The sequence below is a fragment of the Populus alba genome, chromosome 1, assembly GCF_005239225.2.
Source record: "Populus alba chromosome 1, ASM523922v2, whole genome shotgun sequence".
Lineage (NCBI taxonomy): Eukaryota > Viridiplantae > Streptophyta > Magnoliopsida > Malpighiales > Salicaceae > Populus > Populus alba.
Window position 1 is genome coordinate 7,024,827 of NC_133284.1, and position 71,520 is coordinate 7,096,346.

Genomic DNA, 71,520 nt, shown 5'->3' on the forward strand with positions numbered 1-71,520 from the left:
ATATATGGAAGAATAAATTGTTCTGTTGTCATACTTAAGAGTGAGCATTGGTTATGTTAGTGCTAGTATGAAAGATTTATAAGAGTATTATAACGTTAAAAAAATTATTTCAATTTAATAATTTAAATTATTAAATAAGATTTTAATATATAATTTATATTAATTATTACGTATATAATAAGTAAATATTTTATTTATATGAAATGATTTGTAACTTGTATGTGGATATATATATATATATATATTTTTTTTTTACTAAAATAATTATTAAGTTTAAAAAATAAAAATAAAATATATAGGGTATTAACATAGACATACTCATCACTAATATTATTAACTCAATAAAAAAATTATAAATACAATGAAAAACACACAAAAAGTATATTATAACATTATTTGTCTAGCAAATTGCATTACAAGGCTTTGAAACTGAGTATTGTATAACACTATGATCTTAATATATGTGTGTATAAAAAATAATAATAAAGAAATTAAGTCATCTTTTTTAACTAAAAAAAGCCGCCCAAAAAAGTAGTTAATTATCCTTTGCGTTATATTGTTTTTAGAACGAAACCATTTTCTTTTAAATAATACATAATTTGATTTAAAACTAAAATATGTGGCAAAAACACTATATAGTTTAATTTTAAACCAGATTTAATTGTGCTTTAAAATAAAAGAGAGAGAAAAATGCTAATCTATGAATCTAGTGTCTATAAACTCGGTAGGTAGGTGTTTTCTTTTTTTTTCTTTTTTTTTTTAAAAAAAAAAAAAACATGGCAGTAGCTGCGTTTACTTGGTCTTTTTGTTTTATTATTATTCAATCAAGGTTATCCCGAGGCTTTTTGACCTGAGAATAATTCCCTTTCAAGCGGGAGCAGGAAGGTGAAAGCATATTTTTAAAACTCGATCCGGTGAAAGGCTCGATTTAAGTTTCGAGTTTCAGGTTTTGATCAGGTTATTGGGTCTTGATCAGGTTGATAGATTAGCCGGATCAATTTTTTTAAATCAAAATAATATCGTTTTAGTAAAAAAAAAAAAAAAAGTCAACAGGTTTGTAATTGGGTCAACCGGATCACACCAGATTTTTTCTTCCTTTATTTTTTTTTCAACCCGACCCGGTTTCAGCCCCGGATTAGCCAGGTCCCGAGTCGACCTGCCGAGCCGGGTTTCAAAACTATGGGTGAAAGTATAGTTTTGAAATCTGTTTTGGTTTAATAGGTTAATTTGAAATTTGATCAACTTGGGGCTGGAACCAGATTGGATTGAAGAAAAAATAGAAAAAGAAAAAACCTAGTGTGACCCGGCAACCCGATTACAACTTGTTGACTTTTTTTTTTTTTTTTACAAAAATGACATTATTTTGATTTTAAAAAAAAAATTGACCTGAACGACTCGGTCAAAACCCAGAACCCGAACCTTAAACCGAACCAGATCTAAAAACTATGAATGAAAGCCATCGCAAACAAGATTTTTATTTAGGAATGAGGTCAAAATTGTGTGTGTTTTTTTTTAATTTTTTATATTTTTATATTATTTTGATGTACTTATCTAAAAAGTAATTTTAAATTTTTTAAAAAAAATATTATTTTAATATATATATTTTTTTTAAAAAAAAACACATTAACAATTACCATAACCACTACCGGCACAAATAAGTCACTTTCACCACCTCAACTAATTGTTTGTAGTTTACATTCTTTTTATTCTATATATATAATGAGTTATGTCATGCTTTCAAGTTTCAACGAATTCTGGATCCAACAAAAAATACTTTTCATAATTAGTAGCTTTTGAATTCGAGTCACAATTTGTTTAAATATTTTTCATGTTTTAAGAGAAAATAAAAGTTATTTTTCATAGTTCTTTGATTCCAATTATTATGAGATAAAATGGATGAATTTAATTTTTGAAAAAATATGTTAATTTTCTTCGTACTAAAATTTAAAAGCAATATGTTCGTATTAATTCAACACAAATTATTTCCATTCACTTCAAAAAAAGAAGAGGAAACAGCTTAAATCAATTACGTGCTCCATAGATAATAAGCAAACAGGACCTCGATCTACATATTAATTATAGAACGAAACAATCGAGTTGAGATTCTGCTATGAATCGAAAGAGAGAAGAGAATAGGGGTCTGATCTGACCTTGCATCGTTCACGATATGCCTTGTCAACCTGTCTTTTCTTCTCAGCTGCTGCATCTCTACTAGCTCCAGAACCTTTTCTCTTACGATCAGTATCCGTTGTGTTTTGAAACGGATTGATAGCTAGTTCGGCCGACGACGCCGCCACACTAGGAGCTGGTTCCAAGAACACCGATGCATTCAATTCCCCTGCGTTTTAAATTTTATAAACGAACAAGAACCTTTAGAGAAGCAAGCAAGATAGATGCGGAATTGGTCAAAAGAAAACGCAATATTGTGGGGATGATTGAGCTGCGATTTCCACTTACTGTCTATATCGAAGAGATCCTGAAAATAGTTTCTTTTCCAGAAGCTGGCAGTGGCACCCTCCATTTCATAGGATTCGCCTTCTGTGGAGGGAGATGAAGAGACTTCGGTTCTTGAAAATAAAAAAATCGAGATTATCAGAAAACTTGTGAGCCAGACTGCTCACTCAAATCGCGCGAAAGCCATTCGATATCGCACGTCCACTTTGGAAAATTGGACGACTTCGCTCAGAGCCTCAGACAACTCCATGGGCCCCGTTAGTTGTTGTTTAGATTTAGAATTACAGAAACTTGGATCGAACGCCACGTGTTAGACCGCCGCCCAATAATATAATTATTTTAATTCTCCATCCAAGAATTTTCTAAGAAATAGTAGTTTAAATATCGTTTCTTCTTTGCCTTAGAAAAACACTAGCAGCCTTAAACTCTCTCTTTTCTTTTCTTTTTAATATAAAACAAAACTTTTTAAGATATAAAATTAGTTTATATATATAATTGATCTGTTAGTTTCAAGGTTACTGAAGCTGAGGGGTATTTAAGTTATTTAGTTAGTTTCTGTTGAGATGATAGTAAAATACTAAAAAACAAACAACACATTATTTATTAAGGTGGATAACATGTCATCGGTTAAAAAAAAAAAAAAAAACACGTAACCCATTGGCATGCTGGCCATTTTATTTTTATTTTTTTACATTTTTATTTTTTAATCTATTTTTTTTATTAATAACCTCTTATGTGTTGTTTCTTTTTTGGTATTTTACTATCATTTCAACAAAAACTAACTAACTAACTAACTAACTAACTTAATTCACAAGTCTATCAGCACATGAGCTAGACCCCCCCTACACTGGAGAGGTTTCTGCCCTCCAGTCTCTGCGTGGAAGATTTATACCTATCTTGGAAACATAGCATAAGGGCCTGCCCTGTCCTTGATCATCTGCCAAAACATGTTTAACCACTTGGGAAGCTACTTCAAGATGCAAACATCTGATTCCCAAATTCCATAGCCAATCCACCTGCAAATCCTGCCATGAAATACCCCAAGGAAATATCCCTATACGGATCATTCATCTTGCTGGCCATGAGCGATAGTAGTAGGCTTATAAGATGGCCTTAACCAGTGAGATTTACATACACTAATTACAAGAGAGATTACCAATTTAAAAGGCAAATCAAAACCTCCAAGTACCAATTTATTTATTTACTTCTTGATACTTTTGCTGCTAAAAAACACACTGCTGCTAAAATCTAAGAACACCCTTCATACATGATGATTAGGTCAATATAATAGGTCATGCAATTCTAAGAACACATTAGGTCACATCCTTGGGTATTTAAATTCGTGTAGCCTCTTAATTCTCCTGTCAGCACACCTCCTCTATCCATTTACTTTGTAGCTCAGTACCTGGAATTTTTGTATTCAAAGATGATTAATTTCTATAACCAATGGTTGTGCTTAGAATAAAGAACTCAGTTAAATTAAAAGAGGAGTTTCACGGATCAGTAGTTCGCAGAATCCTACAAATTCTTCTCTATAAAAAAAGGATTTTTGAAGCCTCGTACAACAAGAAGAGTTAATGACTATATTATCATTAATGATATATTCTAGTCACTGAAAATATATATTTTTTAGTAATGTATAAGTTAGAAAGTAAAGAAAAAGTGTTCTACATTAAACAGATAAATCATATAAATTCTACATCCGTGTGATTCGCTTCTTGAATAGAAAACTTAACACAGGAAATTAAACTCAAAAAATGAACAACAAAATACTAAAATACATTTGATAATTCATAAAACTACAAAGAAAAGATTAAAAAAAAAGAAGCAAAATAAAAGGAGTTACAAGGTCGAAATGTTACCTAAATTAGGATGCTTGCTTTGGTTCGAGGTCATTATCCTTGTTTATCTTTGCACATAAGGCATCAATAATCACTTGGAAATCATTCTTCTCTTGTTCTAGTTTTATGTTTTTTTCTCGAAGTTGAATGAGGTTTAAATACTCATCGTTGTTAATCTTCTTAATCAGCAAATCCATTTCTAATTTCAGCCGTTTATTTTCCCGCTGAGGATCCATATTATCGTCGATACTAGCCTGCAATCAAAAGAAAGAAATGGAAACGCCCGTGAGATGATTACCAAGTTTACTTCCTCGTGTAAGCGCCTTGAGTGAGATTCAGCTATTAAAAATAGCAATGGAAACGCTAAGTTTCATCAAGCTAGAAACACACACACACAAACAACCAATTTTTTTTTTTTTTTTAATATAACTGCTAGCTAGCTAGGGAGACAAAGCACCGAAGACTTTTGGACATGCATAACCCTAAATTTCTAATTAAATATTAAAGCATGCCAAAGAATTACCTCATATTTGATTCATGTTCCATTCACTAAAAAGGTTAGTATCTTTAATTAATTAATGTGAGATTCTCAACTTACATATAAAAAATCTCACAACCACTCGTGATTTCTTCCACGTTGATTACTTATTAATTAGTTCTTTTATGATTTAGTCTTTAGCGATCTGAATGAGGCTTCACCAAACTTAATTAGGGCACACAAGTACTGATCTCTATATCTTACTCAATAGGGGAAAGAGGGAAAGCCATGACCTCTGCTCAGGTTTGATAATCTTGTTGTGGTTAGAAGAGAGGAGCTACCCTCTCCTTTTGTAAACATAATGAGCCCATGAAATGGATGACACAGAAAATTGGATGTCAAACAAGATTCCAACAGTTAATTACCACCACTTACTTAGCTCAGACAATTTGATCTAGATTATTGCATGTATAATGTGGTGATCATCGGTAAAGTAAAAAACGCAGGAGGTAAGAAGAAACACTCACTACTTGCTTCGAAAGCACATCCACGACTACATTTTGCCCCTGAAACTGGGCCTTCTGTCGGCGAAGTTCATTCTGTAGCAGTGTCATTTCGTCTTTCTGAGATTGCACCATCTCTTGCAGCTGAACTTCTTCCCTTTTGAAGTAGTCATTCTCTCTATTTAATTTCTTATTTTCTTCAGTGAGCTCAAACAATTCTTGCTCAGTTTTCTTTTTATTTTCCTGCATGATATTTGATCAAGACATAAGAATTACAGAAAAAAAGTCTAAATAAAAAGATAAGAAGAGACACAATCAGTGAACTACCCTGCATCGTCGCCGATATGCCCTGTCGTACTCTCTTTTCTTTTCAAGATCCTTGGCAGTTTTAGGAGCTTTTCTTTTCGGCTTAGTATGGGCAGTAGGAGACTCTCCAGGTAGAGGTGATAGGCACTGCCCGATTGGAAATGGGTTCACTCCATAGCCGTCGGCGGTTTCATCGAGTGTAGATGTGTTTCTTCCAGCTGCGATTAAAGTTTAGAAGAATAAAACCCTTCAAAAAGACCCCCCTTTTATTTTATTTTTTATAACCTAGCAAAGGAATACATTGGGAACAATGGAGAAACCCATCGCGAGAGAGAATGAACATGCGAGGGCACCTCAAAGCAAGAGCAGGTAAAGATAACATAGGGAAAAGAACATAAAAAGCTAAGCATGAGAAGGTACAAAATCAAAAGGTTTCCCATAAAGATAAAAGCGCCATTTTAACAGAGATCGAGCAAGAGCATCAGTAATCTTATAGAGAGCAAGAAACAGAACATACTCCACTGTCACATAAGCAGATATTCAGATATGATTATGTAGTCTGACGCGAATACAGGTTGACTCTAACTAGTTCCTGGAAAATAAAGAGCAGGACGTATGGAGAATTAATTACAGTTCACATGCAGTACTCCTTTGGTTTTCTCCTAGTCGGCATACTTAATACTTGGGAATCAACTTACTTCTATGAAGCTGAGGCATCATATCTAACAGTTCAGCCCCTCCTGTCCAATGCAAATTGAGCTGATCCATTAGCTTCTACTTGTAGAAAATTGAAAGCAAACAGAAATCAACTACAAAACATAGGATAAAACCACGCAAACAAATAGGAGAGAAAATACTACTTACGTCTCCGTCCCAGAGATCGAGAAGACCCGTTTATTTATAATTAAGGTCATGAAAGCATGACGAGACAATATTTCAGGTAAATTGTGCGAAGACGCGCGATATAGAAAGAAATCGGGCGCACGCCATGCTTGCATCATGCATGATGGTATCGAGTCATAACCATGACAAAAACAATCGTGCGATAGATGTACCCACACTGCCTTTTGCGTTCTTTCTTTGTCGCTCGCCCTTAAACGGGGCTGTAGTAGTAGAAGTTAATTAAGGACAAGGATGTTGAGTTTAATAATAACAACAAACAAAAGAGAAGGCCACCAATGGCGCCACCCGATATCATTGCTAGCTAGTACATAAGATTGGAAAAAAAAAAAAACACCACCCTTCTGGTGCCCTAATTTGACAATGGTCCACTTAATCAAAGGCGAGTCTTTTGGTCAAAAGGACTTGGACACTTGGGCATAATTTTCTAAGTCAGTAGATAAAATAAAATAATTAAAAATTCAATCCATGACCTTTCAAACTAGTACTCTTGCTGGCAGCTCGTCAGTACTCTCGATCTAGTTTCTCTTTTCTTTTTCCTTTTTTAATCTGTAAAATTATTTACAATGTCAAATTTTGAAAGAAATGCGCATTAAGAGACCAAAAATTATATTTGTAAGTAATTATTTTCTTATATTAAACAAATAAAGTTAGATAACCATGAAGCTCTAGCAAAAAGAAAACACATAATATTGATATACAAAGGAGAGTAATTGTTTTTCTTAACCGAGCTTCTTGACAATAAAAAAACCTCTCCACAAATAAATCAGCTAGTTTAAATTAAAAACATCTCTCCCTTCAAAACAAAATAAAAAATAAAAATAAAAATTTCTCATTTCAACTTGAAATAGCGCCTACCATATATCAAATTACAGTGCCGATCAAGAGGTCCCATATTTCATTGTAATCATATAGTATACCAAAAGTGTGAATGGGTTTTAGGAGCACCTGTCTTTTTTCTTCATAGAAAAAGGCTTGTGGGTAGATTTTAATTATTGGAGTCGCTTTCTTACCGCTGATGGTGCGTGCGTCGTTGGCACCGACATGATGAACATCCAGTCATCACAGACATGAGGACGTGATCGACAAGGGGCGATGCGAAGCCTAATTGTTAAACAAGGTGGTCAAAGCTCCAATACTTTCTTTAAAAGCAGCAGCAGCAACATGAGCATGAACATGGTATTCCAATTTGCCGTTTCTCTAATTCTGCAGCAAATTAAATCAACTGCAAGGCCACTGATCAGTGTTTCGAAATATAGTGACAAATCTGGATCCTGTCTTAGGATATGTTCCAAGGTAACTGGAATTATGCACTCGAGTATTATAATGGATTAGGGCATGGATTATACAAGATTGTTGGTAAGCAGACTGGAAGTTATTATGCCAAGTTTCATGATGGCTAATAAAGTGGTTCATAATTTTAAGAAAAGTGGATTTATAATGAAAATGGATTTCCACAATACCTTCAATTCTGTTACACGAGAGTAATTAATATCTTAGAAATTAGATATCCCTAATACATAATTAATGCGGATCTAAATTAGCAATTCTTAGTGATTAGCAATTTTTATTAATGGTTCATCGATCGAGCAAGGAGTTTGGAGTGTGAATTACCAATAGCCAAAAGTCCCAGAAATATGGATTTAGAAGATTTAATGAAATCACAACTTTTTTTTTTTTTTGGATATCATGAACTCATAAAAATCACTGATTAAACACATTATATATAAACCTTCTTTTACTCTAAACGTCTAACCTATTTTTTAAAAAAATACGTCCCCATGCAATTAAAATATAATGATTTACAAATATTAAGAACATTTTAGATATAAAATATCATATTGAAAATCATCATCAAATTTTTAAAATCTTAGTGGTCTATGTAACATAGAAAGTACATCATGAGGATCTTTTTAATTAACCTTATGAACGTTTCAGAGTTTGTATTATGATTAAATTAATTAATGCATAGATGAATGGGCGCATCACTTTCGATCCAGGATCATACTACTGGATCTCACTTTGCTCTATCCCTTGGTGTCATCATCACTAGTTTAATTAAGTTATCATTTCTTTAATTACGAGAGATGTCTTGATGTTGAAGGAAGAAAACAAAAATCACATCATTACTTAAGATTCTAATCAAAAGAAGAAGAAGAAGAAGATAAAATTGTAGAAAGTTAAAATGAAAAAGACAACACATTGGTCCCCTCGATCGATCGTCACTCGAATCTGACATTTTTCATTTTCAAAAAGCAAAACAAAATATAATCCACTGATAGATCGATCAAAGCTCCATGTCTGATTTCCTAACATTTAACTCTTTTACCAGGATTCATATTTTGGTAACAGTCATAAACCATCATATATAAATTCATAATTTCCTAATTAATAGCATCGATCGGTTCCATTAATTAGTTCTTGAAATTAAAAAAAAAAAAAAAAGACAAAAATAACATTTGTTCCATGAAACTGTCCAATTAATAAACCACTTCATATAAAACCCAGTACTATAATTAATATTGAGCATAACACAAACCTCAACTACCTTATATTTTTTTAAAAGTATGATAGTGATTATATTTTTAAATTTTTTTTACTTAGAATAATTTTTAACATTAATACATCAAAACAATTCTAATATATATATATATATATATATATATATATATAAATAATTTTTTTAAAAATTATAAAGCACTGTTTGGAACCTAATTTCTCGCTATCGTCTTGGGTACTTCTGGATAGATAAGGATTTTCTTTTTTGGACATAAAATAGTTAGTAAGAAGGAAATTAAATTTTAAAACAAAATTAGAAAAAGGAAGGTAGAACTACATCTGCAGCTCAAATCAGACCAGTCTGGAAAAACAAATCTATGAATTCAAATAACGATTCTTAATGACATTTTTTCGTCATCAGTCTCAAATTAAGGTAACTGTTCAATAAAGAGCTGTACCTTACAGGGTTTCGTTCAGATTTGCATATAATCTGACAGAAAAGCATGCATGTTTTGTCTGTCCGAGCATCATCTTTTCTTTTTCTAAAATCACCCACTCGTCCAAACCAAACGTTGTCTTTACTGTGCTGCATGAATCATGTCATCCTAAATAACGATTTGCAAAGTTAATACTCTCATCAATGCAGCTTCAAGACATCTCTGATATATGAACTTGATTCGGCTCCCATAAAGCTGCTTGATGCAAACATCCTCAATATTTTGTACTCCTCTTTTCTTCCCCTTCCTGAAGATTATAAATAAACCAAGATAAGCATAGACGAAGGGAAAATTAAAATTCTAGCTAAAGACAGATTCAAAACATATTCACGTAACCATAATAATGTCAAGACCAGAACAGTTGTTAGCACCAGCAAAAATATTCATAGTTTCTGATGAATAGCATCTGAACTGGACGGCTGAATGCATATTGAGGGTTTGTTGGTGAGATGTGGTTGTGAGGAATCATGGGCGAGCTGATTTCTTTTTAAAATGAAGGCAGTATCAATCATTGACGAAGACTACACAAAGCGCTGCATTGTTTGACGAGGTCACTGCGGTACCATGTGAAACACAACCCTTTTAACCTGTTGTTGAGGACTTGGTTTTCTTGGCCAATAAATTTTTATAAATCTTGTCGGTGGATAGTAGATAAATTTTAAAAAATCTTATCTAAAAGTAATTATAAATGGCCAATAGGCTAATTTTAAGAAAATATGGGACTTTTGTTTTCTATCTATAAGAAAAAGGACGAGCACCCTTTTTTCCCCAGCCCCATTTATCAATTACAATAACTTCAGATGGAGTATTCTTACAATTTGTAATGGGGTCATCCTCAAATTAAAACTCAAATTCAAATTAAAAAAAAAAAAACCTGATCCCATTTTTTTTCATAAATAAATAAATTTACGAGAAATCAAATTACCAAAAGCATCCTCCATTTTTCACAACTGGTTCTAACCCCTAACCACCACATTAGCAAATTGATGTCCCTTTTAGAAGAAATTGCCGCTCAATATCCTGCATGATCACACAGCACAGTCATCAGTATGAGCCCTCAGCTCAAAAATCTTGAGGCCAACTGTTCTCTATTGTGAATGGCTACTGTAAGAACTATTTCAAGAAACATACATATATTATTTAATTCCATGTTTTTCCAACATTTCATTACTCCTCCTGGGATAAGTCATAGGCTATATATATATGGCTAATAAACTTATTTCTACCTCATGTACGCATTCAACTTACGAAGTTCTTTCCTATCAAGTTATCATGCTTTATCAAGTTATCATGCTTTCCTTAATATTAAACTTCCTACCACACCTAATTCACTCATCATTAACATATAAAATCTCAAAACTCCTCTTCTCCTTCCTCAATTTATCCTTGGCCAAAACCTGCCTAAAGGAACCAAAGGTTCTCTTCTCCTTCTCATGTAATTATTTATCTTATTTAATTATTGTTTATATTATAACAGCACATCACAAAGATTTTATCAAGAAAATCAAAATTTATTTTTCTCACATTCAACCCCCAAATGGCTGGCCACTCTTGTTCCTTTGGCCATTGATTTTTCTTCGGTATTTTTACATGATTTCAAGTTTAAGGTAGCTTACAATACTTAAATTAACTCAATTTTTACATTTCCCCCAAATTTCACTCAAGAATCCTAATTTTCAAATTCAAGATTGGTGCATAATTCCAAATCAAATTTATATTGGTTTTTATAATTAGGTTTAGGGCTCCTTAGTACCTGGAAGTAATTTGGATTTCAATTCTTAATTGGTTGAAAATTTTCAACTCCTCTCTCCTTGCATGAAGCCGACCTTCTCCCTTTCTTTCCCTTACAATTTCTTCACTTGTTTTCTTATTAATTCCCTTGCCAAAGGATGGTTTCTCTCCCAAGTAATCTTGAATTAATGTAGACTTATCGATTTTGGTGTTTTTCTCTCAAATCTTGGTAGACAAATTTGAAATCCTTCCCTTTCTATTTGTCTCCATGCCACCGGCCGCATGGAGGAGATAATAGGGTATTTATAGTTCCATTCTTTTTTATTATATTTTGGCTCCATTATTTCTTTTTCTTACAACTTGAGTTGTACTTCTTTTTATCTCTTAAAATCCCCCCTTAACAAATGAATTTATTTTATTTTCCATACATTTAACCTCACCTTCTTCATCATGGGATTAATTTAATTTTTTTATAAAAATTTATTCTCGGGGTTTATAGCATAAGGCAGTCATAAAAACCGAGGTAATGAAAAACAAATGTAACAAATAAAGAATGGGCTGCCAGAGCTGTATGGGACCTTCTCTTACAACACACGCCACATTTTAGGGAGGAGGACACAATGATAATTCCAACAACAAAAAAAAAACATCAATTGGATCATGGTGAAATGATCATCCATCGCCCAAAGGCTACAGGCCTTTCTCACAACTTGCCATGTGTTTCGCTTAAGCCAAGCACTTTTCTCTTTTTTTTTTTCTTTTTCAGTTCAATACTTGATTTATAAAAACTCTACAATTTAATCATGAGTTTGTTTTGATTTTTTTTTCCAGATTTTGTTTTGATTTTATTCTTCAACATTGAGTTGATTAAGAACTAGATTTTATTACTTGTTTTATTTCATAATACTTTTATAAGGTTATCGCGGTGTCAAACAAACGTTACAATATTAGATTGATGCTAGATTTTATGATAATCTATTTTTTAACATACATACATGCATACATACATACATATAATGGTTTTGGAAAAAAAACCAAGTTATTAAACTTGGTAAAGTCCAAGGCGTAGTTTTTGGGTTTGGTGAGGTAACTTGGGTTGTTCTAATTCACGAGTTTAGTGTGATAACATTTTTTTTTTAATGTAATTGCACTTGATTTTGTGATCACCTAATTTTTTTTTTATCATGTAGTTTAGGGGAAAAAACCATGTTATTAAACTATATGGAGTTCATGATTTGGTTTGTGGGTTTGGTGTGTTACCCCAAGTTAACCTAGTTTGCAGATTTGACGGGTTAAACTTTTTTCTTTTTTTTTCTTGAATTACTTTTTTCAACTACATTCTTTAAATTTGGGCTGGATGAGAATTGTGATTCAAAATTTATTTTGTTTCGTTTTTTATAAGATTATTGTGGTCTTAAACAAACATCAAATATTAGGTTGGTGCTTGATTTTGTGATAATTTATTTTTGTTGTTGTATAGTTAAATAAAGAAAAGTTTCAGGAATAAAAAATCAAGTTATTAATTCCAGTGGAGTCCAAGCTCCCATTTGCTAGTTTAATAGGTTCACTCACCAAGCCTGATATGTCTTTTTTTTTTTTTTGATTTTTTTTTTGTTTAATATTGAATTAATTAGAAAACAAGCTTCATTATTTATCTAGGTTTATTTTATGTCGGGTTATTGCAGTCTCAAACAAACTTCTTGACATTATGTTAGTGCTTGATTTTCCAAACGAGTATTTTTTTATAATTAAATAAAAATAATTTAAAAAAACTAAGTTATTAAACCCAATAAAGTTCATGATCCGAGAACTGGATTGACCGAGGTCAATCCCATATATAATCGTCTTAATATTTTAAAGAAGAATTTTCATCTTGATTTTTTTTACCCAGTACAAGTCATGTTTTTACCGGTTGTTGCACGTCCTCGCACGGCATCGAAAGCAATGTTTTTTCGTTTGCTTGATTAATCTTTGGAAGTCGCCACTTAATATTTGGTTCAAGGTCACTAAAAAATCTAAGTGTATTGGTCTTGTTAGAGATTCAAGGGTAAAAAACTAATTGTAATTAAAAAAAATATTAGCACCCCTAACACACTCTGTCTAAGATAAACTGCTTCATAATTTGATATAACTTGAAAGTTTTGACAATTTATCTTGATCCTAGACTATTAAAAAACAAATCTCGTCAATAAAAAAATCCTTAAAAATTTAACAATTCTAACATCAATAAAACAAAACAAAGTCTTTATTTTTTTTTAACAGAAATACATCATCATATAAATAAGATCAAAATCCTTCCTAGTGTGCAAATCAAATCACTAAAAAAAAATTTCTTGTATTTTTTATTTTATAATTTTAAAATATTCATAACAAAAAATACAAACATACACAAATCCCTTTTCATTATGTTTTTCTCACACCCCTATATTTATATGTTACAAAATAATAAAAATCAAATAACACAGTAAACAATTCAAAAATTATAAAATAAACCCCAAGAAAGCAGTAATTGCTGGGAAAACTTTCAGAGCTGCAGGAACAGTGATAGCGTGTTTGCTCCACGCACCACCATTTCAGGTAGCTGGCGGGAAGGCCAAAGGCTGTCGGCGACTGGGCTTCTATCGCGTCTAGTCGGCGGCTATGGAGGAGAAAGGAGTGTTGTCTGGTTGTTGGTTTTGGTTGGAAATAGGGATAGATTTGTGGGCGTTGTTGTGTGTTGGCTGTTGCGAGAGGCCGGTTGCAAAAGATGAAGAAGAGAGTGTTGCCCGGGCATTGTTGTGGGTGGGCTGCTGGCCCTCTGGTGAGGACGGTGCTGCTACGGCTGGCGGTGAAAACCGGCTGAGAGTAGAGTCAAGGGCAGCAAGGAAGGAAATGCAGGGGATGGTCGTCTCGTGGCTGAGACAGGGGGGAGGTCTGTGGAGCTGTTCTGGGGTTATGGAGGGGCACTAGAAATTAATGGAAAGGGAGAGTGAGGGGGTGTCTTGTTTTGAAAGAGATAGATTTAGGGTTTTTTTTTTTCTTTTCTTACTCTCAAAAGTAGCCCCTCACCCTTTGTGAATCTGTTTCCTACACAGGGTTGGTTTTTTTCTTCCCTATTTATAGAGAGAGAAAAAATATTTTTTACATCTGTATTTGATTATTTTTTTTGCTTGAAAACGAGCAATATCAGTATCGTTTCAATGAGAAAAACTAATAATTTTTAAAATAACACGTTAAAAGTTGATCACATTCAAAAAACCTTTGAAAATTAAATTATTTTTAAGATGACATTGAAAATGCTAAAAATAATACAAATTTATCAAGAACATATATTTTTTGGGGTTTTTTTTTTTTTTTTTACTTTCTTTTGGAATTTTCAAAAACTTATCAAAGATATGGGTTAAAAATTAGGTAGTAACACCGGTCATTCAAGTTAATTTTAGACTAGTTAATTTTTTATATATTAATATCAAAAATAAATTTTAAAAAAAAATATTATACATTTCCGTCACAGTAAACACTCCCTTAGTGAATCAAAGTTCCGTAACTGAGACATATACTATTAAGTATATATATTAGTAGTACAGTACTTTATCGTGTATGTTCCTCTTCATGGTTCTTGTCATTGTTTATCTTCATGCATAAAGCTTCAACAGTCATTGTTTATCTTCATGCATAAATCTTCAACAATCATTTTGAACACAATGTTTTCACGTCGTAGTTGTTCATTTCTTCCTTGAAGCTGAAGTATATTTGAGTTGTCCTGATTGTTAGCACAGCTCGTTAATTGATCCATTTGAGATTTTAGAAGAGTATTTTCACGTTGAAGATCTATAATTTGGGACTGGACCTGCAAAATTGAATGAAGATAATAGTGAGATATAGATGAATCAATTAAATTAAGAAATGAAAGAGAGGGAAACTTACTAGTTGCTTTGTGAGAGCCTCCACAACAATATTTTGTGTATCAAGGCTGCCTTCCAATCGACCAACTTCTTGCTGAAGATGCTTAATCTCTTCTTCTTGAGACTTTGAAGCATGATACTTCCTAAAACGTTCTTCATTTAAACGATTATTTTCTGTCTTTAGACGATTATTTTCTGTCTTTAGACGATTACTTTCTGCCTTGGTATTTTCTCTGTCTTCCTGAAGAAAGTAAATATTAGCACGTAAAATGAAAGGAAGAAGACGAATTGAGCAAGGCAAGATAAGCAAATAACATTAATGTCTGGGGGAGAGGTAATTGGTCTTACCTTGCATTTTTGCCGGTATGCCTTGTCGACCATTCTTTTCTTTTCAGATGTTAGATAATCAAAACCTTCGGGAGATTTTCTTACCCGATTATTACGGCGAGGTGTTTCTGCAGCCTGAAAACTTCCCTGTTGAGCAGACAGGTAATCAAATGTTTGGTGACTTTTGTCATTCATTTCCAGTTTAGTAGAGGCTTTGTCTGGTGAGAAATCAGAACTTCCTGGTTGAACTTGTGGGCTATCAAGTGCTTGATGATTGTTATCATTTACTTCAAGAGCTGCTGTTCTTGGACCCGTTGAAAATCCAGGTTGGGCCGAGAAGTAATTGAGTGTTTGATGATCGTTGCCATTTACTTCCATATCAGTATCGGCCCTGTTTTGCTCCTGAGAATCTTCTGGTTGGGTTGAAGTGCAATCGATCGCGTGATTATTTGGAACTGTATACGGTCCATCTAGTGTCAACGTGTTGGGTGCATGCCAAAGATTTCCACCTTCCATTGCAGGCAGCTGCCAAGGGCAAGCGAAAGGATGATTGACTTTGCTTAGCTTCTTTCTTGGCTTCAAAAGTGCAAAAGTATAAAAAGAGGAAGGAGAGAAGACAGAAGACACTAAGAAGTAAGAATAACGAACGACACGTGGGAAGACAAAATAGTAATACTTTGATTATTTTTTTAATTTAGTCCCTTGATTTTTAAATCCTCTTTTATTTAGTTCTTAATTTTTAAATTGATTTTTTATTTTATTCTTTAACACTTGGTTAATTAAAACAATAACTTATAGGCCAGTTAATTAAGAACACAGAGTAAAAGATAGATAACAGGCTCTTTCTTTGAGTTGCCTCCAGGTGCCAGTGTCCATGTTTCGAAGACATCTTCCTGGACGTCTTGCTGAGGTTGAGACCCTAAAATAGTAAAAGATAGTTCAGGATGTTGACCCCGTGCACTTATAAAAGACCTCGGTTCTTGCCTTCATGCTAGCTTGTAGGGTCCTTGTGCTTTTTAGTTCAAACTAGGGATGTTGTTTTTACCAGATGTACAGGAGAAGGAGACCGTATTGATTGATTGTTTTTTAAATTATTTTTTATTTGAAAATATATTAAAATATTTATTTTTAATTTTTAAAATATATATTTAAAATCGTTAAAATAATTTTTTAAAAAAATCTAAATTTTGCAAAACTCTCGTGTATTTATGTTGTTTCTGTTTGCATTGTTAATAAATTACATACGTTAGAATTTCAAACAGTACAAATGGGTGGAAAGAAAAAAAAATCACCAGCTGATAATTTAGTATATAAACAGAAGGAAGCCAAGAAAAACAATTAACAACGATAGAAGGAATGACCAATGCAACGCCATTAATTGAGACCAGCATTTCTAGCTAGTATTGTGAGCATGGATGTATATATACCAGATTCCTCCTTTGAAGCGCTCCGAGAGAGGACCTCTGCGCAACTTGTTTTGTATCCATCTTGCTCCTCATCTTAGGCGCAGATAAGATGATGCCTTTTTTTCTTTTTTTTTTCTTTTGTTTAGGGTCTGTACATGTAAAGCTGGTTTTTCCTTCCTCAAGCAGGAAGAGGTGGATTTATATAAAAGGCAGCATCCGCAACTTATCCGAGGAGTCGAGTGAAAATGACATTTAATATATTTTTTCCATCGCGCGATAATCGTGCAGAAAGTTGTTCGATGCTAGCCGATCGCGCGATTCCTCTCCATTATGTGCTGATGACTTTTCTGACAAATTATATATATTGTTATCACCGCTAGTTATTATCTTCTAATTATATTACATATTTATAAATTAATTACTTATTTAATTTATCCATTATGTGCCTTGGACTTATTTAATTATATCACCGCAACTTGTTTAATTACTTTTTTTATATAATAAAAACCGTATTTTGCAAAATATATTAAAATATATTTTTTTAATTTTTAAAATATATATTTAAAATCCTTAAAATAATTTAAAAATATTAAAAAAAAATCTAAATTTTGCAAAACTCTTGTGGGGCCAACGCCCCTTTTATCTATCATGTTACAGCTGAAGGCTGTCTTTCCGTTAACTGAAGCCTTGATCCCAGGAGACAGAGGACACGTCCTTTTGCTCCATTTCTTGTCTCAATAAAAATAAAAATAAAAATAAAAATAATGAATAATTTACCTGCTCTGTTAAAGAATTAATTACTATAGTTATAAATAAAAAATTTCTTAAATCAATTTAATTTCAATATTTTAATAGATTTTTACATTTAGAACAATTTTAACTATAGAGAATTAAATTTTTAATAAAATTGATACAAAAATAAATTAAATGAGACCTTTTCCGAGAAGAAATAAGTTTTTTTAAAAATATTTATTTACCTATCTTATTTGTTTTTAAGGTTTTTGAAGGATTAAGATTAAATTAATAATGATAATATAAAAAACAAAAATAATTAAAGTAATAATGATAATATAGAAAACAAAAATAATTAAAGTAATAATGATAATATAAAAAACAAAAATAATTTAATTTGATATGTTTTTTTAATTGAATTTAAATTTAACACTATTGTTAAATTTCAATTATAAAAAAAAGTGATTTCAAATAGCATTTAAAAGTATACTTTCCAAAGGCCAAATCCTAGGCTAGTCAATGTCCATGTGGCATTATACAATGAATAGTGTCAAAAGGTCTTGCATCCTAGATCTTAGAAGCCTTAATTTCTACCTGCTCAGGATTAAAGCAACTATTTTTTATATTTTATTCTTATAAGCATACTGCTAAATTATTTATTTATTACACGATATCGACTGGGTTGGAATTAAGTTAACTATAAACGCCAAGTGTTATGATGTCATGGGGATACAAAAGTAGTGGAGAGACATGTGATAAAGCATAAATAATTGGACTCTTGCTGAGGTTGAGAAAGAAAGAGAAAGGAGTCGCGCGATTTGATACGTTCCTCAGCACGTATCATTGGATCATGGTGAAATGCTCATCCACCGCCCAAAGGCTACAGGCCTTTCTCACACCTTGCCCTGTTTTTCGCATAAGCCAAGCACTTACCTCTTCTTCTTTCAGTTACGACATTCACATCATAGCTATCAAATCTAATCCGGGCGTTAATTTAAGTTAAGGAATTGGGTTTTAGATTTTATACATCAATTCAAAAAAAATTAAAAATGTATTTACAATTTTAATATTTTATTTTTAATATTATATATGTTAAAAAATAATAAAGTTTAAAATAATATTTTAAAAAGTTTTTTTATTTTACATTAAAAAATTATTATGCTATCTTTTAAGTTGAAGTATATAGACCAAAACTTTTTTTATTCCACATTGAAAAAAAAAATTCTTGTGAACATAAAATATATATATTAAAAGACTTCAAATCCCACATGGAAAAAATAATTTTTTTGTTGTAAACATAGAGTATATAAAAATATATCATGTTATCCTTTTAAGTTGAAGTATTTAAACCAAAAAGTTTTCTCTCCCACATTGAAAAAACTTAACTTTTATTTCTTATGAACATAAAATATATATATGAAAGAGCTTCAAATCCTGCATTGAAAAAATAAGTTTTTTTTTTTTTTGAAATATAGAGTATATATACTAAAGGTTTTTCAAATCTCACATTAAAAAAATAAAATATTTTTCTAGTATTTATATAGAGAACTTTAAAAAGTGTTAATAACCAACTAAAAATATATGAAAAAAAGGGGTACAGAAGAAAAACCACATTTGAAAAAAAAAACATTTAGCCTCCACTTTTTAAATTCACCAAGTATCTTCAAAAAATATATATTTTTATATGCTTAAAAAATATTTTTAGTTTTCCTTTTATGTTTAGTCGGTGTTTTAAGAGCATAATAGCTTATACTTTAAAGAGTATTTATTTGAAAAAAACATTAAATTGATATTTTTTTTTTAATATTTTTTATGGTTTTGATGTGTTAGTTTCAAAAATAAAATAATATATCTATATATATATATATATAATTTTTATATATTTCCAAGTAAACAAATACTTTTTTAAAAAACATTTCACACTGTAATAACAAACATTCACTTAATCTCGTAATAAACACAACTTTTACAGGTTGTTTGAAATCAATTATCTATTGTAATTGAATTCAATTATAGTTTTTGATTTGGATTCAGATAATAAATAAGTTGAATTCACATGTTTGTAAGAGATAAAATTAAATTCATTTTGTTTCCTATATTACCTTCTTTAAAAGTCTTTAAAAAAAGGAGCTATTTTGAAAAAAAAAAGTTTTAATATTAAATATATTCTCTTTGAAATTGTAAATCAAAGTGATTGGCCTCTAATTTATTTTTATAGTATTTTTAGAAATTGAATTCCATTTGAAATTTAGTTCTTAACACTTTAAAAGATTCTAAGCTAAAATTTCATTAAAACCTATTAAATTCAATTCATTGTTTTCAAATTTTTAATCTCCTTTTTTACATTGTATCGAAGTTTATATACTTAAGTTTAAGAAATATCACCATGGAAAAAAGAGTGCTTCATTATAATAATAATAACAATAATAATAATACATGCTATTAAATGATTTTGAGAGAGTAAAAAGGTATTAAAAACTAACATTCATTGTTTTCAAATTTTTTAATTTCCCTTTTTACATTGTATCGGTGTTTCTATACTTAAGTTTAAGAAATATCACCATGGAAAAAAGATTGATCTGTTATAATAATGATACACTCCGCAACGGGTCAATAATTTTTTTAAAATGTAAAAAAATATTAAAAGTATGGAGAATGTTTTAATAGTATTATTAAACCTAACCAAGTAAGTTAATTTTTAAACTTCTACTCTTTGCCAAACTCAAGTAATGTTGGTCTGGAATGACACTTTAGGTCTGACAGCCATGCCAAACCCACGCATAATTGTCATGCCCAATTGACTTTGGTTTGGCATGGTTGCGAGACCCAAGATGTTTGGATTGGTATGGTTAGAGACCCAATTCACTCATTTTTTTTATTATTATTAATCTCTAATTTTAGTGAAGAAATCATCTACACAATTTCACAAACTAAAATAGTAAAAAAGACAATAAGTAGTTACATATATATACAATATTTTCTTTTCCTACAATATAATGTATCAATTCAAAAGTTTAAAAGTTTTCTCTTATGAAAATATATTTTAAATTTTCATATATAATAGTTATAATGTAGAATAAACTCTCCATATAACAAACTTTGACAATTAGATCATGCGACATCATCTCAAATTTAAAAATACATGAACCCTTTAAAAAAATCATCCAACACTTGGACAGAAATATAAAATTAACATTCTTATCCACAATGCATACAAAAAAGAGAAGTTTATTTTTGAAGAATTAAAATAAATCACTTAGAACTTTTTTTTTCATTCTTTCCTCTTCGAATATAATAAATTTATATAATAAGTTGCACAAACAAAAAAGAGTTTCCAGTTAAGTTCTACTGCATATGAATGAAAAATCTTACTTGAATGAGGTCGTGTTTATTTTTGCAGTCCAAATATGCTTTTAACAAATTTTAAAATTTTTTACTCAAACGTGTGGGTTTGGCATGTTGACAAGCCCAGACGCATGAGGCTAACATGGTTGTGAGGCCCAGAAGCTTGGGCCTAGCAAAACATGTCAGATTCAAGGTATGTGGGTCTAGCAACCATGCTATACCCAAGCATCTTGGGTATGACAAACATATCTTATTTGACAAACAACAAACAAAGAGGATAACTGTACACTTTAGTTGTCAGGAGAGAGAAAAGAAAAAACACAAACAATCGATCACCAGCGGCAATCAAATCATTATATGTCTACACATGTCACCCCATGTGAAAAAGAGCACAGCTGCACATTTAGTGAGACTACAAATAACCAGATTTGACCACCAAAAAGCATTACACACGCCTATTTAATGGCGTGGACGCCACCCATTCACCAGGAAAGAGAAGGAAAGCCAAAGAAACGTGTCATGAAAAAATTATAAAGAAACTACTATTATATTTAATAGTAAAAAATCTCTTGATTTATAATGATTTTCCAATACTATTTAGCTTTTGTTATAACAATAATAATTATTATAACAAAGAAACGTCTCATGAAAAAATTAAAAAATTAAAAAGAAACTACTATTATATTTAAAAATAAAATATCTCTTGATTTATTATGATTTTCCAATACCATAACAATAACAATAATAATTATAATAATAATACTTTGTAACCTCGCTTTATTTTCGAAAGTGGATGACAATCGTACTTCTTGGCCTAGGGATAAAAATATACAGAGAATATTCTGACTCGAATCTACGCGGTTTTAGAAGAACTGGAATATGTTTGTTGTTAGCAATTTCATATGTACTTTAGATTTCAAATGTGTAAGTGGTAGGAATATGCCTTTTTTGTGTAGTTGTGTTTTGTTAAAGATAATTTTTCTTTTCATATATGTGCTTATTGTTTTTTAGTTAGAAGTCATATGAAATAAAAATATAATGCTATTTTACTCTCGAAATTCACATTATTTAAAATTAAAATTTGATATTTTCTTTTTATTTAAGGCTTTTACTATTATGATAAATTATTAGATATATTTAAGTTTACCATGTCATTTATAGAATAAACTAATAAACATAAGATACAAATAAGACTCAGTAATTTGTATGCATTTCACATGATTATATATATATATATATGCTCTTGGGAATACTTAGAATTTAATTCGATTTCAATTGTTAAACCAATTCATTTGTTTGAAGTTATTTTAAGAGTACTGATTTGAATTTTAAATTAAATTCAAATCATAAAAAAAAAATGACCAAAACAAATAAAAAGATCTCTCCTTTGATTTGCTACATTAATTTCAAATAAAAAATACTATTTCAAAAATACCTTTTTTGTTTTCTCTCAAAAACCCTCCAGCAGTTCTCTTTATCATCTCTTTCTTTTCTTCAACAATACTTTAGTGTAGAGTTTTGGGTCAAAATTTTACTGGGTAAATTGTCGGTGGCTCAACCTCTATCCGCCACATTGAGTCATGGCTTTTTTGCTTCTTCCTCTTCCTTTGTTTTCCTCTCTCTTCATCTATTTAGCTTCTTACAACTCTATTTCTTCTCCACAAACCTTTTCTAATATACGAAAAAATGTATTTATTTAAGGCACACACTTGATCTCCAAATCTCTCTCTTGGAATCTATTGGTTGCGAATTTCAGAAATGCAATTTATCTTTGAAATTTAGGATTCTAAAGTTTCTATGTCCTTTGATTCAAGGAGAAACATTAACTAATAACAATGATCCCAAAAAACAATTTCTGAATTCCTGAACAGTGATCCGCTATTTAAAAATGCTTAACCATCTTCTTTCCATAATTATATCATATCTTGCAAAATTGGGGTGATTAAAAGAGTTTAAGCTTAACCACGGCTTACTAAGTACAACTCACATAACTTATCAGATCAAGCACAATTTCTATATGCATATAACATATATTCATATTTTCAGCAAATTTATAAAACAAACAATTCATTTTATATCAACATAGCCACTTATATCCATAAGTTATGCCAAGTCGCCAAGGGCATTCTATATCAAGTTCACGGATTTTAGAGGTGATTCTCATAAAGTTTAGCACTTAGTTTATTTATTTTAACACTTAATTCATATTTCAGATCATATGATACATATTTAAATTGAAATTTAAGCTCGTATCCATATAAATAATATAAAATAGCATGAAGCTTGTAGCGGGGTGGTCTAGACTTGGAGTAGGTTCGATCAGTGGCTCAGGAGGCATTGGTTAAGGAAATGGTGGCAAGAGTCGGATGTGAGAGGAGAAAGAAAAAGGTTTGTAGAGGAGAGAGAAAGGCCGAAAGGAGAAGAGAGAGAGTTGTGGTGGCTGACTGGTGGTTGTGTTGGCTTCCTGTGGTGGAGCTGGTGGTAGCGTGGTTTGGAGGCTGGAAAGGTGGAGAGAGAGCGGGATAGAAAATGGCAAGAAAAAAATTGGGAGGAGGCTGATTTTTGGACCCGATTTTCTTTATCGTGTATGTTCCTCTTCATGGTTCTTGTCATTGTTTATCTTCATGCATAAAGCGTCAACAATCTTTTTGAACACAATCTTTTCACGTTCGTTTTTTTCTTGAAGCTGAAGTATAATTGAGTTGTCCTGGTTGTTAGCACAACTCGTTAATTGATCCATTAATTGAGATTTTAGAAGAGTATTTTCACGTTGAAGATCTATAATTTGGGACTGGCGCTGCAAAATGGAATGAAGATAATAGTGAGATATAGATGAATCAATTACATTAAGAAATGAAAGAGAGAGAAACTTACTAGTTGCGTTGTGAGAACCTCCACAACCATCTTTTGTGTATCAAGGCTACCTTCCAATCGACGAACTTCTTGCTGAAGATGCTTAATCTCTTCTTCTTGAGACTTTGAAGCGTGATAATTCCTAACACATTCTTCATTTAAACGATTATTTTCTGTCTTTAGACGATTATTTTCTGCCTTGGTATTTTCTCTGTCTTCCTGAAGAAAGTAAATATTAGCACGTAAAATGAAAGGAAGAAGACAAATTAATTGAGCAAGGCAAGATAAGCAAATAACATTAATGTCTGGGGGAGAGGTAATTGGTCTTACCCTGCATTTTTCCCGGTATGCCTTGTCGCCCATTCTTTTCTTTTCAGATGTTAGATAATCAAAACCTTCGGGAGATTTTCTTACCCGATTATTACGGCGAGGTGTTTCTGCAGTCTGAAAACTTCCCTGTTGAGCAGACAGGTAATCAAATGTTTGGTGACTTTTGTCATTCATTTCCAGTTTAGTAGAGGCTTTGTCTGGTGAGAAATCAGAACTTCCTGGTTGAACTTGTGGGCTATCAAGTGCTTGATGATTGTTATCATTTACTTCAAGAGCTGCTGTTCTTGGACCCGTTGAAAATCCAGGTTGGGCCGAGAAGTAATTGAGTGTTTGATGATCGTTGCCATTTACTTCCATATCAGTATCGGCCCTGTTTTGCTCCTGAGAATCTTCTGGTTGGGTTGAAGTGCAATCGATCGCGTGATTATTTGGAACTGCATACGGTCCATCTAGTGTCAACGTGTTGGGTGCATCTGTACCCACAGAAAAACATTTACAATAACAAATTTGTTTAGAGAAATTCAAATGTAAAAAACACTCTTTGAAGCTACAGATACTCGATCCAAAGTAAGACTGTATGCAGCTGCACACGACTGTGCACGCCCACACATGGATATGATACATCAGATTAATTTGTGGTTCAAGAACGAGAGAGAATTCACCCTAAGAAAGTTAAGAGAATACAAAGTAGAAGCTGGAATTAGAAGATCAGAACCCGAAGATTTGGTGACAAACTCTTTAAGGATGAAATTTTACAGATTTAAGCAAAACAAAAACAATTTATTTTTTTCAAATAGTCTATTAACAAGAACTTAAACCTTGATTTATCTGAAAAGACAAATATTACAGCTAAGCCTGTTGTTACCTAGTTATAGTTGAAATTAAAGTCTACTGACTTCGCATATGTATCTTACCAAATAGCTTCTGCCAAAAATTGCCACCTTCCATTGCAGGCAGCTGACAAGGGCAAGCGAAAGGATGATTGATTTTGCTTAACTTCTTTCTTGGCTTCAAAAGTGCAGAAGTATAAAAAGAGGAGGGAGAGAAGACAGAAGACTACTAAGAAGTAAGAATAACGAACGACACGTGGGAAGACAAAATAAACTGTATAAAAGACTCGGTGCTTGCTTCTCACGTAAATCCGCACTCAAATCGCACGAAAGAAGTCCGAAGCTCGCGTCTATAATCCAAATAGGATGACATTGATCGCGCTGTATGCGCTCTTTATGAAAGAGACCGTGTGGGGTTGCGGTCTTTATTAAAGACACCGTCTGGGTTGCTTTCAATATTATATATTTTTTTGAATGGAATATTTTTTAAAAATAACTTTTTATATTCTCAAACACTCCCTGAAAAACTAAAAATTAGATAGAAAAAACATTGTTTATCAAAATCCACATCCACAAAATAGTAATCCTTTGATTTTTTTTTTAATTTAATCCTTTAATTTTTAAATCCTTTTTTATTTAGTCCTTAATTTTTAAATTAATTTTTTTTTAATTTTTTAATTTTATTCTTTAACATTTGTTTGATTAAAAATTAAACTGTAATCAAAGTTGTAGGGAAAATACCAAATTATAATAGTAATCCACAATGTTTTTTTTATTTTTTTTATTTTGATCATTTTTTTAATGTATCAGCGAGTTGGTGCTAAATTTCATAAAAAAAAGAATTCAATTTTATTATTTAATTGATATTACAAATCAAGGGTTCAAAATTAAAAAAAAAAACAACCCTTTATTGTTGTTGTTGTTTTTTTTAATGAAGGGGTGCTTTCAAGTTCGGTGCTCTATTTTTTAAAAAAAAAAATCAGTCATCTTTTTTTCTATTTCAATTTTTTTATTCATTGTTATGTTGATTAGGATTTTTATTGATAATTTATTTTGATTAATTTTTTTATTTGTTTATCTATGTATTAAATAATTGTTTCAACATCCGGTTAGTTATCGACTTTGTGAGGTATTGTTGAGATTCTTCATTTTTCTAAAGATTAAGAGTAAGAAGCCTAAATTGAAGAACAACAAAACAACGAATCCTGGATAGAAGAATAGCACAAGACAGTCATGAAAACCGAGGTATTAAGAAAGAGAAGGTAAGAAATAAAGAATGGTTTGGCAGTCATATTGGACCTCCTCTTACAACATCCTCCGCATTTTAGGGGACGTAATGACAATTCCAACAACAACAAAAAAATAAATAAATAAATAATGACATCAATTCGATCATGGTGAATGCTCATCCACCGCCCAAAAGCTACAGGCCTTTCTCACACGTTGCCGCGTGTTTCGCATAAGCCAAGCACTTGTCTGTCCTTCTTTCAGTTACGACCTTGACATCACGACCTTGAAATCATAATTATCAAATCTAATCCCGGCGTTAATGTAAGTTAAGAAATTGAGTTTTAGATTTTATAGATCGGTTCAGAAAAATTAAAAAATATATTTAAATTTTTAATATTTTATATAAAAAAAAAATTAAAAATAATTCGTGTATATATAGATTATATATATTAGAAATAATAAAGTTTAAAAGAATAATTTTTTAAAAAAATTTATCTCACATTAAAAAATTATTATGTTATCCTTTTAAGTTAAAATATTTAAATAAAAAAAAATTATCCCACATTGAAAAAAATAATTTTTTTCTTGTGAATATAATATATATATATATATATATATGTAAAAAGTATTAAAAGTATAGAGAATATTTTAATAGTGTTATTAAACCTAATCAAGTAAGTTAATTTTTAAACTTCTATTCAACTCTTTGCTAAACTCAAATAATGTTGGTCTGGTATGACGCTTTAGGTTCAGCAGCCATGCCAAACCCATGCATGATTTTAATAGTGTTTAGATTGGTATGGTTGCAAGACCCAAAGTGTTTGGACTGACATGGTTCCCAGATCCAAAGTGCTTAGGATAGGTGTGATACCAGACTCAAGATGCTTGGACCTAAAATTATTGTCAGGCTCAAGTATCCTGTATTTGGTGCAGTTGCCGGATCCAAGTACCTTGGGATTGGCATTTAGGATTTGCATAATTTTCCTGAGCCAGGTAAAGAAAATGATCTTGTTGAGGACCAAAATACTCATGCAAAAGTGTTGAATAATCTCAGGATATCTAACTAATAATTCCTTGTACACTTTTAATGTATTGTTAAGAAAAAAGCCAGAGTCACATATTTGGGTATGACAACTGTTGTAACCCATTTTTTGGGTCCCCACATAAAAATAAAAATAAAAATAAAAATAATCATAACAAAAAAAAAAGTAATAATAATAAAATAAAATAAAATAATAAAATAATAATAAATAAATAAATATATAGCCGGAAGAAATTAGAAAAAAATAATAGGAGGCAGGAGTGCTCAGAAAATGATTAGAAAAATTGATTAAAGAGGTTAAAAATACAAAGATTGAAATTTGGACACTATATTCTTAAATGATGAGAGCCCTGTTGGAAAATAAAATTTAAATTTGAGGAGAAAAGTCCAAAATTGGATGTTTATGGACTTAATTTGATTTTATTGAAGGTTTAATTGAATTTAAAGAGGGTTTGATTGCAAGAAAAATGAATTTTTAAGTCAATTTTGGATTTAATTGGAAGAAATTAAAGTTCTAGAGTCAAATTATAATTTTTAAGAGTTGATTTGGTCAAATCAGGGGTTTAATAACATAAATATTGAAGTTTAATGGTCAATTAGAGACTTAATTGAGGAAATCCGAAACCAATGACCAAATTGAAAAAGACGCGTAAATATAGAAGCTGTAATTAACAAAATCAGGGCCCAAATTGAAAAAATTGAAAGTTTATTGATCAATTAAGGATCAAATTGCATAAATAGAGGTCATGGATCAAAGTTAAAAAGACGGCCAACTATAAGGGCGGTGATCGAAGTTGGCAGGGATGCAATTGCATTAATTTTTAAAATCAAAATTACATTCGAGGACTTAATAAAACAAAGGATAAATTGAGGACTGACTTGGAGATTGATGCCTTTTGGCACCTTTTTTATTTAAATGAAACGGTGTGTTTGTCCAAAACAATATCGTTTCATGTTAAAAAAAAAAAACAGAGAGAGAGAGAGAGAGAGTAGAACGGTGTCGTTTTGAACGACACTATTCCTCTTTATTCTTCCCCTGGACGTGCAGCAGGGGAAGAAAGAAAGCTTTTGTTTTTCTCTCTTTAATTCTTCATGCCTCTCTCCCTCCTCGCGTGCTGCGCCACATGCCCCCTCATGATGAAAAAACAGGGGAGTCGTGCCCTGCCAGCCATGCCCATTGGCTGCCTAGCCCAGCGCCGTGGCAGGGCAAGTTGGCGTCGCTCCCCGCACGCAATTATAGGGCGCAATAGGGACGCCCCCGCTCCTTTTTGCTCTATAAATACTGCTCTCAAGACCAATTTTGAGGGGGGAGAACGAATCGAAGGAAGGAAAAAAAAACATAGAGAAATAAAAAAAAACGAACCGAAAAAGGAGAGAAAGAACCGAACCAAAAGGAACCACTAGTAAACCCAAACTGAGATGGAGGAAAAGCTTGAAATGAGGGAGGAAACTTAAAAACAAACCGGGAGGATAAAGGGAAACCACCGAAAACGAAAGAAAAGGAAAGCACACGGAGGAGAAGGGAAGAGCAGTAACCTCTCCCTTTGCCGCTTGAAACAGTAGCACCGCTGCTGAGAATCATCGTCCGTGAGCCACGACACTGCCACCGGCCTCCACCACAGCACCACCAGCGAAGCAGTCCGACTAGCAAGGCACCGCCTCCTCCGCGCCAGGTAAGCTCTTCTTCCCACTGCATTTATTTCTCATTTCTGTGAAATAATTACCCCCGGTTGGATTTTGGATGTTGGGCCAGGCTGGTGCTGGCCCAGCAATGTTGGGTTCCCTTTTTTCTAGGCCAGGCTGATTCTGGCCCAGCCTTCATGTCTAGGTCGGGTCCGACCCAGACCCAAAAAGGCAGAGTGTACTGCTAGGCCGATATCGGCCCAAACCCTTTTGGGGCTGAGTCCAGCCCAGTTAGTTGGGCTGGCCCAGCCCAGCCCACTTAATATTATATATTATATATTATAAATTTTTTATATTATTTATATATACAAATATATATATCCAAAAAAATTAAAAAAAAATCTGAAAATCTTTAAAAAAAAATTATTTATTTTCCTGCATATTTTTATCAAATTTCTTAATGTTGGTTTGTATTTTTATATTGTAAAGATACAAATCCGGTATTAAAATACCTGGTTTTCGTCAAGACATCAAAAAAATGTTTTGTTTTTCATGCATACGGCCTAGTCTCTCCAATATATATATATAAAATAAAATCATCACATCATATTTTCATACAACAGAGAAAATTTTCAAAAAATATATATGTATTAGTATGTATTTTGGCTATAATAACAAGTTTATTAAAGCCACGAGAACTAGACCAATATTTTAAAATTTTCAAAAAATTATTTTGTTTTCTTTTAATATCTAGGGTTATGACCTTATACGTATGACATATTTCGGATATTAAATTCTTGTGTTGAGGTTGATTTTACTCGATAAGATAAGGACCTTCTTATTGGGAGGACTTTTCTTGAACCACAAACAGACCAACAACTAAAATAGGATAACACCTTAGCTTTTTATCAAACAATCAAACAATGCAACTTACTTTAGGTAAGGCGTATTTGGGGTGCTAATACCTTCCCTTTACGCAATCAGTCCCCGTACCTGATCTTTAAGACCAGTTAGGGTTCCTAGTAGCCAAAATACTAGGTGGCAACTCCCATTCCATTTTCCACCGATAAAAAACAAGAATTTCTTATCTCCCCATATTTGCCAGTATAGATAGATACATTTTAGACTGAAGTGGAATAATTCCGCCGCGACGCCGCACACGTGCGACAACAACCATGTCAAACCTAAGCATTTGGGCCTAACATGATCCAAGTGCCTGTGCCTAGCAACCATGCCAAACCCATATGTCTTTTTTTGAAAATATAGAAATTCACTTATAATTGTTTTCAAAACATATTTATTTTGTATTTTCATCTTTGTTTTTTTAACCAAATATATTTTTTTCTTCTACTTTAGGACATTAAAAATATGCATCCCTAAAATTCGATCATTATTTTTATATTAATCTCTAGTTTTAGTGAAGAAATCATCTACAAAATTTCACAAATTAAGATAATCAAAAAGATAATAAGTCATTTACATATACAATATTTTTATTTTTCTACAATATAATGTATCAATTCAAAAGTTTAAAAGTTTTCTGTTATGACAATATATTTAAAATTTTCATATGTACTAATAGTTATAATGTAGAATAAACTCTCCATATAACAAACTTTGACAATTAGATCATGCAACATCATCTCAAATTTAAAAATACATCAACCCTTTAAAAAATCATCAAACTGTTGGATAGAAATATAAAATTAATATTTTTATCCACAATGCATACAAAAACAAAAATTTTTTTTTGAAGAATTAAAATAAATCACTTAGAACTCTTTTTGTTTTCATTATTTCCTCTTCGAATATAAAAATTTTATTTAATAAGTTGCACAAACAAAAAGAGTTTGCAGTTAAGTTTTACTGCATAGGAATGAAAAATCTTACTTAAATGAGGCAGTGTTTATTTTTGGAGTCCAATCATACTTTTAAAAAAATTTAAATTTTTTACCTAAGTGTATGAGCCTAACACGTTGACAAGCCCAGGCGCATGGGTCTGCCATGGTTGCAAGGCCCAGAAGCTTGGGTCTGGCAAACATATCTTATTTAATAAACAACAAACAAAGGGGATAATTGTGTACTTTAGTTGCCAGGAGAGAGAATAAAGAAAAAAAACACAAACAATCGATTACTAGCGGCAATCCAACCATTATCTGTCTACACGCATCATACCATGTGAAAAAGAACACAACTGCACATCCAATGAGACTACAGATGACCATATTTGGCCACCAGAAAGCATTACACGAGCCTCTTTAATGGCGCGGAAGTCATCCATTCACTAGGGAAGAGAAGGAAAGTCAAATAAACATCTCGTGAAAAAAAAAACTACTATTATATGTAACAGTAAAAATCTCTTGATTTTTAATGATTTTCTCATATAATTTTTTTATATATAACAATAATTATTATTATAATAACAATACTTTGTAACCTCACTTTATTTTCGAAAAGTGGATGACGATCGGACTTCATGGCCCAGGAAGAAAAATATACAGAGAATCTTTTGACTCGAATCTACGTGGTTTTAGAAGAATTGGGATATGTTTAGTGTCAGCAATTTAATATGTACTTTAGATTTCAAATGTGTAAGTGGTAGGAATATGCCTTTTTTGTGTAGTTTGTGTTTTGATAAAAATAATTTTTCTTTTCATATATGTGCTTATTGTTTTTTAGTTAGAGGCCATATGAAATAAAAATATAATGCTATTTTACTCTCGAAATTCATATTATTTAAATTTAAAATTTGATATTTTCTTTTTATTTAAGGCTTTTACTGTTATGATAAATTACTAGATATATTTAAGTTTACCATGTTATTTATAGAATAAACTAATAAACATAAGATACAAATAAGACTCAGTAATTTGTATGCATTTCATATGACTATTATTATATATATAGCTTAGTTTATGTATGAAATGGTAGACTTAGGCTCCCTAATTTTTTTTTATGAGACATAATATTTAATGCTAATTGGATTTGATTCATTCACATGCTCTTGGGAATACTTAGAATTTAATTTAATTTAATATCAATGGTTAAATCAATTAATGTGTTTGAAGTTATTTTAAGAGTATTGATTTCAATTTTAAATTAAATTCAAATAATAAAAAAATGACCAAAACAAATAAAAAGACCTCTCCTTTGATTTGCCACATTAATTTCAAATAAAAATACTATTTCAAAAATACCTTTTTTGTTTTCTCTCAAAAACCCTCCAGCACTTCTCTTTATCATCTCTTTCTTTTCTTCAACAATAGGGAGGAGGGTGGTTTTTGGTGATTTTTAGACCTGATTTTCTTCATGTTCAGACCATGAAATCCACACCTATTTATAGGGGATGGAAATGGGTAATCTTGTCTACACGGGAGAAAACTTTTAGCCGTTGATTCAGTTAAGAAGGATCTTAACCATTGGTTCAAAGTAGGCACCATGAATTGTTAAATTTGACAGTTTAAGGTTACCTAAGTTCGCCTTTTTAAGCCGACACCGAGGCCGTTGTGTTGTCAATTAGTCTAAACAGGCCACATCCAGAGATAGAGGGATGTTAGGTAATCATTTGCGTGCAAGTTTTGTCAATTTTGGTGGAGATTAAAGACATTTTATGCATCTGCAAAGTAGGTAACCTAAGCAACTTTTTAAGGATGACAATGAACAGTGACTAAACGACGTGTCGTCTGGTCACCTTTTTTTTTTCAAAGTTCAATGTAGTCCTCCACCTTTCAATTTATCTTAATTGCACTCCTAATTGATCATAAGCTTTTAATTTAGTGCAATTAAGCTAGCCTCTAATTTACACCTTTTGCACTTTGGCGTTGGTCTCGTATTTATGCAATTTGACCCCTAATCGACCATTAAACTTTAATTTTATTCAATTTCATCCCTAGTTTTTTTTCAATTAAACCCCTATAGTTTTGTGTGCCTTTTACAAAACAAAGGTTTTAGGTAAGCTTTGCTTTATTTTTATGCGAATGTGCAACCAAAACTCAATTTTGAAGTTGACTTATAGTGCTTGGGTTGTTCATCGAGTTTTTTTTTTTTTTGGGTCTATGGTTAGGATATCGCTTGAATTTACAAAACTTGTTTGTTTAAAACAAACATCAATTTAATTTTTATTCTGTATTAAAACTTTGATTTCCTAAAAATCTTTGTAAAAAGATGGGATCATGCATAGTTTTTGAAGAAAAGGGAAACACACCAAAGGGTTCTTGGTTCAAAGGTTTCATGAGTAAAAGGTGTGTTCAATGTGTTATTTGTATGAAACAAGAAGAAAAATGAAGGCACATGAACACATGATCTTATTAACAATAAATGTTCATTTAACAGAGAAAATCTTGTGACATTATGAGTCAAATTACTAACAAGACTAAAACATATTGAAATATGACAAATTCAAAATAACTTTGCAGACATGATTGTCATAACCCAATTTTGACCTTTTTTTTTATTATTTTATTTTTTGAAAAAAATGATGAAAAACAAGTAAAAATAAAATAAATGAAGAATGAATTAAAATTTGGGTTAATGGGCACCATAATTGAAAGTTTAAAGATTTAATTAAACTCTTGACTAGTTTAATTAATTAAATCAAGGGCTTAATTGGGAAATTGATTTAATTAAAATTTAGATTATTTTAATTAATGAAATCAAGAGTTTAATTGAAGAATTAATGAGTTTGAGGACTTAATTAAACTTTAATTTGATTAATTAAAGGAATCAGGGGTGTACTTGAAGAAATACCAAAGATTGGAGCTCATTCAAAGAAAAATTGCTAGAAATTTAAAGTCCAAGGACTAAATTGTATAGTCCAGAAATCCAGGACTGTTGTGTAAATGGCATTATAACTGAGGGTTCAATTGAAATTAATCCAAGGGCACAATTAGAAATTGATTATTACTGATTAAGATCTCAATTGTTAAGTTTAAAACGTTCAGGGACCAAAGTGAAAAATAGCCTCAAGGATATAAACGGCGCCGTTTGGAAGCTGTGTTCTTCATCCCTTCCGTTTTGCACGGAGAAAACCGATTCAACAGAAAATCTGCAGCAAATCGTGGACCACGATCCCGTTCGTGGGGGGATGGTTGGGGAAGCTCTCTGGCCTTTTAAAAGGCAGAGAGGAGAAACAGAGAAGGGGTATTTTGGGGACCAAAATCCAGGAACGAGAGACCGAAGACCAGAACGAAACAAAGGCAGAGCAGAGCAGAACCAGGGGGAAACTGGAGCAAAACCCAGAAAACAGGGAAAGGCAGAGCACGAATTGAAAAAGAAGAAAAATACAAGAGACAATAAAAAAAGATAGACACAGAGACAACGAGCAGGAGGATGAAACAAAACCAGGAGGAGGTTTGAGCGAAAAACCAAGGCAGAAAAAGAACAACAAAGAACCAAGGACTGTTGACAACCGGCATCACCATCGTCTAGTTTCCTTCATCTTAAAACAGAGGAGACAAAACGCAAACAAAGAAAAAAGCAGAGGGAAAGAACACAAGCAGAGGAAAGTCACGAGATCGCTGCCACTGCATTCAGCGTTTCCAGAACCAGGAGAGAAAGCAAAGGAAAGCTTCGCCATCGTCTCCACCGCCGTCCTTCGGTAAGTTTCCATTCTCCGCATTCAATAAATTTTTCAAATGCAATGTGAAGGTAATTTAATTACCTTCACACTATTCATGCACGTCTGAATTTACTTCACGCGTGTTTCTTTCTTTTTTTTACCCCAGCCTGGGCCAGTGGCAAGGCCAGGCTGGCTGGGCTAAAAATAAAATATAAAAAAAATAATAATAATAAGAACAAATATATATATATATATATGAATAAAAAATAATATAAATTTATTAATTTATTTATTAACATCAGAGTTAGGAATAAAAATTCCGGTTTAAATTTATATTATTCATTGTATTTTATTTAACTAAAAAAAATTAAAAAAAATGTGAAGGCGTAATAAAATGAATTTATTTTATTTGTTTTATTCACTGTCACTAGAGTCAGGAATAAAAAAATATTGATATAAATTTTTTTTATAACTATGTAATATTTACCAACTCCAGAGTTTGGAGTATTCGTAGTTAAATATTCACTGACGCTAGAGTCATGAATATTACATGCAAACCATCATAGCATAAACCAACAAAACGTTAGTAATTTATGACAAAACTAGTAATGCAGTCTGCCTCAGGCAAGACATTTAAAGAGTGATAATATCTTCCATTTACGTAACCAGTCTCGTACCATAGAATCTCTGCTGACCAGTCAGGGTTCCTAGTGACCATAATACTAGGCGACGACTCTTTAAACAAAGATCCCCATTAAAGAACAAGATGTCAGAAATTTGTTTTTTCCATGCTAAATTTTTAAGGCTGCCGTGAAGTTGGGTGCGACAATGATCAAAAAGAGAAAATTATTTTGAACACAATAGGAACATGCTCCATTCTCTAACTTTAGTACACTTCCATTTTATCCAGCCTTCCTACAAAAGCTTTTACAGGCATTTCTTCAACAGTGTGGACAAACACCCCTTTTAATTCAAATCCTTCAAAAATTTATGTTGCCTTCTTCGTGCCTTACTCTGACCATTGGTGCTTTCTGATTTCCCAAGCACTCTAACTCTAGTATATTTACCGATTCACTACTTGAAGCATGATTGGGTAGGGAGTTTGTACTCACGTTTGATGCTTCTTTGAATGTTACCCACCTAACTTTAATTAGATGAATAAACCATTTCTCCAAGGCATTACATGATTGAATATCATGTCTTGCAACACTAGCACGATATTCACAAGTAAGATCTGACTTGTACCAATTAAGGTAAGATGGTTATAGAGACATGAGTAGTTCTAGAGCTACACACCCGATGCTCAGCAGCTTTTGGTAAATCTCATTTAAGGATAGTGGTAATGGGGTAACTGTTGTTGATCCCTTTGGTAATTTTGGCTTTTGACTTGAAAATTTTTTTTGAGCTCAGGTTTTTTTTAGGAAAATAAAGAGTTTGGCAATTTAGGGTGAAGTGTGGTAATTTTAAATTTGTTTTTTCCTACCCCTATAGTTACATTTAACATGGTCGATCTCATTCCTTTTCCTTTTGAAGCCTCTCTTTTTAGTGGGTGTAAAAATTCTACCACTATTGACCCTTTACTCTATATGCTCAGTCATTGCCACCATTTTAATGAATTGCTGGGCTAAACTACCTATCACATGCTTGTAGTATGGTGTTTTAAATGTGTTGGCAAATAGAGTGACCATCTCTTTTTCTAAGAGTAAAGGATGCACCTATACAGCTAAATCCCTCCATTTTTTTTGGCATATTCCCTTATGTTTTCTTTATTCCCCTTTTCAGATTGGACAAGCTGGTTTTATCATGAATAACATTCATGTTATACTCCTGCTGTAAAATCACCCACTAGATCTTTTCATCTCTGAATCTTTGAGCTACTTAGTCTCATGTACCAGTTCAATACTACCCCATTCAAACTATCTTGGAAAAAATACATCAATAGTTTCTTATCCTATACTACTTTTGCCATTTTATTGGAATAGAAATTGAGGTAGATGGAGGCAAATTATGTTCTAGTGTATTTCATAAATACAAGAATAAAAAAAACATTTTTAGTAAAACCACATTCAAGACTGACAAGACACATTAAAAAAAAAAAAATGAGGGACCCTTTTTTTCTATCTATAAGAAAAGGGACAAGCACCCTTTTCCCCCAACCCTATCTATCAATTATAATAACTTTAGATGGAGTCATCCTCAGATTAAAATTCAAATTGAAATTAAAAAAAAAAAACTGATCCCATTTTTTTTCATAAATAAATAAATTTTACGAGAACTCGAATTACCAAAAACATCCCCCATTTTTCACAACTGGTTCTAACCCCTAACCGCCACATCAGCAAATTGATGTCCCTTTTAGAAGAAATTGCCTCTCAATATCCTGCATGAACACACAAGCACAGTCATTAGTATGAGCCCTCAGCAAAAAATCTAGAGGCCAACCGTTCTCTGTTGTGAATGGCTACTGCACTAAAAAAGAGGGAGAGTGGCGATTTCAGGTACAAGATCACTAATCCAATACAGCTTCCTTGTAAGTTTATAGAAATCCAAACATATAGATGTATAACATGACACAGACATTCTAGAGATATAAATAATCTTCAGGTTAGTCATCCGAGCCACATTTCATTACAAGTCTCTTAAAACTGTTTCAATTACATGTCTTTACAAGTTGCATAATCAAAGAAAAGAAGTTTATCAAATAACTTATTTCAAAAAATGAAACCAACAAAGCAATGACTACCGCCATTGTCAGCAAAGCCAGCTAAATGTCGTGAAAATTTTCCTTCTGTCAAATTTCTTTTTGAACTTGTGGTTCCTGATTTGAGCACTTGAACACAGGAGAGAGAGAAAAGTAATGGAAATGATAGAGCTAGGAAACCACGTATGCTTGCTGAGAAACTTGGCACAAGGAAACTACATAAATACATTTAGCTAACTATTGTACGAGAAGAAAGTTTGCAAGCACTTTTTGCGTGAAACTATGCAAATAATCCTTGCAAAATATTTAATGGTACCTTCTCATGCTTCCTCCTGTAGTCTTTTTGGTTCAGTATCTTGTCACCTAAAGCTTGATTTTGCATTTTGAGCACCATATTCCGCCGTCCCAGTTTCTCAATCTCATTCAAAAGCTGCATTCTTTCAGATGCCCAATTATCCCACTTGGCATTTTGACACAACATATTGCGTTCATTTTCTAGCAGCACCATCTCAAGTTGGTTAGGTCCAAGCTACAACAGTAAAGAAAGCATTGTCACCCACAAGTTCACTAGCTTGTTACAGGTAGAAACATTTGCAACCACAATTTTACCGAGAATAAAAAGATACGAGACAATGGTCGTTAACATGACTATCACTGTAACCGGTATTTAGCAATACAAAGAGGACACAAAGTAAATCAAAGGATTTGTTCCATAGAAACAAAATTAGTATTATGTGATTTGCCAAACGGTATCATTAAAGCTAATCAGTTACCTAGCATTACAAAAAAATCATCTTACATCAGAATGTGAGTGTGATGGAAACACTAGAACCTCGATCTGTATTCACACTTCAACTAACTTCAGATGAATCAAATGTTAGAGTTGAGCAGATAGTGAAAATAGTCCCAGATAGATTGGCATGGCTGCAATAAAAACCCAGGGCAATGGAGACTAGACTAAAACCCTGAAACCAAACTCATGGAACTAATACAACTCATAAGATTCATCTGATTTACAAATATGTAAAGAAAAATAGAATTAACATTAGCGGAGTACAAAACCTCTTCATCCAACTTAACTTTCAGAAATGTATTCTTAACATTGACTTGCCTGATTAGGCATCATCGTAACAATAGAAAGACAAGGATATATACAGTATGCTTGAAGCCTTGCTACAAGCCCTGAAGATTTAAGCAAAGTGATCAATAGCTTCCTATTATGTGTAATTGGCTGCAAATTTTATAATCTCTTCTTTTTTTTCAGAAATTTTGCTCAACGAAGATAAAGGAATACAACTTATATAAAGATCTTGGGATTTAAGACAAAAATCAAACACAAAGCTGCACAGATTGACCCCGCTTTGAGGAAGACGGGAAAAAAGGAATTCAACTGGAGGCACTTCAGGTCAGCAACTTAAGAATTTTAGTGAAACTCAACAAATAAAAATTTCCATATCCAGCTAGAGCAGAAGGGATGGACATGATTGCACAGGATAGCAGTAAAGATGAAACCAACTGAGTAAGACTACAGAAGTGATACACAAGAGACGGATAGACTGAACCAAGGCAAGAGACACCCAAAAAACCACGTAACAGCACCGCACCAATTGTATCTTATAATTTAATATAATCCTCAGCTTTCTCCTTAATTTTATGACAGATCAACATCCATCACCATTCATTAAGATATCATCATGATCATCGATATTTGTAGAGATGCTAAAGTAATACATACAGATTCACCTACAGCCATATAACTGGACTGAACCAAGGAGGCAGTAAGGCACCAATTGTATCTTAAATTTAATGATATCCTCAGTATTCTCCTTGATACTTTATGATGGATCAACATCCATCAACATTCATGGGTGGATCATCACAGATTTACATAGTTAATATAAGTAATAGTTCGAGATTCACCATTAGCTTTTAAGACTAATCACCAATTGACACTTTCTTCATATCTAGCTATCAACTACTCATTAAAAGTTTTGTCTCGCGTAATCTGAAGACTTCAAGAAGCCTAAATGAGGCATATTAATAAGTGTTAATTCATATGCCCAAACAGGAACATTGTAATACCAACAAATAAATCAGCTATAATTTTAAGGGGATGGTTTGCAAGAAAAAAAGAACACCCCGCACACATACATGCATGCATACACATACACATACACACACATATATATAGATACATACATACATACATACGTGTGTGTGTGTGTGTGGAGAGAGAGAGAGAGAGATGCACCATTAGTTGTTGCACAACAGGGTTATGTGACAGTGTCTCCAACAGATTTTCTTGGTTAGAAATGACTTTCTTTGAGTTGCCAATCTCTCTTTTAAGGTTCCCTATCTCAACTTCTTTTGACTGCAATTTTTGAACCCATTGAATCATTTTCTTTCCTACAAGACTCTTCTCCCTCTCCAAATGAGCATTTTCTTCCCGAAGAATTTGCAAGTTACTCCCCAGCTCTTCTTTCCTTATCTGCCAAAAATAAATTAGGATATATATATAGAAAAAACATGATTTCTCTAGCTATTTGCCTCACACGAGGAAGACCAGAAGGTACAGTGCTATACCTTACAACGTTGTCGATAATTGGCATCGATTTTTTCTTTTCTTCTCTCTTTTGATCTTTCTGGAGTTACAGCAATGTTTATTCCATGTTGTGGTACTCCTGGTTGGGCCAACATATGTTGAGGCACTGTCAGCATGTTTGCTTCCTCTGAGCCCATACAACAAATTCATCTTAGTAACAGTTCAAACAATTCTCTATGAATAACTCTAGAACGTGAACTACCATCAAGCCAAAGTAATTTGTGAGATGCATTTGTTAAAATTGCGAGCAAAACCACAACTAGGCATGAACATAGAACGAACACGCATTCATTCTTAAAGCCTCAAAATACATCTTTCCATTAATGTTAGGATGGTTACGGTAAAATGAAAGCATGAAAAGGAGAAATGATGGATTTTGACCCATCCATCTTGTTATTCCAAAAACAAGGAAAAGCGAAGGACAGATTGTAAATTTACAAGCGAGGCATAGGGAAGGATCCTTTATTTCCTTCCTCAGTTGTTCATACATCATACCAAACATAGAAAATATCAAAAAACCCAACAATGAAGCTCGCATGAGAAAAGTGGAAACAGGTAACCCCAGATATGATCGAGCATTGAAGATAATATAAAAGAAACGATTGACAAGTCTTTTCGTAGAATCTAACAACAATTGTAAGTTCAGAAGTAGTTTTACCTGTGAGTAGTGTTGTAGTGGGGTGTAAGTGGGGAACCGTGTCATTCAGTAAACCGTAAGTCATCTTCATCGGAAATTCAAGAAGCTATGATTGTGTACAGAAGAAGTACTTTAAATAAAAGAAGAAAAATCCGCTGGGTAGCTGCGGCTGCGTTTTAATACATATGACAGAATGGAGTCGCGCGAAATAAGGTCCACTCCGCGCGATAGGTCCCTCGAATTGTAATGAAAACGCTGGGTAACGGCCGGTTCTTCTCTTCCAAGTTTCTCTCGTAACTGTTTAAAAGCGTAAGTATTTAAAAGTGGAGCTTAGGTTATTTTTTTAACTGTTTCTATTTAGAAATATACTAAAATAATATATATTTTTTATTTTTTTAAATTTTATTTTTTATATCAACACATAAAAATAAAATAAAAATCTTGAAAAAAAAAACATGTACAAATTTAAACATGCCTGCCCAAATTGATAAATATATATCCATACAAGAGGGATGGTGAGTTATAAAGAGAATAAGAAAATTAAAATAAACTTAACTCATAACATTTATGTTAGCCCTACTCTGGGTTAATATGAAGTTGTATTCTTTTATATATTTTAAGTTCTTTTGAGCTGAAGCTATCAAACTCTTGCATCTATTCGAAAAGAGGTAAATTCCACTTAGTAATTTAGAAGAGAAAAAGTAGAAATTGAAAAAAATAACCATGCAGTAAAATAAAAATAAATTTCTAATTGAAAAATCCGAAACAAAGGGAGAATTTCAGACGCGGCCTGCCATGAAAGAATTGGGATCTCTTTGTATTGACTAGATAGGTGATCAAAAGAAAATGACAGAAATGATCCTATCCTTCTAAGTTTATTTTGTTATTTTATAAAAAAAACTAAGTTAACGCTAGTAAGATACGATGCTTCAAGTTCTTAAAAAACTAATAAATCGGAGCATCATCGCTCGGCACGAACGTGTCACCATGTGCTTGCGTTCTACACCGCAAGAGCCCCTAAGTATGAACATAAAGTACGAACGGTGCTGGCACCATACTAGCATTGCTACATAAAGTAAGACCATGTGTTTTGCTTGTTGGACCGACGCTTGCGGGGCCAATAAAGATGAGGTGGCCCATGAATGGTACGTCGAGAGATGATTTGACAGCGAGATGGATGAGCTGTCCAAGGCTAACAAAAGTCGTCCTTGTTTCTCTCTTTCAAATGTTTTACGAATTCGAAGGATGTCTTGCGATATCGCTCGATTTCGCAAGACATGACCAAACAACCTTTTCTTCAGTCTTCTTATAAAAAGCAACACCCTCTCGTCAAATTTACGAAAAGCTAGCTAGCTGCCTGCTGCTCCAAAGGTTCTTATCCATTCAACTGTTTTGACTGTTCGTTAGTTCTTCAGCCGGTTGGCTCATGAGCTTCAATTGCTTTTCTTTTTCTCCAGAAAGCCAGCGATGGATTACGAAAGTCCGTGGCGACATCTCTTTGAAGCATCTCTACCTCCACCTGCACCTGACTTTGAGGCTTATAATGGTAAGTGTATTTCTTCCATATATCCTCAGAGATTTATTTCATTTCATCTTTGCTTTAGAAAGCCGATTGATCCATTTCAGTTGGAATACTTGGATCTAGTAAGTTCATTTCACCCTGTATCTCATCTTTTATTATTACACATACCATCTGCTTCTCAAACCCACGGAGGAAAAATAACTATGCTGGTGAAGAAAGGACACACACACAGGCGCGTGCGTTCACACACACACGTATATATACCAATACATGTTTCGGTAAATACCTGCTTCAAGAGTCTTGGTCTTTTATGTACTTAAAACACTGCTGAGGGAGGAGCACCATATTCGTCGTCGACAGAATTTGAAACCGATCAGAAGGCAAGGGGAAATCAGCAAGCCTTTAACTACTTCTTAGCAGCAGGCCCAGGTAGTCCTCATCAGTCTTCAAATATAACAGATACTGATAAGAAAGGACAGGATCTGGAAGCAACTAAAGATCAAGTTGCAAAGAAAAGAAAGATTGCTATTGACAAGGCATATCGTGAACGATGCAGGGTAAACACCATTGCCTATCTATTTACTCTTTTGCTTTCTTTTTCCTTGATTAGTTTTTTATTTTGAGTTCAAAGATCATGGCATCCAAGAGCATTTGAATTGAATATGTACGGAGATTTTCTAGAGTAATGTACTTGAACCCAAATTGATCTTAGAAATCCAGTATCGCGAAGGGAGATGTTCCCTAATTCCAATTTTTTTATTGTTCCTAAGGTCTGGCCGGTCATTTGACGAAGTAGTGAAAGAAAAATAGAAAAAAGAAAAAAATAGTTGAGAAATCTTTGATCTTGCTATATAACCTCTTGGTAAATTATGGGTACAATTCAACAATAAAAAATAAAAGTTATGCGTGTTTTTGTCAAAAAAATCATTATTTAGACTCATCCATTTGGTCCAATAATTGTATTTATATAATCTAATTATAACAAATTCCTATCTAACAACTCGATAGAATCATTTAAATTGTCTGTATTTTTTCTTGGATTTAGATTTATCTATTTGGCCCATAAATATATCTGCTAGATATCAATCTAATTATAACAAATTCATAACTGAAAAGTCAAATTCCTCATAATCTCCTACATGATTATGAAATGCTCTTTATTTTAAAATGCATTGAATAGTTTGTAATTTTACCATGTCATCAAAAGTTTGTCTCAAAACAGAACGAGAAGTCATCAATGGTAGTAGTTATACAAATTATAATATTAATGATTTTTTTTTTTAAAAGGCTAGACTCAATTATATCATTAAGGAGGCAAAACTATTGTATCATTAATATCAAATCAAAACCAAAAAATATAATCTAGCCAACAAGACAATGACTAGAATCAAAATAGAACAATAACCATATGTATTATGTTAATGCCATACAGAGCATATATAATTGCATTTGAATGACTCTGGTTTTCTTTTAATGTTTTTGCTTATATTAAAAAACCATACATGATTGCAACTTTCAAGAAAATTTATAGACATGCATCTATAGTATAACACTAAAACAAGATCAATTAACAGAAAATCACGTCTACAAGAGGGAAATTGATATGTCCCAAAAACTCATGGTGCATATTTTTTTAAAAAAAAATCAGCATTTTTATAGGCTCTACCAATATATTTTACATTTAAATTACGAATTGCCATGCATAGGACAAACTATTAGCTTATTTATCTCCTGACAAGTCTATTAACCAATAATAGCACAACATTTATCCTTTTATCTATCAAATGACAAATTAATTATGAAACCTGTTTTTTCTAAAAATTCTTGCATCATGAAAATTTTGTCTAAATAAATGTAAAAGATGGAAAATATATATATATGCATATATGTAGTCAAACTCTATTCCAATGAACTCGTAGCTCAATTGAAACTAGTGTCTCCTCTCTCTTTTTAAAAATTTAAAGCTCCAACCTCTCCTTTATATATATATCAAACATTCATGTTAAACAGATATGCTCTCTTTTTAAATTTGCTTAAATTCTAATTTGATTGTAGGTGCAAATTGTTAATATTTTAAACTTATGAACTTGTAAAGAAACATGCTAAAAAAAAGGTTGTGGTAGTATAATAATAATAATAATAATAATAATAATAATAATAATAATAATAAAAAGAAGTGAAGTGAGAATAATACTACCAAATTGAAAAAAGTTGTAGAGAAATCCATATAGAAATCTCAATCACTAAAATTATGGCTACCTCGTTTTGATTTACATATATGTTTCTTCGGGTTGACCTCCTTTAGGTAGTCTAACGTGCAACATCACCCTTAAGAGGAGGGTGTTGCTACCATTGAGGTGCCTTTTTTTATTCATGAGTAGGTTCAATGGAACTTAACTACGTGCAATGGAGGATTGCGTCCCCCTATTAAATCATTACTGGATGGGGCTTTGCTGCCTATTTATATAAGCTTTTCTTTCTAATGCGCAGATGTAGGGCTATTCATTATGGTTTATATCTTAGTCAATACATGTTTAAATCCATTTTAATAATTAAATTAATGACTACAGAAGAATTATCAACCATAAATGCTAGTTAGTTAGGACAAATAATGTAAACATTTTACCTTGCCCCTATACAGGTGAGCCTTTTAGGCTCTGCACTTAAACTTAGATAAAAATCATGGTCTTTATGCGAAAATGAATTTAAGGAAAACGTGGATGGGTAATTTGAATAATCATAATTGTGTCCTTAAAGCATCATGTTAATGGAAAAATATAAATAAAATAGTTTCAGTTTAATGATTTCCCCTAAAAACCTTAAATGAGATGATGAGCAATTCTTCGTTCACTTAAACATTGCTCTGAGTAGAAAACTGGATCTTTTCATTTTTCTTTCAGGCTCATTAAGGCAAAAGAATTGAGAAACTTTCACTTTTCCTTGTAGAGAAACAAAATTGAGACCGAGAGAAACTTGGAACAGCTAAGGAAAGAAAACGATCGATTAAAAGGAGAGAATGCCTCCTTTAAAATGGAAGCAGTTCGGACTAGACAAACTTTGCAATCTCAAGAACAAGAGATGAAGCGACTTAGGAAAACAATTGTTCTACTGAAGGAGAAGCATGATAAACAAAATACTGTTGTGGAGGTCCTTTCAAAGCGACTAGTAAGTGTTTTTCTATTGAAAAATTAATAATTTGTTTATTGATTATTAGTTCTTTTTCTGTAATAAAACTGAATATGAAGAGTGGCAGACCTCATTTACTATTGGGATTATTGTACTTTTCATAACATATATTTGAAGAGGAACTTTGCCGGTTTTAAATCTATTGATGGTTAATTACCCGCACCCCAAAAAAAAACAAAAATTGTGCATTTTCCATGCATCATTAATTTAGGCTTATTAATAATTTTCCCATCTGAGGGATATAAATGAAATTCAAGCATTAAACTCAAAAGGATTAGTAGATATTGATGAAATCCATTAAAATAACAAGCACAAGAGTCCAGACCACTAGCCTGAATTCTGTTTCTGTCTTTCTTTTAATATGGAACTGCTGCTCATGAATCATGATTCACTATTTGCATTGCCTTTAGTAGAGATTTATCCAGCCTTTATTTGCTAGCTTTTGATTGGTCACTAACAAATTTTATCTATACCTTACTATTGTTTATTTTCTTTCCCTTGCTGACAGGCTGGTGCCAACGATACTGATCTTCAGCGTGAAAATACACAGCTCAAAAGTAAAATTTTACTGTTAAGGAGTCAAGTTAATGACCAAAACAATGTGGATAAACTCCAGCTTCAAGAGAAGAATGCACAACTAGAACATGAGAAGAGTTCGCTTGAAGTGATAGTTCAAGCATTATGTGAGAAGATCAACAATGAGAAGGGCCATGAAGGGGACCATGCATCATAAGGTAACCGACTTAATGCTGCTATGAACAATATGCTTTTCATGTGAAGGGGAAAATTACGTAAACCAACCTTCAGTTGAAGCATACTTTGCATCTTCATATTTAAAATTTTTCACTTTGTATCCTTTTCTTCATATTTTTGAACTGTTTTTACCCAGCCAATACTTTGCAATCATTGCAAGTTGTGATTAGAAGAAATGCCGCAAAACAGGTTAAAATGTTTATTCAATGATTTGAAAAACTTTTTATCTCTAGTTGCAGACTCATAGTTAAGAAGGTTTGCTTAATTGTTTGACTTTTTGCATTTTAAACCTTAGAACTAATATGAAAAATGTTTATCTAGAAGATATTCTTATGAATTTACCAAACTAATATAAAAAATGCATCCTTAAGATTATTCAGGACGAGGATTTAGTCTCAGTTAACTTTGAAGCTAGTCTAAGAATACTCTTGTTAGAGTTAATATAAAATTATTCCTAGGATCTCACAACAATTTAAACTTTTAGTTTAAGATAGTTTTTTTGGATATAGTATCAGGATTTCAAAGAGATCCAACGGAGCAAAAATCATTGAACTCAAGCTATTTCATAATTCTAAATTATAGGCTTGCAAGTAAAGATAAGTGTTAGAAAAACCATCGAAATAAATACAAGAACATGAAGTAACATAAAATGTTTAAGACGGATCACCCATCACAAGACTAATTTTTTTGGATGGAACACAGACTCAATTATCAATTTAAAACGGTGTAACTCAAATACATCAAAAAGAATAAAAAGTTTATGATTATGATAAATGATTCATTCTCAACTTCTTTTATTATTTTATATCTTTGTATTTATTTCATATGGGATAGTTTCTCTAACAAAGTATTGATTCTAAATTTGTGGAGGGAATTCTAGCTTAGTTCCAAAAGGCATTATATTGATGATGCTGTAGTTGTGAGCATCACATGGTTAAGTGTGTCGTGACGGTGTTTGGTGGTCGTTTTCAGTGGATACTTCCAACAATGCACATGGTTTGGCGAAGGAAGTTTAGGTACTGTTAGAAACCTGGTGTTTTGTTTAAGAATAAACTCCTGTCTTGCAGGAGCCAGCAATCCAGTTTGTTAGAGTTGATTAAGTCAAATAATGACTTAGTCATTAGTTTCTGTTTTCTGTTTCCACAATCTTCATGTGGGTTGTTTTTCTTTGATTCCAAGTTGTAATGGCTATTTAAGCCAAAGGCATTCTATTAAATAAAATGACTACACAGTTAAAGTTGTGCGAGATCTTTGGTATTTTAACAGGTACTATTACTATTAGGCACCCATGATGAACATCAGTGCTCGGCTCTTAGGCAATTCATGCAAATTTTGAAAATAAAGATTTGCTTTGAGAGATGGTGATCCAGATGTTGGAAGCGATAAAGGGTATAGTCAGAGAGCAAATAGGACTTGCAATGGTAGGGGTATTGGATAGGAGCTCAAATACTATTATATTAGAAGTGATATTTTTTAATATATATGTATTTGAGCAGCGTTGAGCCTTAAGCCCTATTCTTTTATAAACTCATGAGTTGTGCTTGTTTTCATTTTAGTTCATTGTAATGCTTATAATTTTGGTTTTTTGTGGTTTGTAGTCAGGGTTTTGGTTTTGGTGTAGTCTAGTCTCTTTTATTAGGGGAATTTTTTTATTATCATCAGATGCTTGCTATGTTATAGAAATAATTAAAACAGCTAGGTAAATCATTCTAGTCATTAGTCATTCATCGTACACCAAGATATGATGTACTTGATTATATATTTTTTTTTTCGAGATTTTTTGTTATATATTTTCTTTTTGAGATTTTTTACTATTTGATGAATTCACCCAAAAAATTTTCCACTTGAAAATATACCTTCAAGATTTTTTCTTGGTGAAATTTCTTCACCAATTCCAAGAGTTTTTATCTAATTTTTAAAAGTTTACAAATATAATTTTTGTTACTTTATTTACTTTCTTAACAGAGTAGATATTACAATTGAAATTTTAAGTATCTTAATATAGCATTTATAAAATTAGAAAGTGTTTTAAGTGTAATGAAAATGAGAATATATACTCTTATGCTAGATTATGAAGGTTTGATTACATAAATTTAAGTATAATCCATGATTGATATTCTATAGTGTTTTTGCACTTATAATAGCTTGGAAATGATATATGTTCAAAATCCCTCTATGATTTTGTAATTAGATAAGCTATATATATATATATATATATATATATATATATATATATATATATATATATTTCTTAACAAAAATTAGTCATTTATAGTTGTTATAGTCCCTCTAACAACTCAAATGGTCGGTCAATTCAAATTAGTCAAGCCAATCAATCGATTGGTTTCTATAGAATTATCAGGTGTTCACCACTAATAAATAAGTGGTTGTTCGGTTCACTTGATCATACCAAAACAATTAGCTGGTTCATTTAGAATCTTGGTTTCACCTAGATTAACCTAGGTGAATTCTTTAAATTGTTTATAATAGATTATATCATATTATTCATCAATTCTTCCAAATATATGCATAGTAAAGTGTAAAGTGTGTTTGTTTTACTTGTGCTATCAAGATGTGATAAAAAAATAAAGATGTAAAACACAACATTAAATTTTTTATAAAAATCTCCATGTGAGAACTTTATGATAAAGTACCGTGAAAAAAAGTCTAGAAGTCTTTGTGAAAAATCTCCATGTGACTTGCTAAGGATGATCTCAATGAAATATCCACCGATTGATCTTACCTAAATAAAACTCTTCAACTATGTTGAGAGAACAACTTTACTCAATCACAACATAGTCTCCATTTTCTATTCGACACAGGAATAGACCTTCCTTGAATACAATGGTTTTTAAAACTAACATTTAAGGATAATATAGCCTGAATAAAAAGAGCGAGGCACCTTCACACAAGTTAAGGTGGTGGTTGGTTTTTTAACATAATAATTGAACATTTAATAAGGAACCACCTTGTCTAAGTTTTCAGGTACCCACCTTATTTAGGTATAAAAGAAATGCTCCTCTATAACTAGTTCAAAAGGCACATTACATGAGGAAACAAGATGGATAGATAGTTCAAACTTAATGATACATATTTTTAAGGCCTCGGTCCATTCAAATCACACGTATAAAAAAACCATATTATTTTATACTAAGATAACCTTATTTTGAGACGGGAAAATGATGAAGGGTGCATCTCTTCATCTTGACATGCCTGGCAATCTCTCTACTAGATGCCAAACCTCACTTCTTTACAAGCTTCCAAGATTCCTGAACCAAACTTACATGGTATTACATAAGGGATAAGGGTATTTTTAAAAAGTAAAGATTCCTGAACCAAACTTACATGGTAATATAGAATGTAAATTCTCATTATATATAACCCGTGAACAGATAGATGATTCAATATCATAGGAAATAAAAAAAATGTAATAGATATAGTTAAGAATATCTTATATACTAGGAAAGGAAAAATATATACATGATAACAAGTCATCTAAGATCAAAGAAAGAATTCCTCATTATCACCTACAATATCTATAATATTCCCCTCGAGCTGAAGAAGATTTAGTAACTTGAAGTTTGTCCCTGTACTAACAAATCATGCAATGGAAAGAAAAGATTGGTAAGTAAACCAGCAAGTTAATAACTTATATACCGAATCCAAATTATAACATTAGAGGCTTTCTTATGAACATTATAGAAATCAATGTCTAAATGCCTTGTCTATATGTCAATTGAAGAATTAGTGGTAAGGGAGGGATTAATCATAGATAATAAGAGAGGTAGATGGTGAAATATTAATATTTTTTTTAGAATATTGCATAGTCAAATAAGTTCAACAACAATAGGGGAGATTGCCCAATATTCGGCTTTAATACTTGAGCATGAAACAGTTTATTTCTTACTAGATGTCTAAGAAACTCAGATACCAATATAAAAAATATGCAAACTCGTAGTTGAACACCTTATATATGTACATTTAACTTAATCCGCATCTAAATATGTTGAGTTGACATAGTTGTGTAGAAAAAATAAAAAAATCATGATTAATAATCACTCCCACATACTTGAGGATACATCTAGCAGCCTTGAGATGAATGGTAATAGAGGCTTTCATGAATCGACAAATAGAGTTCATATGAAAAGAAATATTATGAAAGTAACTAATATAGTAGTTAGTATACCAATTACTTTCATTTTAGGAACGTATCCTTAAGTACGTGGCATGGATTATTAGTCACGGTCTTTTCATCTCTCCCATACAAGTGCGTGTCATCTTAGCATATTCATAAATAAATCAGGTTGGACATCTAAATACAAGGTGTTCAACTATTTTTTTTTTTATTCCTTATGTTGGTATACTAAGTTACTTGAGCATGAAACAATTTATTTCTTGCAAGATGTCCAAGTAGTGGGGACATTCATGAATTGAGATAGTTGACATCAAAATAGATATTAGGATGTGTAAAAGCCAAGTATTGTAAAGCACCAACAAGCATACAAAAATCAGTAGGTTAGGAAGAATATGACCTTTAGTATAAGAATGTTTTCCCTCTAAAATAGATGTTGGAACCAGTTTACAATTGAGCATGTCATCATGGCTAGTAGGTCCTTTACAAATATGAATTGATGCAAGTGCAAACCCGTGAAGGATCATACAATTTGCATATCGAAGACTTAAGCCTTGTGATGAGAGGTATATTCTCAATTCTTTTTATATACTTTGGTTATTGTTTTATACTTATTCGATATAAGATAAATTCTCAGATATTCCTTTTTATTTACAATCTTTTTTATTGGAAAAAAACAATGACAGAACAAATGAGGGATCACTACTCACATAATTTGGTTGAATACAATACACTAAATAATGGTACTCTCACACCTTTCATTATCAAGTCCATACAATATATATAAACATTATAAAATGTCTTTTACAATCTTCAAAGTACTTAATTAATATTAGACCCTTCAATACTTACTCTAGATTCATAGTACTGCTAGATTCATAGTATTTCTAATATGGATGATTATTCATTAAACTAACTTCAATACACTTAATCTTGATAAACAAGTTTAATAACTAACATTCTCCCATCTTAAACTTGTTTCGTCCATCTTTATGATTCCAAGCTTCTTCTACAAATAACATAACACATTAGTATTTAATGACTTTGTAAAAATGTCTGCAATTTGTTCATGAGTTTTGACATGAACTAACTCCACATCGTCTTCTTTTATGTGCTCTCTGATGAAGTAAAATCGAGTATCGATATGTTTTGAACGTTTATGATGAGTTAGGATTCTTTGCAAGTGCTATAGCAGACTTGTTATCAACAAAGATTCGTGTAGCCTTGTTCTGTTTCTGTTGCAAATCTTCCATCAGTTTCCTTAGCCATATTGCATGACACATACAATGCAGCAGCAATGTATTCTGCTTCACATGTGGATAATGCGACAATAGATTGTTTCTTTGATGAGTGAAAGTTGTTTCTCCTATAAATAATACAAATCCCGTTGTGCTTTTTTCTGTCTTCCATGCCTAGTAACTGTCACTATAACCTGTAATTTCAAGATTTTGCGAAGATGAATAAAACAATCCATAGCTTGAAGTTTCTTTAACAAAACAAAAGATCCTCTTTGTTGTCTTCAAATATGAACTTCTCGGCTTGTTCATATACATGTTAATCAAGCCAACTCCATACAAAATATATGGTTTGGTACATGTTAAATAACACAAGCAACCCACAATACTTTTGTAGTATGTAGGATTAACTAAATCTCCTTCTCCTTTTTTAGTTAAATTGGTTCCATATTCAACTGGACAACAATCTTCCATAGCAAATTTTTTCAAAACTTCCGTTGCATATTTGGTTTATGAAATGAAGATTCCATCACTGCACTGCTTCACCTCTAATCCCAGAAAATAAGCCATAAGACCTAAGTCTGTCATTTCAAATTCCTTCACCATGGATTGCTTAAAGTCTTGAATTATAGTTGGATCATCCCCTGTGAAAAAGTATATCATCAACATATAAACAAACAAACATTACTTTGCATTGTAAACTTTTCTTCACATATAATGCATGCTCATAAAGGCATCTTGTGAATCCTTTTTGAGATAGATAGCCATCAATCCTGGAGTTCCATGCTCTTGGTGCTTGTTTAAGCCCATAAAGAGCTTTCTTCAATCTGCAAACCTTCTCTTCTTTTCCTTTTACCTCAAAGCCAACTGGTTGTTCTACATACACTACCTTTTCAAGGTTACCGTTCAAGAATTCTGACTTTACATCCACTTGCAATATCTTCCATCTCCAGGGAAATCATCAATCTTATTGTTTCCATTCTTGCTACTGAAGCAAAAACATCTTCATAATCAACTCTATAGTGTTGCTTGTACCCCTTCGCTACTAATCTGGCTTTATGTTTTTCAATTTCTCCTTTTGCATTCCTTTTTGTCTTGAAGATCCATTTTACTCCTATCATTGTGTCCTCTGGAAAGTGTTGTCAATTCCCATGTATTATTTTTTATGATGGAATTTATCTTCTCCTTCATTGCTTTCTTCCACCTGTCTTCTTGATATGCTTTTTCAAATGTAATAGGATCATTTCTTGAAAACAAGCAAAGCATATTAACATCATCAAGATTGATTCTTTCTATTACATCATAAATCTCTTGTATGCTCTTTATCTTTCTTGTTGTTGAGCTTAAAGGACCAGCACAACTGTTAGTTTATGGGGATGGAGCTAACATGATTTCTCCTTCATCTTTTTGAATCTGTTCTTCATCTATAATTAGTTTTTGTGGCTGTTCTTCAGAATTCCAGTTCCATTCTTGCTCTTCATCAAACTTCACATCTCTTGACATGATCATCTTTTTTGTCATCAAATTGTATAATTTGTAACAATGCGAGTTTTCTCCATATCCCAGCAGTATGCATTTATGACTTTTATCTTCAAGTTTAGTTCTTCTTTCCTCTTGAATTTTGGCATAAGCAACACTGCCAAAAATTCTTGAATGATCAACTCTTGGTTTCTTCATGCTTCATGCTTCTTCTAGCGTGATCTTCTAAAGTTTTTTTGTTGTAAATATGTTCAACAAATACACAGCACATACAACTGCATCTCCCCAAACTCTTTTGGACAAATTTTTTTCCTTTAGCATGCATCTAACCATGTTCATAATAGTTCTGTTTTTTCTCTCTAATACTCCATTCTGTTGTGGAGTCTGTGGTATTATGAGCTAATGAACAATACCATTTTCATTACAATTGTTGTAACCCATTTTTGGGTCCCCATAAAAAATAAAATAAATAGCCAAAAGAGGTTAGAAAAAATAACAGGAGGCAGAAGCGCTCAGAAAATAGTCAGAAAATTGGTCAAGGAATTTTAAAAATACAAGGATTGAATTTTTGACAAATATTCTTGAAGGATGAAAACCTTTTTGAGAAGCAAAATTTGAATTTTGAGGAGAAAAGCCCAAATTTGGATGTTTATGGATTTAATTGGATTTTTATTTGAATTTATAGAGGATTTGATCGCAAGAAAAATTGATTTTTAAGTCAATTTGGGCTTTAATTAGAAGAAATTTAAGTTCTAGGGCCAAAATATATTTTTTAGGAATTTATTGGGTCAAATCAGGGGTTCAATTGCATAAATATTGAAGTTTAATGGCCAATTAGGGGTTTAATTGTGAAAAACCGAAACCAGGGACCAATTTGGGAAAACCGGGTAAATAGAGGGGGCTGTTTTGCTTTGGATCAGGGGCCTAATTGAAGAAATTTAAAGTTTATTGATCAATTGAGGGCTTAATTGCATAAATCAGGGGCCAAGGATTAAAGTGAAAAACGCGGCAAACTTGAGGGGTGGAGACAAAAATTAAAAAGGATGCAATTGAAAAGAACAAAGATCAATTGAGGACTGATTTGGAAAACATATTCTGGCGCCTTTTTTTTAAAATGAAACGGCGCGTTTTATCCAAAACGACGCCGTTTCATGTTTTTTTTTTTTTTTTAAAAAAAAAAATAGGGACCGAACGGTGCCGTTTTGAACGACACTGTTCCTCCTTCGTCTTCCTCTCTGCACTCGTTGCAGGGGAGAAGAAAAATGGTTTTTTCTTCAAAAAAACTTCCCGCCTCTCTCTCCCCTGCATCCTTGCGCCCACCAACACGATGCCCCCACGACTTGGACCACCGAAACCAAAGCTACTGGCCGACCGGCCGAAAGCAGGGGAGCGGTGCCTTGCTGTCGTGGGTGGTGGCCGACCAGCCACCCACGAAACCCGCTCCCCAGGCGCACTAATGAAGGGCCCATCACACTTTCTCCCCTATAAATAGAGAAGAAAACCGAAGAAAAAAAAACCGAAGGGAGGAGAGAGAGAGGAGACCGAAGAGAGAGAGAGAGAACCGAACACCGAAGAGAGAAGGAGCCGCAACGCCGCCACCTGGAGCCTCCGTGCACGAGCCACACCACCGCCTCCTCGCGCCAGGTAACGCCCTCTCCCCCCTGTATTTGTTTTTTGCAGCGTCTTCCTCCTGCATGCATAATTCTGTTGCATGCAGGAGGACGGGAGGGGAAAATTAATTCCCCTCCCCGTTTCTTTTTTTTCTCTCCTGGGCCAGACCGGTTCTGGCCCAGCCTTTAGATCTGGTTCGGGTCCGGCCCGGACCAGAAGATGCACGAGGCTTGTTGGGCCGAGTCCGGCCCAACCCAGTCTGGGCCGAGTTCGGCCCAACCTTTCCTTGTTGGGCTGAGTCCGGCCCGTTTATTTGGGCCGGCCCAGCCCGAATTCTTTTTATATTATATATTATATATTATAATATGTTATAATATATATGTGTATATATGTATATATATATATATATATATATATATATAAAAATATTATAATAATAATAAAATTTTTTGAAAACACCCTAAAAATATTGTTGATTTTTCTGCATATTTTTATCAAAGTGGTTTAATTTTGGTTTGTATTTTTATATCGTAAAAATACAAAACCAGTGTTATAAATACCCGGTTTTCGTGAAAACATCAAAGATTTTTAGAATAAAAAATGTTTTTGCTTTCAAAACAAATTCTAAAAATTCCCTAAAAATGTTGTTGATTTTTCTGCATATTTTTTTATCAAAGTGGATTAATATTGGGTTGTATTTTTATACCGTAAGGATACAAGCTCAGTATTAAAATACCCGATTTTCGTCAAAGCATATAAAAAAAAATATTTTCCAAAAAGTTTTTTTTGTTTTAAAATACGGCCTATTCTCTCCAATATATATATATATATATATTATAACATCATATTTTCACACAACAAAGAAAATTTTCAAAACAATATATGTATTAACATGCATTTTGGCTTTAATAACCAGTTAATTCAAGCCATGAGAACTAGGCCAATATTTCAAAAATTCTAAAAAAAAATCTTTTTGTTTTTTTTTTAGTATTTGGGATTACGAATTTATACGTAAAACGTATTCCTAAATATTATTAATAAAGTTTGGTATGGACGTTAGAACGGTTAGGATTTTTACCCGATAAGATAAAGACCTCCTTACCGAGGAGGATTTTTCTTAAACCATAGACAAACCAACAACTAGGAAAACACAATAACACTTTAGTTTTTTATCAGACAATAAAACAATGCAGCTTACCTTAGGTAGGGCGTATTTGGGGTGCTAATACCTTCCCTTTACGCAACCAGTCTCCATACCCGATCTCTGAGACCAGTTAGGTTCCTAGTGACCAAAATACTAGGTGGCGACTCCAAAGAACAAAAATAAAAAATTTCCGCCAGTCGAACCCGCAAATTGAAATTTGATTTTTTTCTGGGGTGCGACAGAATGACGACTCCACTGGGGACCTTGTAGACTAAGCTTTGTTTTTGTCTGATTTGTTGGTGTTTTTGTGTGTTTATTGTTAATATGCCTTTCCTTTTATTTGCGTATTTATTTTTTATTTTACGCATATTATTCATGCATTGTATACAATTGTCTCATGCATCACTTGCCTAAATTTTGAAAAGCACACACAAGCTTTAAGTTAAGTGGGGAATTAGCGATTTACCCTAAGACTATCAGTCAGGGTTTAAATGCGTGAAACACCCAACTCATATCCGAGTGCCTGCGTGGTAATGACGGACATACGTGTCTTAGCTATTCCTTGCAACGCCCCCATACTGTCTTTACGAAGAACGTCACTGGGTAGATATGAGAACCTTCAAGACTAGATAGAAAAAACTACCCACTCTCACTTGATAAATAGAGCTTGTCCTTAGGTTATGTATCTTTGTTTGCAATGTTATACTCATCACACATCACTTGTGCATCACATTTTCATCACGCATTTTGTTATCATATGCATTACAGATCGTGAAACATAGGTCCCACACCCAGAGTCCATCAAACCCGTTTAAGATCAAGAATGGAGAATGAAGAGAGGGCCATCCTAGAATCCCGTTACCAAAGTGAATTGGAAGCCGTAAGGAATGAAGTGTCTCGAATGACCAATCTACTTGAGCAACTTTTAAGAGCCAAGAACGGGGAGGGAACGTCTACCCAACCACCTATAGGAGCACAGTCAGTTCATGTCCCGGGGGTATCTCAGAACTTGGGGGCAGATTCAGTGACGGAGCAGCACTTTGCACCTTCCATTCCCATTCAGCCCCCTCAAGCTCATATCACTGTAGATTTAACAGCAGATGGGCCTTCCAATAATAGGTCCACTGGTTTTATGAACGATGACAAGATATCAGCCTTGGAAAAAGGTTAAGAGCAGTCGAGGGAAATGACTGGTTTGACCCCATGCGAGCGTCTGAAATATGCTTGGTACCAAACATCACGGTACCAAAAGATTTTAGGATACCTGAGTTTATAAAGTACACTGGGTTGGAATGCCCAAACACTCACCTTCGATCTTATTGCAATAAGATGGCTGAGGTGATTCATGACGATAAGTTACTGATCTACTTTTTCCAAGACAGTCTATCGGGGTCGGCGTTAAGTTGGTACATGAGGCTGGATAATGTCAGGATTAAGAAATGGAAGGATTTAGTTGAGGCTTTCCTTAAGCAATACAAGTTCAATTTGGAAATTGCTCCGGATCGAACAAGCCTTATGTCAATGGAAAAGAGAAGCCAAGAATCAGTAAGGGCTTATGCGCAAAGATGGAGGGACGAGGCCATGCATGTGCAACCCCCTTTGATAGAAACGGAGATGGTGACTTTGTTCGCCAACACATTCAAGGCACCCTACTATGAGCATTTAATGGGTAGCTCATCTCAACATTTCTATGATGTTGTACGCATAGCGGAAAGAATAGAGCAAGGGATTAAAGCTGGACGCATAATTGAGCCATTGGAGACAAAGGGTTTTTTCGGAAGAAAAATGAAAGGTCCCGTTAACAACTTCGAAAGTGGGTTCAATGACAAGATAACGGATTCATATAACCCACAAATACCTACCTCTCATGTGGCCCACATAAACTTTAACAAACCTTTTTCCCTTAATCGAGCAAATGACCAGTCAAACACCCAAAACACCCACCAAAGACCAAACACAAGATACATTTCAGAACAACTACCGCCATTACCCATGCCTCTGAAGGACATATATGCCAAACTACTGAGCATTGGACAAATAGCTCCTATCCCTACATTACCACTACAACCACCATTCCCCATCTGGTATAAGCCCGAGTTGACTTGCGAGTACCATGCTGGTATTCCCAGGCATTGTCTTGAAACGTGCTACGGTTTCAAGAACAAGTTGTTGAAGCTCATCAAGATAGGATGGGTGTCATTTGAAGACACACCCAATACCAATTTAAATCCATTGCCTGGTCATGACAAAAATGATAGGGGATAAAGGTTGGAAAACCTTGGTCAAGAGTCGTCAATAATGAAGAAGGCGAGATCGAAGGAGAAGACAAGGAAACGCAAGTGGGGAAGGAAGATGAAGCATTGCCTCGGTTGACTTTCCACACACTAGAAGAAGTTTCAGAACGGGTTGACCCAAGAACTTCTCGTAGTTTTCAAAATGTAAAACAACTTTATTTGCCTTAGCATGTTTTTGTCATTTGCTTTTGTCATTGCTTTTATTTTCTCTAGTGGGCAATCAGGGCTCATGATGTCAGCCAGATTTTGTATTTGTCTTTGAGCCTACCTTTTCTTTAAATAAATGATGAGATTATGCACTTTTTGAACAAGTTTGAGTGGTTATAAATAAAGTATCATAAAATGGTTTAATATGAAATTTAAGAAAAGCTAACCCTAAAGTACAACCATATCTCTGATAGCATAATGAATTGCATGGATAAAAGATTAAGTGGTCACTTTATAATTTGTAATTGTCTTTATGAACCATAACAATGTGCATTTTGAAATAATAAAAAATAATAATAATAATAAAAATTAAATAAAAATCATTATACCTTCGCGCACTAAAAAAGTTTATCACTGGCTGAATGAATTGCTTCTCTATATAAAAATCCAGACTAATATCGCACCCCTACACTGGGGGCAAGACGAGATGTTTTATGAAAAGTTTTACGAAAGCCTATAGATTTGAAAACCAAGCTAAAGCATTTGACAAAAGCATGACAAAGAGGCAAATACAAGTCATACATTTTGAGAAAAGGACTACTTGAAGAAAGTCAAAGACTTCTTCTCCAAGAATATGATAGGCAACACAAGAGATAAATCCAGCATACGACTTCAAAAGCAAGTTCATGTTAAGAGGGAGTCTCATGAACTAGAAGAAGAGGCTGGGACCTATGTTTCAAAACCAGGTATAAATGCAAGCATTGCATCTAATCATAAATCATTGCATATATGTTTTTTTTTTTGGATCGTTACAGGAGGAGATCTTAGCGCATTCCAATAAGATTATGGACGAAGAAAGAATCATTGAGTTGATTCTTAGAACAACAAGAAGAGAAGATAATGGTTTTTAAACCCTGCCAGCAGGAAGAACGACATCGATAGCATTCGGTAAAAAGGAATCGCTAAATGGGATTCCAAGTTGTTGAGATCGACAGAAGGGATCTTGTATTTCAATGGAGGTTGCCAGAAGGGACCTCAAAGTTCAGCTTTTGTATAAAAGGAATCACCAGATGGGATTCCAAGTTGTTTGGGATCGCCAGAAGGGGTCTCGTTTTCGATATTCATCAATGGAGGTCGCCAGAAGGGACCTCAAATTTCAGCTTTGGTATAAAAGGAATCGCCAGATGGGATTCCAAGTTGTTTGGCTAAAGGAGATCGCCAGAAGGGATCTCATATTTCGATGAAGGTCGCCAGAAGGGACCTAATATTTCAGCTTTTAATAAAAGGAATCGCCAGATGGGATTCCAAGTTATTTGAGATCGCCAGAAGGGATCTCGTACTTCGACATTCATCAAGGAAGGTCGCTAGAAGGGACCTTATATTGAAACCATTTCTTAGAAAAGCATGGAGTTTACTAAGAATTCTTCCCCCTGGGTAGGTCACCCATACAATGAGACCATTATTTTTCCTGGGTAGGTCACCCATACAATGAGACCATCATTTTTTCCCCCTGGGTAGGTCACCCATACAATGAGACCATCATTTTTCCTGGGTAGGTCACCCATACAATGAGACCATCATTTTTTCTTGGGTTCGTCACCCATACAATGAGACCATCATTTTTCTTGGGTTCGTCACCCATACAATGAGACCATCATTTTTCCTGGGTAGGTCACCCATACAATGAGACCATCATTTTTCTTGGGTAGGTCACCCATACAATGAGACCATTATTTTTCTGGGTAGGTCACCCATACAATGAGACCTTTATTTTTCTCGGGTAGGTCACCCATACAATGAGACCATCATTTTTTCCTTGGGTAGGTCACCCATCACAATGAGACCATATTTTTTCTGGGTAGGTCACCCCTAAGAAAGAGACCATTCTCCATCTTTTTTTTACCTAGGTAGGTCACCCATAAGAATGAGGCCATTCTTCCCCCTGGGTAGTGTCGCACCCCAAAAAAATAATCCAATCAATGCGGGTTCGACTGGCGAATTTTTTTATTTTTGGTTTGATTTGGTTCTTTGGAGTCGCCACCTAGTATTTTGGTCACTAGGAACCCTAACTGGTCTCAGAGATCGGGTACGGAGACTGGTTGCGTAAAGGGAAGGTATTAGCACCCCAAATACGCCTTACCTAAGGTAAGCTGCATTGTTTTATTGTCTGATAAAAATAATAATAAAAAAAACTAAGGTGTTATTGTGTTTTCCTAGTTGTTGGTCTGTCTATGGTTCAAGAAAAATCCTCCTCGGTAAGGAGATCTTTATCTTATCGGGTAAAAATCCTAATCGTTCTAACGTCCATACCAAAATTTTATTAATAATATTTAGGAATACGTTTTATGTATAAATTCGTAATCCCAAATACTAAAATAAAACAAAAAAAGATTTTTTAGAATTTTTGAAATATTGGCCTAGTTCTCATGGCTTGAATAAACTGGTTATTAAAGCCAAAATGCATGTTAATACATATATTGTTTTGAAAATTTTCTTTGTTGTGTGAAAATATGATGTTATAATATTTATATATATATTGGAGAGACTAGGCCGTATTTTAAAACAAAAACAATTTTTGGAAAATATTATTTTTTTTATGCTTTGACGAAAATCGAGTATTTTAATACTGAGCTTGTATCCTTACGGTATAAAAATACAACCCAATATTAATCCGCTTTTTTAAAAAAAAATATGCAGAAAAAATCAACAATATTTTTAGGGAATTTTTAGAAATTTTTTGAAAGCAAAAACATTTTTTATTCTGAAAATCTTGGATGTTTTGACGAAAACCGGGTATTTATAACACTAGTTTTGTATCTTTACAGTATAAAAAATACAAACCAAAATTAAAACATTTTTGACAAAAATATGCAAAAAAATCAACAATATTTTTTTAAGATTTTTCAAAATATTTATTTTTTTTATTATTATATTATATATATATATACATATATACACATATATAATATAATATATAATATATAATAAAAAAAATAATTCGGATGTGCCGGCCCAAATATCTGGGCCGGACTTGGCCTAGAGAGCTGGTATGGGCCAGACCTGGTCTGGCCCGTCAGACACAAGGCCGGGCCAGACTCAGTCTGGCCCAAAAAAAAAATGCTGGGCCAGGATCCGCCTGGCCCAGCTACACATCAACAGGGGGGAATTAATTCCCCCCTCCTCCCTGCATGCAGAATGTTCATTCTGCATGCAGGGAAAGCAAATAAAAAAACTAACGAAAGGGGGGAGAAGAGGTGACCTGGCGTGGAGGAGGCGGTGCTGCGGTGGCTCTGCGGTGGCGTGGCTTCCCGGGCGGCGCTGCGGCTCCTACTCTCTTCGGTGTTCGGTTCTCTCTCTCTCTTCGGCCTCCTCTCTCTCTCCTCCCTTCGGTTTTTTTTTCTCCGTCCTCGTGCAGCTTCGGTTTTCTTCTCTATTTATAGGGGCCGAACCGTGGGGGACCATCGTTAGTGCGGTGCAACGGCTGGTCGGCCAATGCTAAAGGTGGTGGGGACGAGGAGAGAGAGAGGCGCGGGAAGATTTTGAAAAAAAATGAAAAAATGGTTTTGCCTCTGTTTCTGTTTCTGTGGGGGAAAGGAAGAAGACGAACAGTGTCGTTCAAAACGACACCGTTCTGGTCTTTCCTTTTATATATATATATATATATATATATATATATGAAACGACGTCGTTTTGGATAAAACGCGCCGTTTCATTTAAATGGGTCAAACTTCAAATCAGTCCTTCGGACTCGGTCCACGCCCCTCTTGTTGGCCGCCTTTTTCACTTTGGTCCTTGGTCTCTGATTTATGCAATTTAGCCCTCAATTGATTAATAAACTTTCAATTTCTTCAATTAGGCCCCTGAACCGAAAAATTTACAGCCCCTCCATTTACGCGTCTCTTCCAATTTGGTTCCTGGTTTCGGATTTTCTTAATTAAATCCCTAATTGGCCCTTAAACTTCAATATTTATGAAATTAAGCCCCTGATTTGACCCAATAAATTCTTAAAAAATATATTTTTTGGCCCCAGAACTTAAATTTCTTCTAATTTAAAGCCCAAATTGACTTAAAAATCAATTTTCTTGCAATCAAATCTTCTATAAATTCAAATAAAAATCCAATTAAATCCATAAACATCCAAATTTGGGCTTTTCTCCTCAAAAATTCAAATTTTCCTTCTCAATAGGGCTTTCATCCTTCAAGAATATACTGTCAAAAATTTAATCCTTGTATTTTTGAATTTCTTGACCAATTTTCTGACTGTTTCCTGAGCGCTTCTGCCTTCTGTTATTTTTTCTAAACTCTTTTGGCTATTTATTTTATTTTTCATGGGGACCCAAAAAATAGGTTACAACAGATGCCCCCTCTTTATAATACTTACGGAGCATGGGTTTTGCGCAGTAAGTGTTATAAAGATAAACCCAAAACGGAACTCCTGAAACTGATATGGTCGAAGCTTGATTTATCTGAAACTTTGTCCTTTACAACAATCCTTCTTAGCCCAAAAACTATGATCAAAACTTAGCTATCTCGAGATCCTTATCCAGCAATCCTCTGAATTCTTACTTTAGTTTGATCAATATGGAAATCCATCCGAGATCCCATCTGGTGATCTCCTTTAACCTGGAATCCCATCTGGTGATTCCTTTACCCAATACAAAAAAATGTGTGTGTGGTCTCATTATGATGGGTGACCTGCCCCGAAAAAATATGGTCTCATTGTGATGGGTGACCTACCCAAGAAAAAAAGAGGAATGGTCTCATTGTACGGGTGACCTACCCAGAAAAATAATGGTCTCATTGTATGGGTGACCTACCCCAGAAAAATGATGGTCTCATTGTATGGGTGACCTACCCAAGGAAAAAAAGAGGAATGGTCTCATTGTATGGGTGACCTACCCAGAAAAATAATGGTCTCATTGTATGGGTGACCTACCCCAGAAAAATGATGGTCTCATTGTATGGGTGACCTACCCAAGGAAAAAAAAAGAGTGGTCTCATTCTTTGGGTGACCTACCCAGGGGAAGGAATGGCCTCATTCTTATGGGTGACCTACCCAGGTAAACAAAAAGATGGAGAATGGTCTCATTGTATGGGTGACCTACCCAGGAAAAATGATGGTCTCATTGTATGGGTGACCTACCCAGGAAAAATGATGGTCTCATTGTATGGGTGACCTACCCAAGAAAAATGATGGAGAATGGTCTCATTGTATGGGTGACCTACCCATAAAAATAATGGTCTCATTGTACGGGTGACCTACCCAAGAAAAATGATGGTCTCATTGTACGGGTGACTAACCCAAGGGGAATAATTCTTAGTAAACTCCATGCTTTTCTAAGAAATGGTTTCAATATGAGGTCCCTTCTGGCGACCTTCCTTGATGAATGTCGAAGTACGAGACCCCTTCTGGTGATCTCAAATAACTTGGAATCCCATCTGGCGATTCCTTTTATTCAAAGCTGAAATATTAGGTCCTTTCTGGCGACCTTCATCGAAATATGAGATCCCTTCTGGCGATCTCCTTTAGCAAACAACTTGGAATCCCATCTGGCGATTCCTTTTATACCAAAGCTGAAATTTGAGGTCCCTTCTGGCGACCTCCATTGATGAATATCGAAAACGAGACCCCTTCTGGCGATCTCAAACAACTTGGAATCCCATCTAGTGATTCCTTTTATTCAGAACTGAAATATGAGGTCCCTTCTAGCGACCTCCATCGAAATACGAGATCCCTTCTGGCGATCTCAACAACTTGGAATCACATCTGGGGATTCCTTTTATACAAAAGCTGAAATTTGAGGTCCCTTCTAGCGACCTCCATCGAAATACGAGATCCCTTCTGTCGATCTCAACAACTTGGAATCCCATTTGGCGATTCTTTTTTACCGAATGCTATCGATGTCGTTCTTCCTGCTGGCAGGGTTTGAAAACCATTATCTTCTCTTCTTGTTGTTCTAGAATCATCTCAATGATTCTTTCTTCGTCCATAATCTTGTTGGAATGCGCCAAGATCTCCTCCTGTAACGATCCAAAAAATATATATGCAATGATTTATGATTAGATGCAATGCATGCATTTATACCTGGTTTTGAAACATAGGCCCCATCCTCTTCTTCTAGTTCATGGGATTCCCTCTTAACATGAACTTTGCTTTTGAAGTCGTATGTTGGATTCATCTCTCGTGTTGCCTATCATATTCTTGGAGAGGAAGTTTTTGACTTTCTTCAAGTAGTCCTTTTCTCACAATGTATGACTTGTATTTGCCTCTTTGTCATGCTTTTGTCAAATGCTTTAGCTTGGTTTTCAAATCGTAAAACTTTTCATAAAACATCTCGTCTTGCCCCCTAGTATAGGGGTGCGATATTAGTCTGGGTTTTTATATAGAGAAGCAATTCATTCAGCCGGTGATAAACTTTTTTAGTGAGTGATTAGATAATGATTTTTTATTTCAAAATGCCATTGTTATGGTTGATAAACTCTATTCTTTAAAAGACAATTACAAAGTGACCACTTAAACATTTATCCATGCTATCAGAGATAGGGTTGTACTTTAGGGTTAGCTTTTCTTAAATTTCATATTAAACCATTTTATTGATACTTTATTTGTAACCACTCAAACTTGTTAAAAAAAAATGCATAAACTCATCATTTATTTAAAGAAAAGGTAAGCTCAAAGACAAACACAAAAATCTGGCTGACAATATGAGCTCTGAATGCTCACTAGAGAAAATAAAAGCAAAGACAAAAGCAAATGACAAAAACATGCTAAGGCAAATAAAGTTGTTTTACATTTTGAAAACTACGAGAAGTTCTTGGGTCAACCCGTTCTGAAACTTCTTCTAGTGTGTGGAAAGTCAACCGAGGCAATGCTTCATCTTCCTTCCCCACTTGCGTTTCCTTGTCTTCTCCTTCGATCTCACCTTCTTCATTATTGACGACTCTTGACCAAGGTTTTCCAACCTTTATCCCCTATCACTTTTTTCATGACCATGCAATGGATTTGAATTGATATTGGGTGTGTCTTCAAATGACACCCATCCTATCTTGATGAGCTTCAACAACTTGTTCTTAAAACCATAGCATGTTTCAAGACAATGCCCGGGAATACCAGCATGGTACTCGCAAGTCAACTCGGGCTTATACCAGATGGGGAACGGTGGTTGTAGTGGTAATGTAGCGATAAGAGCTATTTGTCCAATGCTAAGTAGTTTGGCATATATATCCTTCAGAGGCATGGGTAATGGCGGTAGTTGTTCTGAAATGTATCTTGTGTTTGGTCTTTGGTGGTTGTTTTGGGTGTTTGACTGGCCATTTGCTCGATTAGGGGAAAAAGGTTTGTTAAAGTTTATGTAGGCCACATGGAAGGTAGGTATTTGTGGGTTATATGAATCTGTTATCTTTTCATTGGACCCACCTTCGAAGTTGTTAACGGGACCTTTCATTTTTCTTCCGATAAAACCCTTTGTCTCCAATGGCCCAATTATACGTCCAGCTTTAATCCCTTGCTCGATTCTTTTCGCTATGCGTACAACATCATAGAAATGTTGAGATGAGCTACCCATTAAATGCTCATAGTAGGGTGCCTTGAATGTATTGGCGAACAAATTCAACATCTTCGTTTCTATCAAAGGGGGTTGCACATGCATGGCCTCGTCCCTCCACCTTTGCGCATAAGCCCTTACTGATTCTTGGCTTCTCTTTTCCATTGACATAAGGCTCATTCGATCTGGAGCAATTTCCAAATTGAACTTGTATTGCTTAAGGAAAGCCTCAACTAAATCCTTCCATTTCTTGATCTTGGCATTATCCAGCCTCATGTACCAACTTAGTGCCGACCCCGATAGACTATCTTGGAAAAAGTAGATCAGTAACTTATCGTCATGAATCACCTCAGCCATCTTATTGCAATAAGATCGAAGGTGAGTGTTTGGGCATTCCAACCCAGTGTACTTTGTAAACTCCGGTATCCTAAATTTTTTTGGTACCGTGATGTTTGGTACCAAGCATATTTCAGACGCTCGTATGGGGTCAAACCAGTCATTTCCCTCGACTGCTCTTAACCTTTCTTCCAAGGCTGTTATCTTGTCATTGTTCATAAATCTAGTGGACCTATTATCAGAAGGCCCGTCTATAGTGATGTGAGCTTGAGGGGCTGAATGGGAATGGCAGGTGCAAAGTGCTGCCCCGTCGCTGAATCTGCCCCCAAGTTTTGAGATATCCCCGGGACATGAACTGACGGCGCTCCTATAGGTGGTTGGGTAGATGTTCCCTCCCCGTTCTTCGCTCTTAAAAGTTGCTCAAGCAGATTGGTCAGTCGAGAAACTTCATTTTTCATAGATTCCAACTCGGTCTGGTAGTGCGACTCTAAGTGAGCTCTTTCTTCGTTTTCCATTCTTGATCTGGACCGGGTTTGGTGGACTCTGGATTTGGGACCTATGTTTCACGATCTGGAATGTATATGATAAACAAAAATATGTGATGAAGATGTGATGCATAAGTGATGCGCGATGAGTTTATCCTTATTGATCTTGATGCAAATAAGATACATAACCTAAGGACAAGCTCTATTTATTAAGTGAGAGTGGGTAGTTTTTTCCTATCTAGTCTTGAAGGTTCTCATATCTGCCCAGTGATGTTCTTCGTCAAGACAGTATGGGGGCGTTGCAAGGAACAGTTAAGACACATATGTCCACCATTACCAAGCAGGCACTTAGATATGAGTTGGGTGTTTCACGCATTTAAACCCTGACCAATAGTCTTAGGGTAAATCGCTAATTCCCCACTTAACTTAAGGCTTGTGTGTGCTTTTCAAAATTAAGGCAAGTGATGCATGAGACAATTGTATATAATGCATGAATAAATGCGCGTAAAAATAAAAACAAATACGCGATTAAAATAAAAGGAAAGACATATAAAAAATAAGCACAGGCAAACACAAATAAATCAGACAAAAACAAAGCTTAGTCTGCAAGGTCCCCAGCGGAGTCGCCATTCTGTCGCACCCCAAAAACATAATCCACTCAATGCGGGTTCGACTGGCGAATTTTTTTATTTTTTGTTTGATTTGGTTCTTTGGAGTCGCCACCTAGTATTTTGGTCACTAGGAACCCTAACTGGTCTCAGAGATCGGGTACGGAGACTGGTTGCGTAAATGGAAGGTATTAGCACCCCAAATACGCCTTACCTAAGGTAAGCTGCATTGTTTTATTGTCTGATAAAAATAAATAAATAAAAACTAAGGTGTTATTGTGTTTTCCTAGTTGTTGGTCTGTCTATTGTTCAAGAAAAATCCTCCTCGGTAAGGAGATATTTATCTTATCGGGTAAAAATCCTAATCGTTCTAACGTCCATACCAAAATTTTATTAATAATATTTAGGAATACGTTTTACGTATAAATTCGTAATCCCAAATACTAAAATAAAACAAAAAAAGATTTTTTTAGAATTTTTGAAATATTGGCCTAGTTCTCATGGCTTGAATAAACTGGTTATTAAAGCCAAAATGCATGTTAATACAAATATTGTTTTTGAAAATTTTCTTTGTTGTGTAAAAATATGATGTTATAATATTTATATATATATTGGAGAGACTAGGCCGTATTTTAAAACAAAAACAATTTTGGAAAAATATTATTTTTTTTATGCTTTGACGAAAATCGGGTATTTTAATACTGAGCTTGTATCATTACGGTATAAAAATACAACCCAATATTAATCCACTTTTAAAAACAAATATGCAGAAAAATAAACAATATTTTTAGGGAATTTTTAGAAATTTTTTGAAAGCAAAAACATTTTTTATTCTGAAAATCTTGGATGTTTTGACGAAAACCGGGTATTTATAACACTGGTTTTGTATCTTTACAGTATAAAAATACAAACCAAAATTAAAATTTTTTGACAAAAATATGCAGAAAAATCAACAATATTTTTTTAAGATTTTTCAAAATATTTTTTTTTTTATTATTATATTATATATATATATATACACATATATAATATAATATATAATATATAATAAAAAAAATAATTCGGGCTGGGCCGGCCCAAATATCTGGGCCGGACTTGGCCTAGAGAGCTGGTATGGGCCAGACCTGGTCTGGCACGTCAGACACAAGGCCGGGCCAGACTCAGTTTGGCCCAAAAAAAAAAATTGCTGGGCCAGGATCCGCCTCCTCAACAGGGGGGGAATTAATTCCCCCCTCCTCCTCAACAGGGGGGGGAATTAATTCCCCCCTCCTCCCTGCATGCAAAATGTTCATTCTGCATGCAGGGAAAGCAAATAAAAAAACTAACGAAAGGAGGGAGAAGAGGTGACCTGGCGTGGAGGAGGCGGTGTTGCGGTGCTGCGGTGGCTCTCAGCGGTGGCGTGGCTTCCCGGGCGGCGCTGCGGCTCCTTCTCTCTTCGGTGTTCGGTTCTCTCTCTCTCTTTGGCCTCCTCTCTCTCTCCTCCCTTTGGTTTTTTTTTTCTCCGTCCTCGTGCAGCTTCGGTTTTCTTCTCTATTTATAGGGGCCGAACCGTGGGGGACCATCGTTAGTGCGGTGCAACGGCTGGTCGGCCAATGCTAAAGGTGGTGGGGGCGAGGAGAGAGAGAGGCGCGGGAAGATTTTGAAAAAAAACAAAAAAATGGTTTTGCCTCTGTTTCTGTTTCTGCGGGGGAAAGGAAGAAGACGAACAGCGTCGTTCAAAATGACACCGTTCTGGTCTTTCCTTTTTTCTTTTATATATATATATATATATATATATATATATATATATATATATATGAAACGGCGTCGTTTTGGATAAAACGCGCCGTTTCATTTAAATGGGTCAAACTTCAAATCAGTCCTTCGGACTCGGTCCACGCCCCTCTTGTTGGCCGCCTTTTTCACTTTGGTCCTTGGTCTCTGATTTATGCAATTTAGCCCTCAATTGATTAATAAACTTTCAATTTCTTCAATTAGGCCCCTGAACCGAAAAATTTGCAGCCCCTCCATTTACGCGCCTCTTCCAATTTGGTCCCTGGTTTCGGATTTTCTTAATTAAATCCCTAATTGGCCCTTAAACTTCAATATTTATGCAATTAAGCCCCTGATTTGACCCAATAAATTCCTAAAAAATATATTTTGGCCCCAGAACTTAAATTTCTTCTAATTAAAGCCCAAATTGACTTAAAAATCAATTTTCTTGCAATCAAATCTTCTATAAATTCAAATAAAAATCCAATTAAATCCATAAACATCCAAATTTGGGCTTTTCTCCTCAAAAATTCAAATTTTCCTTCTCAATAGGGCTTTCATCCTTCAAGAATATACTGTCAAAAATTTAATCCTTGTATTTTTGAATTTCTTGACCAATTTTCTGACTGTTTCCTGAGCGCTTCTGCCTTCTGTTATTTTTTCTAAACTCTTTTGGCTATTTATTTTATTTTTCATGGGGACCCAAAAAATGGGTTGCAATAGGTAGGTCACCCAAAGAATGAGACCACTCTTTCCCTTTTCCACTCGGGCAGGTCACCCATCATAATGAGACCACACACATATTTTTTGTATTGGTTATGGGTAAAGGAATCGCCAGATGGGATTCCAGGTTAAAGGAGATCACCAGATGAGATCTCAGATGGATTTCCATGTTGATCAAACTAAAGTAAGAATTCAGAGGATCGTTGGATAAGGATCTCGGGATGACTACGTTTTGATCATAGTTTTTGGGCTAAGGAGGATTGTTGTAAAAGACAAAGTTTCAGATCATTTAAGCTTCGACCAGATCAGTTTCGGGATTGCCGTATTGGGTTTATCTTTATAACACTTACTACGCAAAACCCATGCTCCGTAAGTATTATAAAGAGGGGGCATCTGTTGTAACCCATTTTTGGGTCCCCATAAAAAATAAAATAAATAGCCAAAAGAGGTTAGAAAAAATAACAGGAGGCAGAAGCGCTCAGAAAACAGTCAGAAAATTGGTCAAGGAATTTTAAAAATACAAGGATTGAATTTTTGATAAATATTCTTGAAGGATGAAAGCCTTTTTGAGAAGCAAAATTTGAATTTTGAGGAGAAAAGCCCAAATTTGGATGTTTATGGATTTAATTGGATTTTTATTTGAATTTATAGAGGATTTGATCGCAAGAAAAATTGATTTTTAAGTCAATTTGGGCTTTAATTAGAAGAAATTTAAGTTCTGGGGCCAAAATATATTTTTTAGGAATTTATTGGGTCAAATCAGGGGTTCAATTGCATAAATATTGAAGTTTAATGGCCAATTAGGGGTTTAATTGTGAAAAACCGAAACCAGGGACCAATTTGGGAAAACCGGGTAAATAGAGGGGGCTGTTTTGCTTTGGATCAGGGGACTAATTGAAGAAATTTAAAGTTTATTGATCAATTGAGGGCTTAATTGCACAAATCAGGGGCCAAGGATTAAAGTGAAAAACGCGGCAAACTTGAGGGGTGGAGACAAAAATTAAAAAGGATGCAATTGAAAAGAACAAAGATCAATTGTGGACTGATTTGGAAAACATATTCTGGCGCCTTTTTTTTAAAATGAAACGGCGCGTTTTATCCAAAACGACGCCGTTTCATGTTTTTTTTAAAAAAAAAAAAAAAAAAAAAACAGGGACCGAACGGTGCCGTTTTGAACGGCATTGTTCCTCCTTCGTCTTCCTCTCTGCACTCGTTGCAGGGGAGAAGAAAAATGGTTTTTTCTTCAAAAAAAACTTCCCGCCTCTCTCTCCCCTGGCATCCTTGCGCCCACCAACACGATGCCCCCACGACTTGGACCACCGAAAACAAAGCTATTGGCCGACCGGCCGAAAGCAGGGGAGCGGTGCCTTGCTGTCGTGGGTGGTGGCCGACCAGCCACCCACGAAACCCGCTCCCCAGGCACACTAATGAAGGCCCATCACACTTTCTCCCCTATAAATAGAGAAGAAAACCGAAGAAAAAAAAAACCGAAGGGAGGAGAGAGAGAGGAGACCGAAGAGAGAGAGAGAACCGAACACCGAAGAGAGAAGGAGTCGCAGCGCCGCCGACTGGAGCCTCCGTGCACGAGCCACACCACCGCCTCCTTGCGCCAGGTAACGCCCTCTCCCCCCTGTATTTGTTTTTTGCAGCGTCTTCCTCCTGCATGCATAATTCTGTTGCATGCAGGAGGACGGGAGGGGAAAATTAATTCCCTTCCCCGTTTCTTTTTTTTCTCTCCTGGGCCAGACCGGTTCTGGCCCAGCCTTTAGATCTGGGCCGGGTCCGGCCCGGACCAGAAGATGCACGAGGCCTGTTGGGCCGAGTCCGGCCCAACCTTTCGTTGTTGGACTAAATTATAAAAACAATTGTGAAAAAAAAAAGAATAAACACCCTTACCCCATTACTCTTGAATCATGTGTTTTTAAATGTATGAATAATGGTATGTAGTGAACTTGTTGCTCATAACTCATGAAATGCATCTTTGCAAAGAATAAACCATCACACTATACGAGGTCAAAGTTTATTGATCATAGCTGCTTGCGCTTGAAATGAGGAAAGGCCATCTTTGTTATTCCTTTCACGTTCTAAAATAAGTACATCCCTTGCAAACCCTTTTGAGCCTGAATAATTTTTCTTTCATAAAAAAAAAATCCCGACTAAGATCACACCCTACACTGGGGGCAAGTGAAATTTCAATGATCAAGAAGGATGATAAAGCCGTGAGAAAGCCAAAAGGCAAAAGAGCCCAAGAAACTCAAATG

General features: G+C 33.9%; 5 protein-coding genes across 23 annotated transcripts in view; 1 reads left to right on the forward strand and 4 right to left on the reverse strand.

The window, feature by feature from the left end:
- The window catches only part of LOC118045293 (uncharacterized), a 4,517-nt gene extending 1,837 nt beyond the window's left edge, over positions 1–2,680 (reverse strand). Inside the window, exons 1-2 of the mRNA XM_035053893.2 lie at positions 2,458–2,680; positions 2,151–2,338 (exon numbers count right to left, since the gene is read on the reverse strand). Coding sequence (XP_034909784.1) covers positions 2,151–2,338; positions 2,458–2,521 — 252 coding nt within the window. The 5' untranslated portion in view covers positions 2,522–2,680. The remainder of the gene's footprint in view (positions 1–2,150; positions 2,339–2,457) is intronic.
- Positions 2,681–3,613: 933 nt separating this feature from the next.
- On the reverse strand, positions 3,614–9,741 carry LOC118045292 (uncharacterized). 14 transcript variants are annotated; one of them, XR_004686955.2, is made up of 9 exons: positions 9,440–9,741; positions 7,496–7,707; positions 6,447–7,031; positions 6,281–6,322; positions 6,100–6,174; positions 5,604–5,800; positions 5,301–5,519; positions 4,317–4,549; positions 3,614–3,859 (listed from the first exon to the last, which is right to left on the reverse strand). XR_004686955.2 is itself a non-coding variant. In XM_035053888.2 (9 exons), the coding sequence occupies exons 5-8, from the start codon at positions 6,348–6,350 to the stop codon at positions 4,322–4,324; spliced, it is 714 nt and encodes a 237-aa protein (XP_034909779.1). In that variant the 5' UTR covers positions 6,351–6,356; positions 6,447–6,685; positions 6,956–7,031; positions 7,496–7,707; positions 9,440–9,737; the 3' UTR covers positions 3,614–3,859; positions 4,317–4,321. The 14 variants fall into 14 exon arrangements, 7 of the variants coding, with proteins under 7 accessions (XP_034909779.1, XP_034909780.1, XP_073266578.1 ...); XR_004686954.2 differs by having other exon boundaries at positions 6,281–6,356; XM_035053888.2 differs by lacking the exon at positions 6,100–6,174 and having other exon boundaries at positions 6,281–6,356; positions 6,447–6,685; positions 6,956–7,031; positions 9,440–9,737.
- Positions 9,742–23,101: 13,360 nt separating this feature from the next.
- On the reverse strand, positions 23,102–25,285 carry LOC140955349 (uncharacterized). The gene is made up of 4 exons (XM_073407854.1): positions 25,001–25,285; positions 24,087–24,559; positions 23,778–23,975; positions 23,102–23,700 (listed from the first exon to the last, which is right to left on the reverse strand). Exons 1-4 carry the CDS (start codon positions 25,032–25,034, stop codon positions 23,482–23,484), a joined length of 924 nt encoding a protein of 307 aa, XP_073263955.1. The 5' UTR covers positions 25,035–25,285; the 3' UTR covers positions 23,102–23,481.
- Positions 25,286–36,416: 11,131 nt separating this feature from the next.
- Positions 36,417–40,393, reverse strand: LOC118045289 (uncharacterized). The gene is made up of 5 exons (XM_073407109.1): positions 40,330–40,393; positions 39,653–39,798; positions 39,321–39,557; positions 37,386–37,598; positions 36,417–36,748 (listed from the first exon to the last, which is right to left on the reverse strand). Exons 1-5 carry the CDS (start codon positions 40,391–40,393, stop codon positions 36,704–36,706), a joined length of 705 nt encoding a protein of 234 aa, XP_073263210.1. The 3' UTR covers positions 36,417–36,703.
- Positions 40,394–41,522: 1,129 nt separating this feature from the next.
- On the forward strand, positions 41,523–47,319 carry LOC118045290 (uncharacterized). 6 transcript variants are annotated; one of them, XM_035053886.2, is made up of 6 exons: positions 41,523–41,679; positions 41,766–41,854; positions 42,191–42,387; positions 44,777–44,995; positions 45,525–45,750; positions 47,036–47,319. In XM_035053886.2, the coding sequence occupies exons 2-5, from the start codon at positions 41,776–41,778 to the stop codon at positions 45,747–45,749; spliced, it is 720 nt and encodes a 239-aa protein (XP_034909777.1). In that variant the 5' UTR covers positions 41,523–41,679; positions 41,766–41,775; the 3' UTR covers position 45,750; positions 47,036–47,319. The 6 variants fall into 6 exon arrangements, with proteins under 6 accessions (XP_034909777.1, XP_073262657.1, XP_034909773.1 ...); XM_073406556.1 differs by having other exon boundaries at positions 47,052–47,319; XM_035053882.2 differs by lacking the exon at positions 47,036–47,319 and adding an exon at positions 46,640–47,015.
- Positions 47,320–71,520: the final 24,201 nt, after the last annotated feature.

What these genes read in the sequence shown, in the direction of transcription:
- LOC118045292 (XM_035053889.2), bottom strand. Translation starts at nt 6,350, where the DNA reads ATGGATCAGCTCAATTTGCATTGGACAGGAGGGGCTGAACTGTTAGAT. An exon ending in GATGCCTCAGCTTCATAGAA is followed by an intron (nt 5,801 to 6,280) that starts GTAAGTTGATTC and finishes CTTTAATCGCAG; the next exon opens with CTGGAAGAAACACATCTACA. An exon ending in ATGTGCTTTCGAAGCAAGTA is followed by an intron (nt 4,550 to 5,300) that starts GTGAGTGTTTCT and finishes TTTTGATTGCAG; the next exon opens with GCTAGTATCGACGATAATAT.
- LOC140955349 (XM_073407854.1), bottom strand. Translation starts at nt 25,034, where the DNA reads ATGGAAGGTGGCAATTTTTGGCAGAAGCTATTTG. An exon ending in TTTTTGGCAGAAGCTATTTG is followed by an intron (nt 24,560 to 25,000) that starts GTAAGATACATA and finishes CTGTGGGTACAG; the next exon opens with ATGCACCCAACACGTTGACA. An exon ending in CATACCGGGAAAAATGCAGG is followed by an intron (nt 23,976 to 24,086) that starts GTAAGACCAATT and finishes TACTTTCTTCAG; the next exon opens with GAAGACAGAGAAAATACCAA.
- LOC118045289 (XM_073407109.1), bottom strand. Translation starts at nt 40,393, where the DNA reads ATGACTTACGGTTTACTGAATGACACGGTTCCCCACTTACACCCCACT. An exon ending in ATTATCGACAACGTTGTAAG is followed by an intron (nt 39,558 to 39,652) that starts GTATAGCACTGT and finishes TATTTTTGGCAG; the next exon opens with ATAAGGAAAGAAGAGCTGGG. An exon ending in ACAGGAGGAAGCATGAGAAG is followed by an intron (nt 36,749 to 37,385) that starts GTACCATTAAAT and finishes GTGTTCATGCAG; the next exon opens with GATATTGAGAGGCAATTTCT.
- LOC118045290 (XM_035053886.2), top strand. Translation starts at nt 41,776, where the DNA reads ATGGATTACGAAAGTCCGTGGCGACATCTCTTTGAAGCATCTCTACCT. An exon ending in TGACTTTGAGGCTTATAATG is followed by an intron (nt 41,855 to 42,190) that starts GTAAGTGTATTT and finishes CGTCGTCGACAG; the next exon opens with AATTTGAAACCGATCAGAAG. An exon ending in CATATCGTGAACGATGCAGG is followed by an intron (nt 42,388 to 44,776) that starts GTAAACACCATT and finishes TTTTCCTTGTAG; the next exon opens with AGAAACAAAATTGAGACCGA.